This window comes from Cyprinus carpio, chromosome A7, assembly GCF_018340385.1.
Source record: "Cyprinus carpio isolate SPL01 chromosome A7, ASM1834038v1, whole genome shotgun sequence".
NCBI lineage: Eukaryota > Metazoa > Chordata > Actinopteri > Cypriniformes > Cyprinidae > Cyprinus > Cyprinus carpio.
Genome location: NC_056578.1, coordinates 10,133,126 through 10,205,214, shown reverse-complemented (window position 1 = coordinate 10,205,214; position 72,089 = coordinate 10,133,126). Strand labels below are relative to the sequence as shown.

At 35.4% G+C, this 72,089-nt stretch overlaps 3 protein-coding genes and 1 non-coding gene across 4 annotated transcripts; 2 read left to right on the top strand and 2 right to left on the bottom strand.

Annotated features, from left to right (window-relative positions):
• The first annotated feature begins 37,993 nt into the window (after nt 1-37,993).
• On the top strand, nt 37,994-47,243 carry LOC122145578 (transcription factor E2F8-like). Its single transcript, XM_042759563.1, has 14 exons — nt 37,994-38,212; nt 39,238-39,328; nt 39,422-39,667; nt 39,760-39,916; nt 39,995-40,306; nt 40,883-41,044; nt 41,299-41,436; nt 41,553-41,756; nt 42,050-42,134; nt 43,355-43,826; nt 43,950-44,267; nt 44,440-44,575; nt 45,462-45,772; nt 46,775-47,243. The coding sequence occupies exons 2-14, from the start codon at nt 39,245-39,247 to the stop codon at nt 46,922-46,924; spliced, it is 2,775 nt and encodes a 924-aa protein (XP_042615497.1). The 5' UTR covers nt 37,994-38,212; nt 39,238-39,244; the 3' UTR covers nt 46,925-47,243.
• A 1,482-nt stretch (nt 47,244-48,725) lies between these two features.
• On the bottom strand, nt 48,726-48,798 carry trnar-ucg. The gene has a single exon. It is a non-coding gene; the product is annotated as a tRNA-Arg (tRNA).
• A 1,412-nt stretch (nt 48,799-50,210) lies between these two features.
• On the top strand, nt 50,211-56,351 carry LOC109092590 (cysteine and glycine-rich protein 3-like). The gene is made up of 6 exons (XM_042759557.1): nt 50,211-50,347; nt 51,671-51,802; nt 53,415-53,584; nt 54,200-54,331; nt 54,561-54,654; nt 55,543-56,351. Exons 2-6 carry the CDS (start codon nt 51,691-51,693, stop codon nt 55,614-55,616), a joined length of 582 nt encoding a protein of 193 aa, XP_042615491.1. The 5' UTR covers nt 50,211-50,347; nt 51,671-51,690; the 3' UTR covers nt 55,617-56,351.
• A 364-nt stretch (nt 56,352-56,715) lies between these two features.
• Nucleotides 56,716-68,899, bottom strand: LOC122145577 (putative palmitoyltransferase ZDHHC13). The gene is made up of 17 exons (XM_042759556.1): nt 68,714-68,899; nt 67,841-68,052; nt 67,201-67,323; nt 66,387-66,464; nt 66,023-66,167; nt 65,858-65,922; nt 64,830-64,992; nt 63,046-63,171; nt 62,102-62,235; nt 61,120-61,220; nt 60,838-60,962; nt 60,167-60,229; nt 59,804-59,897; nt 59,619-59,702; nt 59,052-59,209; nt 57,748-57,845; nt 56,716-57,669 (listed from the first exon to the last, which is right to left on the bottom strand). Exons 1-17 carry the CDS (start codon nt 68,735-68,737, stop codon nt 57,525-57,527), a joined length of 1,938 nt encoding a protein of 645 aa, XP_042615490.1. The 5' UTR covers nt 68,738-68,899; the 3' UTR covers nt 56,716-57,524.
• Nucleotides 68,900-72,089: the final 3,190 nt, after the last annotated feature.

Here is a 72,089-nt window from a genome sequence, read left to right as displayed (position 1 = left end):
CACCTGTAATCCACCATTTGTCTGACACCAAATGTTTTTTAAACCAGACCACAGCCTTCCTGACTAGACAGACAGACTACGCAAGAAGCGAGACATGTATGAACACCAGACCTGTAGACCAGGCCGAGTGTCTGCTTTCTGTTGCAACTCTTAACAGAAAGGCAAACAAAATATAACACAAATCATATAAGCAAAGAACATTAAGACATTGAGTCACCCCCATGAGACCATCAAAATGTCAGAAGTTATTGCTTCTCATAGATAGCTAAATGGAGAGAAAATGGAGACTTTTGTCTAGATAGAGTCTACAGATAATTGGAAAAATGATATAATGACATAAATCACTGGCTAAAAGTGTATTTAGGCAACATTGTAATATACAGCTTGATAAAGGTCATCTAAATGTAAAAATATGGGAAATTAGGAAATAAGATTGCAAAATTACATAACTAATATCTTCTTAAATTGTTAAATTGTTTGATAATTGAAATAAAGCTAAAATAAAAATATTAGACAAAAAATCTCATTTTCAAGGAAAGGAAATTACAATGAAAATAAGAAATGTTGCCTTGGCAACAAAATAAAATAAAATAAACAAAAAAAAATAAAAAAAACAAAAAAATAAAAATAAAACAAAAAATAATTAAATAAAAAAAAACATAAATACTACTTTAAAAAAAAACATTCCAAAATTACAAAAAATAAAATAAATAATTAAAACAAAATAAAAATATAAATACTAATTCAAATATTAATAAATACTATAATGGCAAAATACAAAAATAAGACTACTTGCTATACATATATTCAAATTAAACCAATATATAACCGATTTGGTCACCGATATACCTTAATCCCTATTTAAGTCTCCTATTGATCTTTCATAAGACACAAGACAAGCGAGATTTATTAGTGCTCAGATTTCCCAAAATACTGAAGTTTGAAATTAAGTCAACAGACTTCAAAATAAAATCTTTCAAGCCCAAAAGATCTGAGCTCCCTGCTATCCACATTTTACAGCTCTTTGTCTCTTGTCAATTGTCTCATTTGAGTCTATTTTTATTTAGATGACATTTAGGAAGAATCTTCACAAACAAAGTTGATAATTAGCTACCCGAGTCTAATAAAGCGAATGAATATGAAATAAACAGCTCTATCTCACATGGACACAAGGCAGCTAACAATCTGTCAAAAAATAACTTGAAATCAAAGAATAAGCAGCAGGAGCTCTCTGAGGGATGAAATCAAACAGTGAGAACCTCAAAATAAAACAAACAAACACAAAAAACAAACACAACCACTTCACCGTCAGTTCAGTCCAAACATAGACACTGTACATAACAACCCGGAAAATAGGACATCATTCACAGCAGCACTCAGAAACTTACAGACACACACAAACCATTCTGTAAGACCACTGCCAACCTAGAAAGAGTATTTGAGAGAGATACTTCTTAACAGTTTAATAGAGATTATAAAAGGAAAAAAGAATGATGAAGAGAAAAGAAAAGAAAAGAAAAGAAAATACAGTCTCTCTTTCAGTGTTGTAGAAAGTGGAGTGGCACTGTGGGAAGTATAGACAGTGTTGACTAAAAACTGTACCGCTGGGCCCCGAATGTGACATGCTACACAAAGCACAGCTCTAAATGCTGTTACAGGCCCCTAACGCACCCAGCAACCCACGCCAATGACAAACAAAAGCACAGCAATGACAAATCTGTTGATGTGTACAAGGTTTTTGTTAAGTTCAAATGCATTTTCTATGGTGTAATTGAGAACAAATGTGCTGTCAAAACAGTTTGTGCCTCCAAACATTTACTCCATTAAAAAGTAACAATTTATATATTTTGTTAAACCATCATGACTGAAGATGACCACCCAGTTCACAATTTAGTAATCTAAATAACTTTTTTTTCACGTTGCCATGTTTAAGGTGTCATACAACCTAAATTTACATATGCACGATATATAAAATAGACATTGTGTGTATGCATTGTCTGAGACTCTCTCACACACACAGACACACAAACACACATATCTGTCTGTGAAGCATAAATTTGGCTGCACATTCAGTTCATTCATGCACTTCTAATGCAGCCTCATCATGCCATTAATTAAAACCACTGGTCACATGCAACAAATAATAACCACTGAACACATGTAACCGATCTTCTCAGCTTAAATCAAGATAAACGCTTGAATCTTAACTAAAAGAGGAGTAACTGTTATTATCTACAAAAATGCAACTGTTAACTCAATGTAGGTGACCTCCAGACTCTGAGATCTGGAATCTTCTATTGAGAAAACAAGTAAAGCTGAATGTTGCTCCAAAGAGGTTCTGTTATTATTTACAAATTTGCAACAAAAAAAAGCACCAGTATTGAAATTTTGGTGGCTGATGCTGAGAAGTCGATAATAATTTTCATGTTATGGCCAAGAGCAAATAATGGCTGATTCTGTAATTTTTATGCAGTTATACTACTTTGAGTAAAAATTGATATTAAGATCAAAAATAATAATATAAAAGTATAATATATAATAATATAATATACAAATATTTTAAAAATACTTAATACAAAACAAATAGCTAAAAATAACTGTTTATTGCTAATTATTAATCAAAACCTTTTTCTGCTATAAAAAATATCATAATAAAAGAATTAGGGACCTCTAAGATGCTGGTTCGGTTTTTAAATGATTAAATGGGTATTATATAAGTGAAATGTGTTTCCTTTTCAAAAAAAATTAACACATTTTTCTGCACAAACACGCACAGCTCTGCTATATGTGCACAGTAACCCAATTCAAAATACGATCCTAATACAATCCAGCTTTTGATTTTTTGTTTCTACCTCGGGTTGACTTCAACTTTGGAAGACGCCAGCCTTGGATTGAAAGGTGGGCTGCACGATTAATCAAATGCGATTGTCACGCGCATTTTGTTAGTAAAGCCGGTTTTGTAATCAGCAGTTAATCATCATCACATGCTTTCAGATGGAGCAGTATTTACTACACAGAGCCGTAGTTAACTGACAAGTTATGCAAAAAAAAAAAAAAAACATTTTGATTATGAAATTTAAGAAATCTTTCGCAATAATGACAGCTGCATAGCTTCTCAGTGAACTATGGCTCAGTGTAGTAAATGCTGCTCCATCTGAAAGCATGTGAAAATACCACATTTAATAACATATTTTTACTCCAAATTCACTTCATAACGTCAGTGGAGTGTTTGAAATAAATCCTTCTGTGAGATGGTGTGGCTTCTTACACAGAATAAGGCACGCAACATTTCATAGTATTCTAAGCAGTGATCAAGGCACTGCATTATAAATATACTTTATTTAATGAAAATTATAATAATAATAATAATAACTCAGATAAACCATATATTGTCATAATCATGTGTTAATTAGTCAGGTTGAATCAATAAAAGCTGTCAAATCTTCTGTTTGTCCAGCTACCATTATAAGCATTTCCTGGGTTTCTTCTGCGAGGCATATTTGGAGTTTCAGTGCGAGAGCGCCCTCTGGCCTTTGGATGGAGAGTTACTGCTGATCACAGAACCGTGCTTCAATGAAAGATACGCATGACAATCGCGATTTCAATTCCTTTTCAATTGATCATGCAGCCCTAATCGACAGTCAACAAAACTGCCAAATACTATACTTATACTATAATCATTATGATCCCAAGCTGTAATTGTCATGTTCATTATGTCTACTTAACTAAACACGTGAAGTTAACTAACCACATAACATGCATTTTATTATAGCTGTATATTACTGACATATTATTATTAGTCTGACATGCTCATTTCTGCCCGGTAACAGATTACTTCCTGATTCTACCATCGAAAAACAGTATGTATTGTCAAAACCGTTATGCACTATAAAAATACATTTGAATTCAACTGAATTTAACTTAAAGTGAAAACTATAGATGGTTAAATCTTTAAATCATAATCACTTTCCCCTGCTTATTCTTCAGAGCAAATTACATATATTACAAGACATAAATTACATGATATTTCTTTTGCACAGACAATGATATCATACGGACAGCTGCTCGCTCACACTGCAGGACTGTAACCCAAAATTTCTGATACTGTCAGAACTTTGTCTGGGCGATTTAAGATCAAATTTGCCCTACGATAGAAGAAATCATTGCCACAGGATTTGCTCAGGCATTAACCTTTCAGCACAGAGACCAGTGCCTTATTGAGTCTCAAGCAGCTGCAGTGCCCTGTTAAGGACCTCAGCGTTAGGAAAACTGCTCAGTTTATTCAAGGACAATTCCCTTATTAGGTGTTAAAACCGTGTCTGGATCAAAGACAGACTTTGCGCTTGTTTTATGGGGTCTCAGGTTTGAATCCCAGAGGCACAGTGCTCTCTGCGTGCTTCTACTGCGTGGAAATTGATTGCAAACACATGAGAGCGCCACTGTATTTATACAGCAGATTAAGCTCTGCAGCGTGAATGGGGATATTTGTACCTTTTTCATCAAAACTCATAAATAAAGAGAAACACAACACAGCGGGAGACCTCACATTGCCAGAACTGCACCGCGGTGTGCTTTCTAAGCCAGAGAGACTGAGAATGTTTGTGTATTCTGTGCGACGGAAGAAAAAAATTTGTAAATCGAAAGCAAAAAAAAAAAAAATTATCCATAATCATCATGCTCGAGCTTATTTCATTTTCTGAGGCATAAATGAATCATCACACCTACTACACCTGAGCTCTTTCCCTTAGATGAGGTTAGACACCTGTCTCCATCCACAGTTGAGCCCAAAACACACACACAAACATGCACAGAAGCAGCTGGTCCCGGGCTTATTTATTTAATCAGACTTATTTACATGACAAGAGGTTAGGGGTTAGAAAAAGGAAATGGAGAGAAAGAGAGACAGATGGTTCAACTCTACTGTAAAATAAGGCTGTTTTTACACTTGGTTCAGCTAGATCTGAACTCTATCCCTGCTTTTTACACTATTTATTTATTATTATTATTATCATTTACATTTATATGAGACAAAAACTCATAAATACTGTACTCCAGACCACTGTTTCAAAGCAGAAGTTTAGAAAATAGCTCTGATGTCAAATGAATTTGAGTTTGCACAAGAAGTTCTGTAGAAAATTGGCCTGCAGGATACAAGATATAACATGCAAACTGGTTTCTTTTTTTGTTAATTTTAAAAAGCATGGCCTATTTAATAGATCTGCTGAAATGATCAGGGAGAATTTTTATAGTTTGCATTTTCATATTGTTTATAAGGGAGCAAATCAAATAAATGCAGGTTTTGGTGAGCGTAAGACACTTCATTCCAAAACATTATAAAATCTTACCGACCCCATACTTTTGAAAAGCAGTTTAAATACATCACTAAATATAACTCAATTTGCATTTACAAATGGAAACAGCAGCACTTGCAAGGCAGCAAAAAATAGATGAAGGAAGACGTGAAACAACACAGTTTTGGGAAGCATGTGACACAAAATGATATGGAATGAAAAGGCAGTGGATGAATAGATGAAGTTAATGTGTTGCAAGAAAGAAAACACTATTCAGTGTGCAAATAACTGTGCAAGTTCTTGCAAGTTTTGAAAGGTGAAAATTTGTAAGCAATTTGAGCAGTATCAATACAAACCATGCTTTTGTAGTACTGTAATATCTGAAAATGGTCTTGAATTTGGTACTTTGAATGTGTAATTCCACATAAACGCACACAATGTGAAGTAAAAGGTTCGTCTTCCATCCTCAGCATGTCTCAGAACAATAGCACGACGTGTGAAAACTGCAGGAGGTAAACAAAATTACAGTGAAGAACACAGAAAAGAGAAGTTTAAATGGAAAATGATGCTCTTCTCTTGATTTACGTCATAACCCTTCAGTTTCAAGGTTTCTACCATGGGCTGCGGAGGAGGAAATAAAACCTTCTTTTATATTCGTCTCCAGTTCTGCCCTACCTACCCATTAAATTCATAAAAGACTGATAGAAGTGTACACATCTCTAGTGTAGTGACAATACTAAATCAAATTTACAGCCTCAGGTGAGAAACTTATCGTTCAAGGACTGGCGAGAGAGAGGAAGAGAGAGAGAGACCTTCATTTCAAAAGCAGAGATGAGGGTTAACAGCAGGTCAACATATGCAGCACAGCTTCAGACCGCCAGAAAGCAGATGCATTCACAGGTATTTGTAAAGAAATTGAGTTCTAGCACATACAGTATGTGTTTCTTTGGACAGACACTTATGCGTACAACATCAGTATATGGATGGCCTCTAAAACATAAATGCTTTAATATCTGCACGTCTAGATATCTGCAAAGCTTTAAAAAAAAAACATATATATATATATATGTATATATATATATATATATATATATATATATATATAATATATATTTTTTTTTTTTTTTTTAGGGTAATACTGAATTCCTAGACTGATTTTAATATATTTAAATTGAATGAAATTAATAAATATGTTTAGGTGCGTCAAATCAGGCTCATAAACATTACAAACAAAATTAAAAATCAAATATATTTAATTGATTTAAATTTGGTTATATATCTAAATATATGTTGTGAAAAAAAATCACATTTATAAAAATATATAAAAAAAAAAACTGAGAAAATATGCTTAAATGGCCTTAAATCTGTCTCATTATTATAACTATATATAGTACAGAAATATAATACAGATATTAATAATATTTAAAATTTTAAAAGTTATTTAAAGATTTAAGTTTCTAAATCTATTTCAAAAAGTAAATATAATATTTTCAGGCAAACTATAATAAATATTCAATATGGCTTTAAATGTGGTTCATATTATTGTAAATAAATGTGTTTTTTAATAATTTAACATTTTCAAAAGTGATTTTAAAAGCTATTAAAGCTATTTCAAAAATAATTCTAACATTTATTGATAATGAAGATCAAATATGCTTAATGGGTTTAAATTTGGCTGATGTATATGATTATTTATTTAAAATTTAAATATTTAACATTTAAAAACATTATTTAACACTATTTAAAAAAAGTAATTAAGTAAAGATCAAAACAGTAAATATTATATTTTAATACAAACTAATAAATATGCTTAATGGCTTTAAATTTGCTCATGAATAACAAATAATATCTATCTATCTATCTATCTATCTATCTATATATATATCTATCTATATATATATATATATATGTAAAAGCTTTTTTAATAATCAATGAACAAGAATGCTAAGAGAGATTGTTATCTTGAAGTACTTTATTCACTGATGTATGACGAGACCTTCACAAAGGTTTCCAGTATTCCAAACTCTATCCAAAGTCTATGTCTCAAAACATAAGAAGCTTTAAAAGTTCAATATTATACAGTACATAGCAGTATCTACCCAAACATATAAACTATGTGTACAATGCACATAGGAATGAATGCACATGAACACCAATGAAGTGAAGTAGATTTACAACATACACACAGCCTAAGTGAGATATGATCATTGAACATTTCCACACAGCACGAGCATGCCGATGAAATAAGAGCAGAAAGCTCTCCGCAACACACACTGTGAATTTCAATACGACATTCTTCACCGTTATTGGACAATACTGCAGGCAGGGGTGTGTGGCACATGTTTTATTGGGTAGAGCTACAGGACTCTGTGTGTGTGTGTGTGTGTGTGTGTGTGTGTGTGTGTGTGTGTGTGTGTGTGTGTGTGTGTGTGTGTGTGTGTGTGTGTGTGTGTGTGTGTAACTATGCAGCAGCAGCAGCATCTTCAAAGAGCCTCCACACCTGGAGAAAGACAGACTTCCTGTCAGGCTGCCGTCATCCTCCAATCCATCTCCCCACTCCTTTTCTCTTTTCTTCCCTCTTCCCCCCCCCCCCCCCCCCAATCCACACCCTACACCTCTGGCTTGTTTTTCAGTGCCGAAATGTAGCATTCTGCCAGCGTTTCCGTCTGAATAAGTGTGCGAGTGTGTCTATGTGACGCGTGGAGGTGACTGGCCACGGCTGTCTAATGAATGATGCCCCCCTCGGGCTGACGGCTGTCTGGCCATCATAAATGTCACCCATACAAATTGGCTCCATTCATTGAAATCTCATAAAGCTGCTGTGGGGCATCGGGTGAAGGTGTGTGTGTTGTATGCCACGCTGCACAGATGTGGCATCTGATTTGCACCTTAATGTGGGACTCTGTTCCTAAACTTGGTGAGCTGCCTGCCTAGACACCATCATAGGTGCACATAAAATATGTTCCAAAGAATAGGCAACAATATTCTGCTGCCTCATTTTGGCCAAATTATAAGGCAGCACTGCATCTAACCGTAACAGTGAAAGTGCTCCAGAATGAACTGCTACTAACTCAATTCTACATACCAGACAAGGCAGGATAAATTACTATAAATATATTTATACCTCATTCAATATTGAAAAATATACACTTTAAAAATGTTTGTACATTTTAGAGAAAACTGCTACAGTAAAAAAAAAAAACTAAATTGGTTAACTAATCTTACATTGAAAACCTATAAATTGTAATTTTGCTGTAAAATACAGCCAAATGTGTTTTTGGATGTAAATTATAATTTGAACTATAAATTATGAATTATAATTTACAGTGAAAAACAGTAAAAGGACATTCCCCATGTGACACATAATACTTTTTTTAAAAAAAAGAATAAGGACAATTTCTGATGTTTTTCAAAGATGAAAGCAAAATGTGAAGCAAAAAACAAATTAAAACAAAATAAATAAATAATAATAATAACATAATGACCTTAAAGCTACTCCTTTTAAACAAAGTCTATTAAATTTTTTAATCTTCAAATCTTTTTTTTTTTTTTGGGGGGGGGGGGGGAATTAATTTAATGTATTCAGCTAATTATGTACTTAACTGGATTTTAAAAAATATATATTTAACCATTTTTATTCGGGATTTCAATTGATATAATTTAAAATACGTTTCACCCAATATTTATATTTGCAATATGCTAATACCACACTTTAACTTTATTTGAATCAGCTGATAGTCGAGTCTCCCATGCATATCCAGTTCAGTTAAGATGCTGCCTATATAATCAGTAGACAATAAAGCAGATCACTAGAGATTATGTGTGCATGTGTCTATTGAGCCTTCACAAAGGCCAATATAAGCATGAAACCCACAATTAAATTTACAATGCATAGTGCTGCAGAATCTAAGGCTTTATCTGGCATCAAATGTATAGGCTTAATGTTTGGGGCTCACGGCACTGGCTGATCACAGCTCCAGGGGTTAATTAACTCAATTAGCTTGATAGCATCAACAACACAAGATAAGAATGCTGATAAGAATAGCTAAACAAACAACAGAGGGGTTGATTAATGAGCTGTACTATTTGTTCAGTTGAATCTGTCTTCGTGGATGAGTAATTGATCGCAATCTACAACTTAGGCTACGTCCACACGAAGCCAGAGCTTTCCCTATCCGATCTTTTTTTTCCCCTCGTCTCAAGAAATGTCTGTGTCCACACGTAACCACAAAACCAACACAAAACGATGTAGTAAACATGCCGGACCAGCATGTGGCGCTGTAATTCTGCCACAGAGATACACTAAAAATGGAGAAGAAAGACTTGGACTGTGCGCATGAACCTTGCACGTGGTATACAAACGAACATGGAAACATTACATTTATTAATCTGTGTTAATGTTTAGATAATAAAAAAGACAGTCATTCAGTGTTTGTTCATGTTTTTGTTGCTGTTACGTGACGTAGCATTGTTTGACTAGGGGCGAAACGTGGGCTGATGACGTCATCGTTTCAGAAAAAATACACGGATTTGCTTTCCACACGAAAACGCAAAGACGGCGTTTTCAGATTTATCCACTCTGGGACCCGGTTTCAAAAAATAGCGGCTTCACCTTCCAAAAATGCCGGATCCGTGTGGACAAAACGCACACCCAACCAAAAAAAAATTCGTACTCACACAAACAAACTTGTCCCCGTGTGGACGGGGCCTTAGTGCACTCAGGCAAACAATCCTACATTGAAAAGACAAGAAATAAATACAAACAACATACCTAATCCTAGTGAGGATACTGGTAATTGGTTTTCTGCAAGGACCAATGCTACAACAAAGTAAAAAGATACTGAATAAAACAAATATTAATACAAAATTATTTATATAACACACACATGCGCACACACACACAAATATACAACTTCATAAATGACAAAGTAAATTATAAATATAGATTTAAATTATATAATATAATAAATGAATAATAAAAAAATATTTGTGTGTATGTGTTATACACACAAATGTGTGTATATATATATATATATATATATATATATATACACACACACACACACACACACACACACAAATTAAAACAGTAAATCAATACAATTATATAAAATGTAATTATTTTACAATATAAATATTTAACACATATTTAACATTTTATATATTGATAACATTTTTTATATATTTTTATATTATAATCAACTAATCATTTTATATTAATACCATTACAATATAAATACAGATGTTGAAAGAGGGGCTGTGGGTCCAATAGACCGGCCTTCTCTTCAGTCAATACTTGTCTATTACCTCGACATAACCCAGTTCTCATTAACCCTGAGAGGTGTATAAATCCAATTATGCCACAGTGTCATAGCTAAAAAATACAATAACCCATAGCATGCAATGAAGGCTGATTTGACAGGTGGCGAATTAATATTGCAACACAGCAGGTTTTGTGTTATTCTACGAGTGCGGCCAACTGTGGCTACACGAGACACGGTAGATTCTGAATGTGGTTAACAGGTCTGCTGCAGACGACAATTACAGAACTCCCATGAGATCTCATCAGGAAACACACAAACCCAGATACAGTTCTATTCATATGTGAGGTCTGTTTGTGTCTTTTCAGCTCTGAATATTGGAGGGGTCCTTGTATGTAGTGAAAAGGAAGTTCAGGTCACTGCTCCAGTGCTTAAAGGGGTCATATGATGCGATTTCATGTTTTCCTTTCTCTTTGGAGTGTTACAAGCTCTTGGTGCATAAAGCAGATGTGTAAAGTTGCAAAAACTAAAGTCTCAAATCCAAAGCGATATTCTTTATAAAAGTTAAGACTCGTCCACGCCCTCCTAAAACGCCTTGTTTAAACATGCCCCCCACATGTCTACATCACGATGTGGGAAGATTTGCATAACGCCACCCAAATGTTCACGCAAATGAAAGAAGGCGTAACCTTTTATTCTCGCTGTTGCCTTTGGCGCCATGTTGTGGAGACACTGTTTCATTGTGAAGTGAAACTACTTTGTTTGGTCTTCCAAAAGAGGACACAACTAGAAATCAGTGGTTAAATCGTATTTACAACACTGAGTAGCGCTTGTTGTTTGTCGTTTCTCCGATCAACTCCGATCTCCGGTTTTATGTTTATGTGGCAATATGCAAATATGCAATATGCAAATATCGGCCGATATATCTGCCTTGGCGATATATTGGTCGACCACTATTCTCATTTGCACCATACTGTACTGTATCCACATTGCACTATACTAATAGATTGCACCTTATACTGTATTTCATAGATAACTGCATTGAGCTGTTTGAAAAATGGACTTGAACTTAGCTACATCTAAGAATAGCATAGATACTTGTTGGTGAAATCTTTAGAATTGGACTAGTCAGCAACCACCTTGCACACCCTAGAAACTGCATAGCAACATGCTAAGAACCAATTAGAACACATAAGCAACACCCTCGCAACCACCAAAAACACTCTAGAATCATGTTAGTAACTTTATTTTTCCACAGTCAAGGCACAACTCTTCAGAAAATCTAGACAGTATTACATTGTGCACACATAGGACAACACCAAGAGAGCTGGAGAAACAATGAAAGACCGTGAACGAAAGACTAAAACAAACAAACAGAGCAAGAGAGAGCTAGTGTGAAAGAGAGAAAAAAAGATATCTGGTTGTGATGAGTCTACAATATGAAACCCAGGGGCGTGAGGAAGCACAGAGGTGAGAGTGATGGATGACATCAAGACAAGCTGAAGATACTTTACTCTTCCACATATTCACACATACTGTAGCCTTGAATGAACCCAAACAAGAGACGACCTGCCTTTAATTCTCTCTCCCTCCCTCTCTCCTTTCAATGCCTCCAACCACTTCTCTTTCCTCTAACTCTCCCAATCATCCAATCATCTTTGTCTCTCTCCCACGGGAAGCTCCAATATTCCCTAATTAAATCACAAACTGTCGCCCACTCACGCTCCTGCAGCTGCTTTTGAGGATATACTATCAGGATATCTGTTAAAGAGAAAATACATATAAGGCAGGAAAGCAACTGGGAAAGACCTCGTGATGCTCTCTGATCTCAACCGAGTCCCACAGACATTTGTATTCACGTCAGCTTCCATCGAAACGCACTGTGTGTGCTTACAGCAGAATAGACACTTCAAAAGCTCGGATCTGAAGACCACAGGGCTCAGAAGAAGATAGCGAGTCGGCTCGGATGAACACACACGCTAACACGATCAAACCAATCGAGACTGGTGGGCTACTCAGAAATACAGAAGGTTAACCTCTAGCCCTATTCAGACAGAACTAATTCTTGAATCTTTAGGCAATTTAGTCTATGTTGTATGCTTATGATCAAAGCCTAAATATCTGGTCATTTTTATTTTAGCCGTCCATCATGTCCTCTATCTTGAGCTCTGACACCTGCAGCCTTCAGACTGGCATGTAATATTTAAAAAGAATACTTTTTTTCTGTATCTGCTGTTTCTCCCCTGGCAGTCTTTTCTTTTTGCTTTTTGGTTGCATATTTATGAGTTATGGTTATGTTAGGTTGGGATTTGAACTCAGGTATGCTCACAACCTAACAAGAAATGATATACTGTACCATTAGACTAAAGGTCAGTCTGCAACAAAAAGCAACAACTATAGTGACTATATTACCATCAACACTAATGGATGATAATGTTATGTTTATTCTTTAAAATCAGATGAATTTTGATTGGCTGTCAATCTTTTTATTGTTCATCAGCTGGAAAAAATTGCTCTGAAAATGATCGTTCCTGTATATCATTATCATTATAGTTTGGTGTGGACTTAATTTTGTCAAACTTATGGCTAAAGTCATATTGTAAAGTTTTGAACAGTGAAAACTTTGTTTCATGAACTTTGTTCATAGAATCAAGTAAGAAGTGTTTTTTTAGCATTAACTGATATACGATTGTGGTACATATTAATATATTGAATTAACTTTTATTTTTATATTTTCAAATTCAATTGTTTTCAATTTTAATTTAAATTTAGTTTACATTTTGGTAACTGTTATTTGCTTATAAAACATACATTTTTAAAAAATATTTTGATACAGCTTTTACTTTTATTTCAGTGTTAGTTTTACTAATTTTAGTACTTCAACTTAAAATAAAAAAATGAAACAATAATTAAAGTTAGAAATGTTGATTTGGCAACTAATTGAAATAAGTTACGTTTTTCAAAATAGCTTTTTTGTCTAACATATATATATTATATTTCAATAACCAAAAAAACATTTTCTATATTTTTTGTTTTAGTTAGCAGTAACTTCACTGCATATGAGGGAATCTTGCAATGTAGAATAAAAACTGTATTCAAACTAATTCCCCAGTTAAAGTGAAATTCTGGGTTGCAATGCTAGCCTCAGCCCCAAACACACACACACATAAACACCTCCATCACAGTCTCTGGGGTCTAATATACTTTTACTTCCTGCTGCACTGTGACCTGCAGTGTAGGCTTGAATGTATGTACACCTTTGCAACACAGCACAGCAATCACCCTCAGTGGGCTTTTCTATAGGCAGGAGGCAGTGGGGATGTAGGAAAAGCAATTATGGAATCTGCTCAGGAGAACAGTCAAAAAAACAGCAAAACACAAAGCCTGGCGAGAAAACACACTTTTGAGACACACTGACATAATGTTGCATTCCAGTCCCACTAGGCACTTTCAGAAATCTACACATTTATTTAACACACACAGCCTACAGAAAATGAGGTCAGACAATAAAGCACATTTAATTCACTTTTGCAAGCGATTCCTGGAGTGGCATTAATGAGATATAAAGCAGAGAGTGAAAATCAATTACCAGCAACAAGTGCGGTTTGTGTTCAGTCCTGAACCTTACCCAGGACTCTATTTATTCATTTAATTGTTTTTCATTAGTGGTGTCTGCTAAGATAGCATTGCTAAAACTACAGCTCATGCTTAGGGTTTGGGATTTTACTTTAGCTTGGAATTTATCCAGCGCCAGCTGTGCTACAAAAATGAATGATAGCTCAAATCATACAGCTTAAGGAGAGGTGTGAACTTACTTTTCCAAGGCCTTTTCACTCCATTTTCATTGAATTTGGAATCTGAGCCATATCTAGAGACCAGAATATTACACGTCAACTTGGACCTGTAAAGAATGGTGTTCCTGTGGCTCAGTGGTAGAGCATTGCGTTAGCAGCGCAAAAGGTTGTGGGTTCAATTCCCAGGGAACACATGTCAGGTAAAAAAAAAAAAAAAAAAATGTTAGCCTGAATGCACTGTAAATCACTTTGGATAAAAGTGTCTGCTAAATGCAAATGCAATAGGTTTTGGAATCGAGAACCAGTTTTCTGTAAAATACCAGAACTGTGCGAAATTCTAGCAACCGTGTAACAATGTATTTAAAAACACTGCAAACTACTTCGTAACTGAAATGCAACATCCTGACAACCACCTTGGCATCATAACCGTGAGTTTTTCATTGTAAAAAAAAAAAAAGAGTTTGTTTATAAATTTGCACATTAACGCCTGGAACCATTAGAGATAATGAATCCATAATATTCATACATGCATATTTGATGAAGTCATGTTCAAATCAATGGGGCAATCACATATAATGATCATTTCCACTAAAATGTCTTATTAAAGTGTGGTGCAAATTTTAGGTGACAAAATTTGGTGGCTTTGTAAGATTGCTCTGAAACAGAACAGCCTCAATAAGCAGCACTAAAACATGAACAAGATTTATATGCCATTTAAACCCAAAATCACAAATGTCTCATAAACAGAGACCTCAAAAATGAAACATTGGACTTCTTACACATTATGCGACAGTAATACCACTAAACGAACATGAAAGTGTGATGAAAGTGTGTTTTACTTTCATTTACTGTATATTAAAATTAGCAGGTACATTTAAAATAAATGCAATAAAACACTTATTTATATAGCAGAGTCAGAAACAGTAAAACCAGAATTTCCCAAAACTAAAAAAAAAAAGAAATCTGTGACTCAAGTGAATAATTTATACAAGCCGCCTAAACAAACCAAGTCACCAGAATGATTTGGACTTTCTAGCATTACAAAAGAGGACTCTTTAGCCCACGTTACAGTTAAATGCTCATGCTGTACTGCTTTGCTCTCTTGTTTTAATTTAGATAAATCATGACGGCACGCTAATCAACCCATGAAATGATAAACATCCCGTCCTGCACCATGCATCATCAACATATGACTGAGAAACGTTACACAACTATACAAGCCATACAGAAGAAGGGAGAGAGAACAAAATTCAAAAAGAGAGACAGTATAAAATCTAACTACCTCCAACAGACCTGCTTTTATTCCACATCCTTGTTGACCTCAAATCCATATGGATAAATGTTACAGCTATGCTATTCATCATCCGGTGAAACTGAGAAATACACAGCAACACATGATCCTATAAGGAATATGCATATGGGGAGCCAATGCCTGTGAGCAAGACCGAGCTATATGACCTCTATCAAACTTTACGTTGTAACTTGTGAGGTCATGTTAAAAACCTGCAGGGTAGGAAAATAGCATCTTTTTCTACTTCTTTAATTTATACACTCCATCAGCCTCAAGGAAAAAGTAGGTTGTGCCCACCCATATAAAGCTCACTTCAGTAGCCTGGAAAGTAAGCCAAGATGAAGTGTAAAAGAAAACAGTAGATGATGGTCTATTATTATTCTAAATGACTGCTGCGGCAAGATGACGCTAGGCTTGCTTTTAGACTTATGACCCAAACATAACTCATAACAGATCTGTACTGATATTCTTTCCTTTTAATGGTACTTGCTAAGGGAAGCATAAAACTGTGGAAAATCTAGTCTTTATATCAGCCATCGGCCATGTTGCTCTCTAAGATATCGGCATCGGCTGTCAAAAAACCAATATCGGTTGACCACTACACTAAAAAAAAAAAAAAAAAAAAAAAAAAAAATATATATATATATATATATATATATATATATATATATATATATATATATACATACATATATATATATATATATATATATATATATATATATATATATATATATATATATATATATATATATATACAACATAATTTTTTTTATACATACACCATAAAACATATACATTATATACCACTATACCATTAAAATGATGGATGGATGGATGGATCTTGTTGATACATTTATACATGCTCCCATACCATTTATCAAAACAAAATACAACAGCAGCTGTAATTTTAAAACAAGCTTGTATATGCTGGAAATATTGAGAGAGGGAAAGCCTGTTATCCTGCAGTACTGGTTGTGATGAAACATGGTTAAACCCTAAACATATTAGATTCTCCTGCAGCTTTGAGAATGATATGATCTCTAATATAAAGTTATAAACGACAAAGTGCGGTGAGCTTTCACACTGATTTACTCCAGTCATCAATCCTGCTCCCTACATGGCAGAAGATGAGACTCCTGACATGATTCAAAACACAAAACAACAGTAAATAAGCCTTCCTATTGGCTGCAGGCAAGTTCTTCATTAAAAGATTCCACGTATGAGGGGTTGACCTTAAATGGGCTGCAGAGCATTCTTATGATAAATGAGTATGAAAATATAAGACCACCTTCCCCCAATATTCCTTCCTCAATAAAACAAACAGAGAAGAAAACCAGTGCAAGGAGGGAAACAGCTCACATATTTTGTATTAAGACTGGAAGAAATGTAGGTTAGAGACAAAGTTGAGTGTCTTCTTAAAGGCATCGTTCACCCCAGAATAATAATTGTCATAATTTACTCACCTTCATGTCATTTCAAACCTTTATTAATTTCCTTCTGTGCAACACTAAAGAAGATATTTAGAAAAATTTATTTTCTTTTTTTTTTCATCCATACATTTCGTTCCATGGATAAAAACAGTTTTACATACAGGTTTGAAATGAAATGAAGGTGAACAAATGATGACGTGATGATTTATGATGGTTTACTTTCAAATCAATGCTGACCTACATTTATAATCCTGTATAAATATGATTATTTATAAATAATTTAAGAATTCAATTTATTAACTTAATAATATATCAAATGTATTGTTATTTTTTATGCAATTTCATGTTAATGTTAATGTCTCATCAAAAAAATTAAAAAATCATGGCTGATATTATTTCTTCTGGTTCTGGCACTGGAAAAAACAGGTTAACGCAGATGCAGAGCTGGGTAGATTACATGAACATTGTAATCCGTTACTGATTCCAAATTACATGACAAAAATTGTAGTTAGTAATGTAATCCATTACATTACACATTCTAGCTAATATAATCAGACTACTTTTAGATTACCTTTGACTCATTAATCATATTGATTTAAATAAGATAATCTTGTACCATATTGATATAAAAATGCAAATAAAAATTTGCTATTAATGAAGTGCACATTACGTCAAGGTTTCCTAAACTTGAGCTCATGAACTGCAGGGAGTTTGTGAGTTCAATGAAAAGCTAATAATTCAATTATAAAAATGTAAAATTAAAATAGATAATTTTAAAATAAAAACAACCTAAATAAAACACTAACTAAAAAATATTTAATTTGTTTGCCTGCGTGTCATGTGACTTTAAAGAACCATGAACATGCAAATGTGTTAACTAATTATTAACTTATTACCTTCAAATCTCAGGGGGCGATTCAGTAGTCTAATTACAATCTAATTACAAGTGCTTAATTTTTGGAATCTGATTCCGTATTCCAGATTGCATGTAATTAGTTACTACCCAGCTCTGTGCAGTCGTGTAGTTTGCTATGATTGTATTCTACACATTATGACAAATGGAGTAGGTCATCTGAGTATTTGCTGCATACAGAAAATTCACACACTATGCACAGATTTCCAAACAGTTTAGAGATGCCTCCATTGAAGGCCTCACTCTGAAGAGATTCACAATCCCTTGGGAAAGTGTAAATAACAGAATCAATCTGGGAGGTTTAGAAACAGTGTCTCTGGACGGGGAAGTCACACCTGGAGGTATTGAAGCATCAGGAGATGATGCTGAGCTTGTGCCAGAAGCCTGCAGGGGCATCGAGACCCCATGTGGTGTCATCTTCATTTCACAATCACTCCCACACACATTCACAAAGCTGGTGTTTTCTTACATGTTCTACACTGTGTGAAGCACTGTACGGGGCAGATGATAAAACAGTTGGAGGAAATCCCATTCACTCCTCGTCTTGCTTGAAAGGCTGCTGTCTGCAGGTCTCACAAAAGCTTGAATCGCCTGTGAAATTTGTAACAGTGTTTACAGGTGGTAATTAAAACTCAGTTGATTGTGAGTTAGTTAGCATAAAGAAATGTAATCCAGTATTAAGACCCTTAGAATTTTACAGATATACACCCAAAAAAAAAAAAAAAAAAAAGAAAGATTTTTATTCCAAATAGATTTCTTTTTTGATACATTTTCAAAAAATTGTAATTATTCTTTTCATTCTTCTTAAGTTTTAATAGTATTTATACTACAATTATTTCAAATATTTTGTTATTATGCAAAATATTTGTATTTTATTTATTTACATGCATTTTAAGTTTGTGTAAAATGCAACCTGGAGATTCATCCAAAGTGAGTTAAATAAAAATTATAAAAAATATTATTAATAAAGGGAACAGTGTCAGTAATATTAATATAAGCAGTCCAATGGTTTGAGGAATATGACAAGATATGAAACCTAATAGAAACTGTATAATCTAAAATATATTAAACCCCCTTTTTATCTGCTTGTGTGGGCTGACAGTGACTGGCTTAAACCATAAGTAAAAGATACAAATAATATATCACTTAAGGTTTAGTTAACTATTAGATTACATTACATGTGTCCCACAAGTGCACTTCAACTATCCTGAGGTAAACCTGCTTTAAAACCAATGAGAAAGCTCCACCCATACTGAAATCTCATTGGTCCACAATCCTACTCCACATATCTGTATGTTTAACATCATCATATGTTAAAAGCGATTGTGCTGCATAGCTCAATATTTTGACTGACAAAATAAGAGCAGTGTAATAGTGTATACCGCGGTGCCCAGCGCTGTCCTGAGGTAACCTCTGTGGTTTATGTGCTGTTACTGCACTCAGACAAGCCTGAAAGTCTCATGGAGGAATATGGAGCAGGATCTCTGTCTGCAGACACACTGACTCACTGAAGCTCACCATGTAAGTGTGCTGAGCGTCTCTGTAATAAATCACACACAGAGGAGCATTCCCACACTACAGGAGTGTACTTTTAAGAAATAGTGTGTCTGTATCAGAATGCATGTGAGTGGAGGAGAGAAATAGGAGGCATATTACTTTCAAAGATCACAGTCTCAGATTGGCGAGTTGCTGTGCAGAGCCTGAAGGTGACCTCCAAGCTCTAATAACCACACACACACACACACACACACACACACACACACACACACACATAGTATCAGAGACTGTGAGGTCTGACAGCATTCTGTCTATACATTCACAATACAACATGGCCTCAAGTGTCTTGCTTTTATAAAATAGGACATAAATAAATGAAAATATACAGTGATATTCATCAAATGTCACGTTTCAGCTAGAAGATATAGTCCCTGACATTTGAACTACAACAGCGAAATACACAGTAGCAAAGCAAACAGGTGATTTGTGTCATATGTTTCAAAAGCTAGTGTGCTGCCTTGCTGTCTGTTGCCTACATAGGTAGCATCATAACTGAAAATGAGACTAATTTTGGACTATTTTTCATAGGTGAAGGATGCTACTGTTCAAAAGTTTGGGGTCAGTAAGATTTTCTTCTTTTTTTATAGTAATAATTTTATTCAGAAAGGATGCAAGAATTGCATCACAATTTAAGCAACTGTTTTCAACATAAAAATAATGTTTCTTGAGCAGCAAATCAGAATATTAAAATGATTTCTGAAGGATCACGTTACACGGAACACTGGAGTAGTGATGCTGAAAATTCAGCTTTGCCAAAAATAAATTACATTTTAAAATATTCAAACAGAAAACAGTTATCTCAAATCGCAATAATATTTCACATTATTCCTCTTTTTAATATATTTTTTGATCAAATAAATGCAGCCTTGGTGAGCATAGACGTTGACATTTTGAAAAGTAGTGTATAAACAGCAATACACAGCAAACAGAAATATTGGGTAAAATGGTGTTTTTTGATTAAATCAGACTATTCTATACTTTTCTATCAACTTCTATTCAACTCTCAACTTGTTTGTCATTTTGAGTTTCTACCCTAAGCTTGTGGTAATGCATTTTCTTTGAATGCAATTAGAATTTGCCATAGAATTTGGTCAAAACAAGGTATCTAGAAAGCTGCATCATTTTTTCTCAGAAGTGCATATATGATGCCTTTAAATGCTGTCTAGATAGGCAGCTCACTATAATTTGGGACAGGAAGAGAAAAAGTTAAGTCTGCCTCTTATCTACAAATCATTTACACTCCATCCTGTACTAGGGTTGCAGACATTATCATTTCCTTATCACCATCTGAACTGGAGCGGAAATGGGTTCTCCCAGAAGACGGGAACACACACACACACACACACACACACACACACACACACACACACACACACACACACACACACACACACACACAATACCAGTCTTAGCATTTCAGAAGCTGTTATATCCATGCACATGAATGGAAGCTCAATGAAAGAGAAAAGCAGCATTTTAACATCAAGTTCACTGGCATTGGAAGATATAACCATTCTTCACCATGCAGATATACATCCATAACTAGACAAACACTGCACACAACGCATGGGTTACTTACAAATTATGAAGTACAAGCCAAATATATTTTCTGATGCTATATCATTAAAGCTGAACGTGTATTTTATCCAGAATACAAAAATCTCCCACAATGCAATCTGATCAGAATGAAGCACTGTAAAATGTAAAACACCTCCGTATGAATTTCTGTCACCTCTGATTATAACACAATCATTCACATCACATGTCTCTTACAGGAGGGGTGAGAACTCCTAACAGCCAATAAATTAACATAATTTTACATTCAATTACCATGAACAATTTAAAGCATTTATCCAGAGCGTCCAGCACTTGTAATTTGATTACGAAGAATCTCCCTGATATCGTCTGTTATTTCTTCTCTCTGAGAAGAGAAAGATCTGAATTTATTTTTAATGCAAAGTCCTAGTTTGCCCCCATCAAAGGCAATAAAGATGTTGATCTACAACAGGGAGACAGACCCTTTAAGACACCACTCGGCTCCGTCGGTCTTGATTAATATTTGATCAGTGGAACAGACCGGTCCTGATGCTTATTGATCTCCACTATTACCCCACGGTTATAATATCGACCAGTGTTTGCAGGCCACTGCACACACCTTCTCGATCCTGGAAGTTACCATCAGTCAAAAATCTCATCCGAGCTCTGAAAGATCAGACGTCACATTACACAAAAATCATGACATTTCGATACCCAAAGTCCCGTCCCACAGCCGGCTAAAATGGTAAGGGTCCAGAGGCACATCACCACAGTAAAAGGTCATAAAACAATGGCTTAGGAGAAGATTCTGATATCAAATTATGACAACAGCAATGCAAAAAATTAAAAAATGTACCCCCCAAAAAATGTAAAAAAAAAAAAAAAAAATTATATAATATATATATATATATATATATATATATATATATATATATATATATATATATATATATATATATATATATATATATATATATATATGATTTTTATATAATAAACATATAATAATAATTAATTTTACCTCCTGTTAAATTATTATGATTATTATAATTGTTGTTAATAATCATATTGTTTTATTATTTCATAAAATTACTTTTGATATAATGTATTTTTATATTTTTATTATTTAAAAAATAATAAATGATTAGCAAAAATATTTTACAGAAGTATTATTAATAATATGATTAAATATTACCACTACTATTACTACTAATAATACTTTTACAGTGTTTACACATGTATTATTATTATTAATCAATTATTGATTAAATATTATTATATTAATAATAATACTTTTGTAAATACATTTTATTTCCAAAAATGTAATACAATATTTTTAACATAGGCTACAATATTTAAATATATATATTAAATAATAATAATAATAATAAGTTATTTAATACATAATTTTATTTACTGAATATTACATTTCTAATAAATACTATTAGAAAAAAATACAAACTTTATTATTATTTATTACAAAATTATTATTATTATTGTTATTATTATAACAATTACAATGATATCAATTATATCAAGAATATTGTGTTAAGACTTCAAACATGGCTCATCCTATTTTAATTTAGAACTATTCATTTTATAATAAAGCATTCACCATGGAAAAATAACATGAGCAAATGTTAAGCAATGCATCATGGAATTAATTTGCCCTTTAAAACGCCATTAGATTAAACCTAAGAGCATCAGTGCAGAGATAACATCTGTCATGTGAGTTTTTAATTATGCATTGTTTTCAGTTGTATTTGCAGCTAATGTTTATGAGTGTTTACAATCGAATAACAAGACTCCCCCTATTCCTTTATCTGCTGTCTTTCTGCTGTGGAGGGCTATTAATGGTTAAGATTACATCACCAGAACGTCCTAGAGCTCCTGGCAGGTCGGCCCCCACTCTCTGTGCAAAGACAGACTCTTCACAGCAAGAAAATGGCCTGGATTAAGACGAGTACTTGACAGACCTGTTCTGCAGATCGGTGTGGCCAAAGCCCATTGTTAAAAGCTCAGAAGAGGCACTGAGAAAACAGAGAACCCATCTGACCCTTCACCCTCACAGGGTTTTCTGTTACAGATTTAAAGGTATAGCAATGCAGTACTCGCTGAATATTACAGGATTGGGCCATGCTGTGATCATGTAAACTGGTGGAAACCACTCTGGAGATGGTGGGTGGATGGGAAGGATTCATTTCACAGAGGTCTTTAGAGTTCAACATGGATGTCAGCATTAACACAGAATACTAGCACTTACATGACTTGATTTGAAAGTGGGTGTTGAGAGCAAACATATATATGTGCTCTCATTCGCCCTAAGCAACATCCCACGCATGTACACCAACATACATATATTTATTTATTTATTTATTTATCCCATAAAGCATACTCATATTCATGCATGCAGTCAAAAATAATAATCTCCACTGACCACACAACAACTCCAAGGTCATGTAAACCCACAGTATGTACATTTTTTTGAAGGACAGAAAAAAAGATGACGGTTGGATGGTTGCCAGGGAGTTGATATGCAGTTGATAGGAAGAGGGATTTACTGAAATGCAGTTTAAAGAAATTTAAAATAGCCAATGCAATCTGGCACATTAAGTGTTCATCCATCTATCCATTCGTCCGTCCATCCATTATCTATCCCCTTATTCAACAATCTGTCTATCAATCCATCCAATATCCATCTATTGTATGTATCCATACATACATACATACATATATTATCCATATATCCATCCATCTATCTGTCATCCATCCATTTATCCATCTATCTATCTATTATCCATCCATTTATCATCTATCTATCATCGTTCTATCTATCCATCTGTCCTACAATCTATTCATCTATCTATCCATCCATCCATCCACCCAACAGCACTGTTATTGTTAACTAAAACTTAACCCCTTAACTGTCACTCACATTTTTGAACATAGACTTGAAAGTGCACTTTCCAAACTAAAATTTTTATAATTAATGAACAAAAACATTTTATAACATGATATTGATGTACCATTTTCGTGGTAATGCAATGTCTGATTTTAAAATGGGTTTTAAAGGATGAATTTTGATATTTTAAGTTTTCAGTTGATATATCATTTCTGATTATTCTAAAGTGTGACAGAGAAAAAGGCAACGAAGAAGACTTTTTTTTTGACAAGGTCAGAACTCCTGTTATGATGTAGATTTTTGAGGGTGCACTCTTGTCATAAATTGATCTATTACTTTTCCTACATAATTTTTAACAGAAAACATTGGTAAAATATCTATTTAGGAGTCTTAGACCTTTCCAACGATTTATAGTTTGTCATGATTAGATAAGGATTTAGTGAAGTAAACGTAGGCGTCCCGTATACGGGACGGGGTGACAGTTAACAGGTTAAACTTTTTTGGTCATTGAAATGAAGCTGAAATAAAATATAAATAGTACATGGAAACTTAAAAATAAAAGAATGACAATAAATAAATTTAAGTTGACGTACTAAAATGAATAAAAAAAATTAAATTAAATTATTTAAATTAATGTGAAGTTTAATTAAAGCTATAAAAAATAATACAAATGACAAAAGCACATTCAAATTACCGAAACTTACTCTAAAATTAAATAAACATAGTACAATAAATAAACAATATTAAAATAACAGATCTCTAAGGCCTTCAGACATCAAAGATTTCAACCAGGCTTTTTCAAGCAAACATTTAAGTTTGTCCTAAACTTTGTTGTTTACATGAATTTCTTGAAATTTCAGTTCACTTTAATGCTATAACATTCATAACTGAAATTTGGCATCCTGTTTTAAAATTCAAGAATTTTAAAAGGCATTCTCAATTCAATTCTGAATGCCACACAACCCTAAATGTTGTGCAGTTGCTACGGTGTCCTGGGTGGTTGCTAGGGCTTTTCCCAAGTCTCTATAATATTCTAGTCTCTAGGCTTGGGTCTATGGGAAATGTTACTCAGTTAAGCTCTCAAAACAGAAATATCAGTTAGAAACAAATAAACTTGATTCCCAGTGGAAAACGAATGGGTTTGTTTGTGAATGTTAAGACAAATTAGATCATATCAAATCTGTAATTAATTAGAATCATTAGCATTCATCCCATCAGCACTCAAAACAACATTTAAATGGAGAAGCAGATAAACTGGCTCTATGAATCCAGAGAAACACTCATTTATCCCTGAACACAACAATAACCTCTGAGTTAATCTCAAACTGTTCAAAAGTATGAGTATCCTGCTAATACACAATCAAATTCAATAAACCATATGGTGAAGGAACCAACTGTGGACATGTTGGGCGGAAATCAAAGGCCTTCAGGCAACAGCGTCAATGGCCGGGCAGAGACGCTCAAGGCTGTGATCAGTAGCAGCAATATGTGAATATTGATTATGTGTGTGTTTTATGAGGAGCAGGGTTACTGGCTGTTGGGGGTTGGAGGTAATGAGAATAGAATGGAGCTCATGTGAAGGCAGTACGGGGTTACTGTAGCTAATTAATCCCCCGTGTGTTGTCTTTTGACTGCTCCATATGTGATACTTCTTGTTACTCGCTCTCATCTGTGGAAATTCCATCAATTATGGGATTTGGGTGGGGGAGAAGGCCCCAGGGAGAGGGATTCTGGGTGAAGCGTGCCAGAGGAGACCACATACACGCACAGATGCTCTACAGGAGTAATGGACTGGATGAAAGTAGGTGAACAGGGAACACCTGCCAAAGCAGCAACTGGAATTTGGATCAGGTTAGAGAGGTTACAGGTGCTTTATGAAGTAAAACTCAATCTCACGCTCTGAGTTCATGCAAAGGTTTGTGAGATCATGTGCATGGCCTACATGCAATCTTGACCAATTTTTGCAACAACAACAAAAAATTATTATAGACAACATAAAATGGCATTCACAATGCATTTAACTTCTAAAATGACATATTTCAAACTGATACTAAATATACATTATATAATAAATAAATATACCCATTTTCCTTCTTTCTTTCTTTTTCATTATAAAAGCAAACACTCTTGTCTTGGGCATTCTGCAATATCTTCTTTTGTGTTATACCAAATACAAATGGGAGTATTAATAATAAGAATAATGGTAAATAAAGAATAATATATAATAAATAATGTTTATATGCAACATCTAATGTGTGTTTGAGTCCCATGTACTCTATATTTCTATTCTTGTTCACTAACACAGGTGGAACGGCTTTTAACAGAAGGATTTTCATGGATTTACCCATAAATGCCTCATTCTAGACACAGGAATCAATGAGTGCTTTTCAAGTCTGTCTGCAACATGAGTATCTGGCCCTCAGGTAGGACCTCTCAAGGATCGCACTCATTCACACAAATACACACACACACACACTCCCACCTCAGCAGAGGTACATTATAATGCTGCACGTCTCTCAGGTAGAACAGAGGCCAATGGGTGACAGGAAAGTCATTAAGTGATTCATTCCACCTCATTCTCTGCAGATTACATAGTGGAGGGAGCTCACATTTACTGACGATGGGGTGAAAACCTCTGAAATGGCTGGGAAAAGCAGAACAGAAAATTCTACAGATGGGTAGACGAGTTTATGCTCATCACATACTGAGTACCTTTTAAACTAAAAAAAATTTTAGTACCAGTACCATGGTATATATTAAACATACTATCTAACACCACTACTCTACCATTATTTCTAAGAATAATTTTAATAAAGATTTAAGACAGTGAATAAGGTTTGGAGTAGACATAAAAATAATTTTCTAAATTTGTCATTTATTCCAATGTTATCACCGCATGTGCTGTGCAAGTTCAATTCCAGACTCCCCATGTTTCCTGATTCCTTGATTATTGCTGCACCAAAGTGATAAGCTGATAATTGCTTAAATATTATGGTTAACAGCAGATAAATGACTGATATTAAAATTGTACTATTTTGTCTAAATAAATTTAAACTAAGATCAGGGACATGTGAATTTAGACTTCACAACATTGTAATGTACAGCATGAAAAACTGATGTTTGTTATGAGATTCACTAAATATTACATTTAACAGTGTTTTAAAATGATTAGTGTCTTTAAAGGTTAACTTTGAGTGCTAGATTATGGCAAAGGCCACCTAATTATTAAAATGAGCATGCACAATTAAATATCCAAAATCGGCCAATATCGTAAAAAAACAAAAAAACTCTTACTTCAGCCTACAATACGATATGGTACAATGTGCATCACTATACAACGTGGCAAAATTACAAAAATTTGATGTGAACATTAAGAATTAACAAACTTAAATGGACAGTTCACTCAAAAACGAAAACTGTCTATCTAAACCTCTATGCATTTCTCTGTTGTATTTCAAGAAACTTTGAAGAAGATATTTTTAAATGCCTCAATGTTTTTTTTCTCATACAATGAAAAACAACATTGGACCACATTGTTGAACAAAAGCTGTTATTGCTCATTGTATGGATGAAAACAGTTGAACGATTCTTCAAAATATCTTCTTTTGTGCTCTGCAGAAGACGAAAAATTTGTGAGGGTGAGTAGATGACAATTTTAATTTTTGGGGGTGAACTATCCCTTCAACTTTAAGCATTTAGTTTTAAGCCAGACAAGAGTGAAACAATGTTAAAAGCACCAAAGTAAACACTACAGGAGATTTATGTTATTCCAGCACAAGGATCAATTTTTGTAACAATGTAGAAAATCTATAAAGATTTCATACAGCGGAGCGTGAAAACAAGTAACCGCTTTTTCATTTGGATTGAGAAGGGCCAGCAAAGCCTGTGCCATCGCTCATTGTCACCTCGGCAAACTCATTTCCAGCAGCATTTCCCTTTTTTACACAACATATGTCACATCGCACATGGACACATGTACACGCCACCCTGACCTAGAGCAACAACTGTGAGTTTTCCTCGAAGTGCTTTTCTGTGTTCTCCTTCACCGCCTCCCCACCTCTCTTTGTCCCTGTGCTTGTCTATAGCTTTACTGATTAGGATTCAGTCCTCAAATTGCTCTTCCAAACGGTGGCAGAAACGGGATTCTCCGGCTTTACACTGTAAGTTACAGATGGTTAGAGAGGGAAAAATGCCTTTATCCTTTGTTATCGGCGGGAAAGCTCCTCGAGTGTAAAATTGAATTATGATGAGATCATATGCCGTGCTGGGGCCGAGGGGGGACATTAGGGAAGAGTTTGGGAAGTGGATGAGGGCTTAAGGAGAATACTGAAGCAGGTACCATATATCTGCAGCGGAGCAGCCCTCTGCGCAAGAGACTGAAGATAACAACCTCAAAAACAGCTTGAAGGAGGTTCATTCTCGTGCTGATGTGGGGAGAACGGTTAGTCAAGATCAGCAGGCGACTCACCTCAGGCGTGTTTGGGCGGATGTGCCGTGATGAATGACAGAATGTATGGCTATTTGTCTCCGTGCACAAAATCTCATTTACCATTAACACTTTGTTTACCAGAGCCTGGATGCCAATGACAAAGGTCATACAATAAATTAAACCTGGGAATCTCATAAGCAGGTTATGGGGTTAATAATATATTTGGATTTGTGGTTAAAAAGATGTGCATTTGTGGTTAAAATTTATATAAAAAAATATATATAGAAAAAGACCGTTCGTTTCGGTTAGATAGTGTAAGACCACTATTCCTCGGCTGGGATCGTGTAGTGCCCTTTGAAGCTGCATCTTATCACAGGATGAGACAGAAAATATATTATATAGTGTAATAAAAGCTATGTCGAATAGCAATGGATTCTAAATATACTTTTTTTTTATTATGAAAATACCCAAGATGGCTTGAAGAACGCAGATAAACCATATACTGTTGCAGCCGTGTGATTATTGTCTTCATGTTTCATCATTCAAAACATTTCTATTTTATTTATTTCAGTCACAGCGAGAGCTGTGATTCCTGGAATGACATGAATTCAATTTCTTCTGTGATGCATATGTGGAGTTTCTGTGCGAGGGTGTCCTCTGCCGTCTAGTATAAATGAAACATACATTACATGTGTTTATAGCGCTCAATAAATCCCACTCCATCCTATTTGGGGTAAAAATAGGAAAAGTAATACTTCTCTTAAGTGAAATTTGAAGTACATATTTAAACATTATTTTCTCTAGTGTATAGAAGTGTACAGGAGGGATAATTTAATAATTTTTTTGTTTTAAAAATCACTATACAGGAGTTTTTTTTAATTTGTTAAAAATAATAATAATAATAATAATAAAATCACATGTCAAATCTCAAATTGGACAAAAAAACACTGAATGTGCAAAGCTATCCGAACCGAAAACCGTGGCTAAAAACCCGAGGTGTGTATGTTAGCTAACTGTATTATTGCATCCCTATTCACAATGCCACTATTTTACTGCATTTTTGATCACATAAATGCAAACTTGGTGAGCAAAAGAGAGTTCTTTCAAAAAAATGAAAAAATCTTACCAACACCAAAACTTTGAACAGCAGTGTACACATACCCCAGGTTGAGGTTATGTTGAATAAAACATATTTTCTTCAGAAAATGTACTTAAATATCAACACTAAGGTGTTGCAATGTGATTGTTAAGGTTTTCTAAATGTGGTTTCTTAGTGTGCCCAGTAAAAATAGTTCACAACCAAGTTCAAACTCATAACATCAAGCAATAGTTGCTTGTTTTAGCAAACACCAGTAATAGTAATGATCTATACAAAACACTATAGGACTACAACATTATTTCTGTGCATGGCACCCCAGAGAGGTACAAAAGCATGTTATGCCAACTACAGTCCATACACACCATCTCTTTTAAATTCTGCATGGATTCTCTATAAGTGGTTCATGCCATCTTAAAGGTATTGTAATGTGCAGATTATGCACATACAGATGGCATATGATAATCTGATTAATCCTATAAGAACATGCATGGCTTGTCAAGTCCATTATGTGACTCCAGTATCCAGTATGTCCAAATGATAGCTCAAATCAGAGGCTTATAGCAGCACAGTGAGACTCTTGTAGGTTGTATCCAAGATTTAGGCGCTAATGTAGTTTAATTAAAAGACATAGTTGAGACCTACAGATACAAGGCTGGTCATGCTCAGCTTCAACCTTCCAACAGGGCCTGACCACCTGTCCCCTCCCACCCGTCCCTCCGTGAGGAAGAAGAGAGGACTGACAGATGGCGCTTCGGGGCCTCAGAGAATCAGAAGATGGTTTTTCTACTCTCTACCCTCACGTCACATTTAACAGCTCATCAGTGCCACCTGCCCTGACCCAACAAAAACACTTTCCCCACACTGACATTGTTCATGGAGAATCCAACAGGCCAGGATGAAAGGATGAAAATGCAAAAAACAAAATTCCCCTGCATGAGGTTTTTGCCTTATACATAATATGATGTATATCACACAAGAAAGAGTGCTGTTTTTCTCAAACTGATTGCGATAACAAATGTGATACTGATTTTATAAAACAGTTCAATAAACAAGTAGTTATTATTGTGAGTTTGATTTTAGATAATGTGTATATATATATATTGACATACTAACACAATAGTAATATTTTTTCATTGGGTGGACCAACTCTAAAACCAATAATATGGATCACCTATTTCCCACAAAACCCTGTTGAGGATATTAATATAGTTTACTATGCTAATGCTGTACTTTAAAACTCTACAATATGGCTGAACTATGCTGTATGATGCTATATTAGAGAATTTACTATAGTATACTAAACAATGTTATACTATACTATACAAAAATTCACTACAATACCATACAAAGCATTGCACTACTATGATCATAATACAGTGGCCTGTACTGTCATCATCAGTCAGAAACCTTATGTTTCCTCTCACATCTCTGCCGGCAGAGAGTAAGACCTTCCTCTACGGAAGAACAGTTCCTCGCAGAAGTTATTGAGATGAATTGTCAAAGAGGTGTAAAGAGAGAGCCAAGCACACACTTCTTCTCATCTCCAGTGGAGAAACTCTGGCGGGGGAAGGGGAGGAAAACCTGATTACAGTGATAATGGCTGGCTGTAAATAAAGAGGCTCCGACAGTCATTTTTCAGTGAGCTTTCCTGCCTCACTGATATTATGTTCAATTAGGCTCAGATATTTCTAGAATGGGCCAGTGGCAAATGATCAATCAAGGCTGTCAGCGGTCTCTCTCGCTCTCTTTGCATCTCTGGGAAGGAAGCCAACATTACTAAATAAAGGTGCACAGAGATATACTGTTCAAAATGGCAATTAATGTCACTGATGCAGTTTTAGCACTCCAGTTAAATTTGTAACAGCCAGAACATTACTGGCAATAGACTTAAATTAATTACAGAACAGTGAGGAAAAAGAGAATGCTTGTTTGGCATATCCCATGCAATACAATACAACACCATGCAAAACCAACATTTATTTCAGGGTGATTTTGAGCACAAATATTTATAATGAATCAAGACGTAATTAAATCCTTAGATGGCTTTTGCCATAAGTGTATTCAACAGTGACAACTTTTTACAAAATGCATTTTTTACGTTTGCCAAAGTTTGTGTTAATTAAATATTAAATTACATTAGAATAAATGTAATATTAATTACAAAATAAATAGATTGTTTTTATTTTCTTACAATAATATTAATTATACAATAAAATTACATTTAATACAATGCATTTTGACAGTTACCACATTTGGTATATAATTACAGTTTCAGCATTTTAAAGACGAGTTGGAAACCAACCATAAGAAAATTACTCACGAAAATTTTATTCTAATTACAGAAAATTTTATTCTAATTAAGCCAGTATTCTTTGTAAAGTAGTTTTTGAAGAATATTTATTGTGCAAAATGCTATATAAATATTTTTTTTCAGGTCTATAGATCTAACATTAAATAATTAATCAAAAATATTCACAGTAAACGTAATCCATATAATATTTTTATAATAATAATTTTATAATATAATTATAATAATCAAAGTATTTAATTTAGGAAATAACATGTTTTTATAATACCATACTTATTTTTTTATTATTATTATTTTATATATACTAATGTTTAATCAACTTATAATATTAATATTTAATTAAAAAGTTCATAGCACAAATGCCTCAGTATAAATAAAAAAGTAATGCATAGGTACCGTTTTATCAGTGGATGGGAGATCATCATGTTTGGGGTTATTTGGCATCAAAAGTTTTAAACGCATGCATCATTCTCTCTTTACTGTCAAAATGATCCCAAAGAGCAATAATATCAAAGGAAAGGCAGTGGCCTTAAAAAGTCAAAACACATGCACTTTAACACTTCAGCACTTCACACAAATATGACTCAAAGTAAAGAAGATCAAAACAAACAGTATTTCAGCTCAAGCACACACACACACACAGGCTTCTCATTCTAATGAGAGCAATCTGATGTCCGAGATGTCACAGTTAGTGTCACTCTCCCATTCCCAATAGCACAGGGAATCTCTCCAGACATTTTTCAGAAGAAACAGGGAATCACATGCAACTGCTGATCTGTGTCAAAGCTTTTGCCCTGATCTGTACAGTAGAACCTCCCATAGCAAAGAAACACAACTGAAATACAATTAAAAACACATTTATTCATAATTTTTTCACCTGTTAACATCTCACATCATGTATAAGCTGCATTTTGTTCCTTTTAATAAGTTGTGAGATATTAAACTGTGTCTTCAGGCAAAATACTGAAGGATATATACAGTAATAGGGCTTGTAGGTTCTGTCTGTTTCCAGTGTGTGTGGCTTCAAAAAAAGGTCTAGTGTACACTACTGACACAGTAGCCATGTCAAACAAATTTCAAAAGCAGACATATTCAACATATTTAAAAAAATAAAAAAAATAAAAAATATTATGCAAACATTAACAAAAGACCACAGTTTTTCATGTTGGCTTTTAAAACGGTTAGGTTATGAATCAACAGGGCAGAAATGGTGAAAAGAATAAAAACATTCTTCTGAGAACTGGCTGTTTGTGTTAGTAACTAACCATATCTTAAGAAAAGAGCTCAGGTTCTTCAGTGGTCAGAGAGTTGGTAAGTTTCAGCAGTTGATAAAACAAGCAAAAGACGAATATGAGATTTTAAAAACCTATAATTTCACTGAGATTGTTTTCTTTGCTTTCTAAATTAAGAAATTAAAGTAAGAAGAAAAATAAAAAGTAGGTAAGCATGAATACATCAAGGCATGATCTGTTATTTAACTAGGTTTATGCAAAAAGGCTTGGGGGTCTTAAAAATACATATTCTTTCCTCAAAGTTTTCAAATGACATTTCAGTAACCACTAAAGTAAGATTATAAGAACGCTGAATAGATGCTGTGTTCACTTAATGCTGCTACAGCAATAACACCGCTTTCACCCTTAGGAACTGTATGGTACATCAACACTCAACAGAATAAAAATGTCATTACTTATCATCATCATCATCATAGATTTACACATCACACATATATCACAAAAACATGATTGCACTCTAAAATTACAGAAAAAAATGACATAGACCAAATTTAGACACCAATAACATATAAGGCAACCTCCACTCCGCTACTCAATATAAGCCACTATGCTTTTTTAAATTATACTTGTTTCATTAATGTATTATTTAGCCAATTCATTGACTCACCCTTCCAGCTATCAATGAAGGGACTACTGGAGTTCACTGGCTCTTTGTCACTACTATAGGCCTTAATCTAAAATTCATAGCATCAGACTGAAAAAAATGATGTACATCAATGAATAATTCCACAGTGAAGTGCATTACCTGCGCCTCTCCCAGGAAATGTCATTTGATGAACACACGTAATCAAAAAATCAGGCCAAATAGTGGAAGAAAATCCAATTACCCAAAGCAGGAGCAGGTCTCTCTGGAAAAACTATATAGCATGAGGTAATTGGGAAACACCTAGCGTCAGATCCAAGGAGACCCCTGTTATTCCACAAACAATGGACCGCAGCAGACGGAGAGACCTATTCAAAACCACTGGTTTCGGTTAACAGAGACTATTGTGCAATACAAAATACAGTGACATGGTAATGTTGAACAAATTACTGATTCATATCACCCTTTTGATACCTTGAATATGCAATTAGTTACTTGAATTTTGTTTTTTAATGCCAACAATTTTCTTTATGTCACGGTGTGTTCGTCTCGGTGAAGGCATAGTGTCCTAACAAGAGTTCACCATGCTGGAAAATTGGAAAACAGCAGCTGTGCTTTTTACTACTTTAATTAATTCATGTTCTACTAGAATCCCAGGTGATCAGTTTTGCATATCTAATCGAGTCAAACCAAAGAGGACGATGGAAAAGAAGCCCATCCACCATGAATTTCAGCAAAATAATTCTGTATATTTTAATAGTCCTCCAAGACTCTCCTTTAAGTCTGGGCGAGAAACCAAAATGCCCCTGAAGGATCCAGCTGGGCAACCAGGAAGCCCAAGCCTCATTTACTCGCGTCACGCTAGGATTTACACCAAGCAAAACATGTCATACTCGGACAGGCAAGCAAACGGGTATCCGTTTACATGTAAAATCAGATTCCCAAAGACGGAAGTGAAACATGGGCCTTAAGGAATCTCTAAGCCCATTAGTTCAGCTCTCGAGAGCAGAATGTGCCTGAAACTGGATCGGATGCAAGGTTTGTGATGCCTTATTGTTATTTATTGTGCTGTTTATTCTAGCATAAAACTTGCATGAGTGGTAATCTGCACTGAGAGGCTTAGTAAACCAAGGATTTTCTTTCAAGCAAAACTAAATAAAGCAAATCACATTCTTACAGTACAAAACTCTGGCATTTTTCTCATTCTTCATTGCTATAAAGTCTAAAATTATCCTCAAGCTTTGTGGTCAGCACATGCATTTGCAAGCAGTCATAAAGTATACTCACAAATCTCAGCACAAGTCAATTAAGCAGCCATTGCACCTGGTGCTATGCTATTGGGCCATATGCCAAGGGACGTGCATGGCCTCAGCTGACCATAAATCACTGGATAATGTGCAGCATGGCCAAGGTGAAAGTGGTCCAAGTTTCTCCTTTAGCATGAAAATAAAACTCTAAAAAGATTAAAGAGCTGCAAACAGCGATTGAAGATTCAAATACAGACACAATCCTGTTTGGAAACTGAAATATTTGAGAGCAAATTAGGGGCGTTTCAAGATCAAGTACCTTTAAATTTAGGAAACACTGAAGTTATACATACGATATGATGCTATCTGTCACCTCAAATCAAAGCACCAACCTGTTTCTGATCTTCCAGAGCATGGATCACCTGCTTCCGCTTTGGGGGCTGAGATGTAGACGCCTCAGCTCCCTTCTCAGACATCTTCCAAAAACACTCCTTGAAGTATCCGCTGCACTTCTTCAAAAAAAAATCCAACGCTCCTCTACCGGCTCCAGTATTCCCAAATCCAAAGTCCCTATGCAAGCAAGCTAATTCCCTTTGCCACAGTAATGTCCATTCATTCGTGCGATTCATTGAGTCTGGGGTAGGACAGACGTGTGATCACACCATGGTGCATCCCTTCAGATGAACCCCAGCACGGCTGCTCTGTGACAGGCATCGAGAACGGGGGAAGGTTACCCCAACTTCATAATTACACATTTCTGTATTCATTTTCCTGATGATCTGAAAACTTCCAAATGTCACAGCGGCATGTTCTTGCAGCTTTACATGATCACAATCGGGTCTTGTACAAATCCAAAGATGGTATTCTTTACATAAACAGGTGCATGTGGGTCAGAAGGAAACAAAACAAAGCAAATTTCATGTCATCAGGACAAAATAACATACACTTCAAAAGTAACTAAATATAGTACAGGCAACTTGTCATATTGTCAGATACACATATGCAAATTCATTATATTTCGTTCTAACTACAACTTGAATGAGAAAGACTGAGATGGTGCTAAACCAGCGTAATTGCATACATTGATATTTATTTATTGTATATGATAAAATATCAAAATTCATCATAAAACATCCAATAAACAACTAATAAACAAAAAAAATACTTTAAAACACTATTCTGACGTGTGCCATTTTTTATGCATGAATATGGATAAAGACTCTTTATTTAAGTCATCATATTTCTGCCACGCAGCCCCTCCTTCGTCGTAACACTCGCATTGTAGTCGAGATCCTTTGGTTCTTCAGTGATTCAATATAAAAATGTAACATTGCACAACAATTCAGACCGCAACGCTTATAGATAAGGTGTGATAAAGCGTATTTAACTCCGAGGCAGCTATTTAATGACAACAGACCAGAGAATAAAAGAGACAACTCACCTCAAACAAGAGCGCAGAGTGTTCGCTGAGGGATGCGGAGCGGAGCAGCGGCGGCAGGCAGTGCACGCGGGACCGGCGCTACAGCGGCTTCCATCCATCACATTACGTCATTCCGCGCACACTAGTGTTTTCTCCATGGAAACGTCCTCAGCGAACGCGCACAGTGACACCTCGCGGCAGACAAGGGCAGAGTCGCTAGAGAGATTTGATGCGTCAATATATAATTTTTTTTTTTTCAAATGCTTTATTTGAACATTCCATTTACAGTATGAAACAGAGTTAGAACACAAAAATAATTTTAAGATTAACAAAATATAAAGAAAAGAGACAGAGAACACTTCAACACCATCATAGCACAAAAAAGGTAGCAAGTGTTACATTAACATAAAAGAAAAGGATAAAGAAAAAGGGCATTACTTAAATGAAAGGAAGTCTAAACATTTAATAAAGTAAAAAGTTTTTAGGTTGTGCAAATTTTACAAGTTCTGAGCACTTTTGGGTTAAGAGATGACGAGATTGTATTTAAATAATGTTTTATCTCATGCAAAAATACCAAAAGAATTGGTTTACAGTTTGAGAATTTACATTTATGAATATAAAAACTGCATAGGAAAATAATTAGATTTATTATAAAGCAGGCATTAGAATCCGCTTCAAAAAAATCCAAAAATAACAATTTGGGGATTCATAGAAAAATTTTGCAAGATATTTCTTGAGATATTTGATGCGTCAATATAGCCTCTACCGTAGTGCAAAACTGACGTGATCAATAGTAAGATCTCATACGCTTTAACAGATCTCATAGTTTAACACAAAAAAAATAAAAATAAATAAATAAATAAATTGCAAAAAAGTCACTGAATCAAAACAATGTGTAGGAAAAATTAAAAATGTAATATATTTTAAAATGTAGTTTATCCCTGTGATAACAAGGCTATTTTAGATTGTAATATTTCACAATATTGCTGTTTTACTGTATTATATATAGGTCTACCACTAACTCTACCCTTCACAGAAAACTTTCTGCATTTATATATATATATATATATATATATATATATATATATATATATATATATATATATATATATATATATATATTTATTATAATTATTATTATTATTATTTTCATACTAGTTTTACAAATGAGGACGTCCCCAAATTGAGGTTTTTGGCGATTTTGTCAGGTTTTGCTCACTTTTGGGTACAAATTTGTCCCCAAGATATGGTTAAATTAGGTACACACACACACACACACACACACACACACACACACATTATACTTTTCTCTTATTTGAGTGCATTTGTCTTCTGAAATGAGAAGGAAGTCGAGATGTGTCCTAGCCCACGTAAAAGCCTGCTTCACTGAGTTTTTACCACAGAGGTAGCAAATAATGTAAGCTTAATAAGTTGTCTATTTATTATGTCTATGGTTTTTACCCCCGTGACCTGCTGTGGTAGTGGCAGCTTCCTGTCTGACTCCGCCTCCCGTCTGGTTCCTCCAGCTGTGATTGGCGGAGAGGCGAGCGGAGGCGGGGCGGGGTGTAGCGCGCTATGTCCAGTATCTAGGCGGGACAAATGGTCAGACTGATCAAATAAAAAAAATTTACTCATAGAAAACGACCACATACAACTTCTCCTCTCTTCTGTATTCATTTTTGGTTTCATTAATGTGACTTTTAATTATTGAGAGTCAGTTTACAGAAGTGTTGGATCCGATATCACTGGAGACCTGGAACTGTATACGTGTAAAACTTACCTGTACAGTATTCCTACGGATTTAGGGGCACGACTGTATCGAGTAGTATGTGAAAGTGGTTTACTTCTCTTTTTGGGTGAGTAGCTTTTAAATTTTATCATGGTTTTTTGTTTGTTTTGTAGTTTTAAAGTTACTCAATGGAGACTGGAGAGAAGTGTAATATCATGTGGTTGGCTGTAAGCTTACGGACTTAGCTGGCTTTAGGTTCGTTTTGGCTTAACATATCCGCTTTAGTTAATAAAATTAATCGACAGATAATATTTGTCCGTACAATATAATACGTACGTTAATTTCATCCAATATCATACATTTAGGACACACGCCAGCGGCTCTTGGTAGTTTCGAACCCGCGCTAACTTGCTGTGTAACCCCTAATTTTGTAGTGTTATGAGCCAACGTGTCTACAATCTTGATCTAAGTACTACGTACATTTATATACTTAGCTCCTGAACGATAATTATGTACTTTATGTTCAATAAACGTATTATACAGTACGTAACGTTAGCAAATGAGTTATTAGCTAACGTTACCTCTGCTGGTACTCTGGTCATTTCGGTACTCTGACTAAAAACCGCTTCATAGTTTATATAGACTGTTTGAAGTGTTCAAAGCGCACGGCCATCGGGCAGCTAAACGATTTCTTTAAAAGTTGTATTAAAGTTAGTAACTTCCGGATTAAATCTTTTGCAATCGGCCAGATTCCGCGCCAAGATTTCAAAAAGTGTGGAGGCGCGCGGGACGCGGTGAAGTCCCGCCTCCCCTCGCCGCGCTTATTGGCTGCTGTCAGTTGGGGGCGTGTTTTCGTACGAGTGCCGCGTAGCCATTCGATGGAATGCTTGTCAGTTATTGCTCAGCGCAAAAAACAACACTGTAATTTGAAATCATAATACTTTTTAACTTATGCACATTATTCACATCTGTTAAGTTTAGTAAAAATAAGTTTGTATAACTGTTGAACGTTATACCCGGACTGATCTTCACAATGTTGTCTCCAAGAATGTATAATGCTGTAAAGAAACGGTGGGAGTGCTTTATTAAATGTAAATAATAATAAGTGAACGTTGATTATTTTAACGTTGCCTCGTGTGTTCTTTTCTTTAGGTGGAAAATGTCCAGTACACTACCAGAAGGTCAAAAACTAATCAGGAAACCTTTAAGAAGTCCATTCAAGGAAACATCAGCAAATGACAAGGTCGGTTATAAATATTTTGGCTTGGCAGATTTGATTTCTTGTAAAAGAGAGTGATTATGATCATCAAGACCTCGTGTGTTTTTTATGAAATAGGGGCATGTTTTTGTGGAACCACAAACACCACTAAAAAACGCAAGCAAGGCTTCGGAAGCTGCATTTCTGGAGAGTCATAAGAACATGGGGCCCCTGACAACACCTACTAAGGGTCTTGAGGCACCGTCAAGCGAACCCTGGACACCCACCTCCAACCTGAAGATGCTCATCAGTGCAGCCAGCCCTGAGATTCGCAACCGCGAGAAAGAGCGAGCCGTAGACAGCAGTGAATCAGAAAACTCACAGGTATCAGTAAAAGTCTGGGCATGCCATGCATCTCCCACTGTGTTGCTAAAATGTTTTGATGCATGTGTGTTTTTCATTGTCGTGCCACACAGGAGCCTGAACAAGGAGAAGAAGTAGAAAAGCTCCAGATAAGTCGTAAAGACAAAAGTCTGGGTTTGCTGTGTTACAAATTTCTTGCAAGGTACCCGAACTACCCCAATCCTGCTGTAAACAACGACATCAGCCTCGACGATGTGGCGGCAGAACTAAGTAAGCCAATCAATGATCAAACAAAACTACTTATTTCAGTCATCAAGCCGTGTTTCATTAATCTTAATTGCCTCTCAGAGGTGGAACGACGTCGCATCTATGACATCATGAACGTTCTCGAGAGCCTAAACATGGTCAGCCGGCTGGCTAAGAACCGTTACACGTGGCATGGCCGGGTGAAACTTGCACAAACACTTGCCATGCTGAAGCAAGCTGGCAGAGAGAACCGCTACGGCCAACTGATGCAGCAGATCCGTCAAAGGAGCCTAGAGCTAGAAGAGAGAGAGTTCGACTTAGACGGAGAGGAGAAGGAGAATGAAGATATGTCTAGTTTTGAAATGGATGGAGACTCTGGTCAAGCAGAGCTTTCAGGAGCAGATCCTAAAGCAGGTAACAATGTCCAGCCGTCTGCTTTAGGAAACACTGTGTTGTTTCATCTATCTATGCATGATAGAAAGCCGTTAGGTCTCATTTACAAATAATTGTGTGGATTATTTAGCATTTGTACAAATAGAAGAATTTCTCATGAAAAAAATAATAATTTCACATGCATATGTTCTTAATTTCATTGTAATGTTAATGTTTTATTCTTGAAACTAAAAACAAGTTGCATACAAGTCACATTTTATTAGATTGTTCAGAAATAATGTAAACTACTGTATGTTTTGCAAGCTTGATGTTAATTGCATTAGTCACTTTGCAATGTAATTGCAGCACATTTCAGATGATAAAAACTTTTTTAAATGCATTTTACACAGACAACCCTTGCAGCTCATCCTATAATGCAGCTTTTCTTATTCTTCACTGTATATGATGAAATATATTTCAAATGTAATAGGATTTAAAACTTAGAGTATGTGATTTTTACATATGTGTGATTTCAATTAATCCTACTTTTTTATTTTGAATACATTTTAGTATGAAACAGACCCACTGATTCCCACTGACCTTGTTTTTTGTCTGCAGCTTCTGCGAACAGTCGTAAAGATAAATCTCTGAGAGTGATGAGTCAGAAGTTCGTCATGTTGTTCCTGGTGTCCAGCCCTCCTGTGGTCAGTCTCGAAATAGCTGCCAAGATCCTCATTGGTGAAGATCAAGTGGTGGATCAGGACAAAAACAAGTTCAAAAGTGAGTGCTGCTCTCATCATACATATAAAAAAACACTTTAAATCATTATTTACAGTGGATGGCACATATGTTATCCATTTCATTTGGTGGTTGAAAACAGATACAAATCATGCAAAAAGTGCATTATCAAGCACACTCAGCCAATAAAAACTGCTTTGAAGAAACTAATTCATTAACTGAAACTCATCTGTAATTGAACTGTCTGTACATTGAAGATGGAACTGATTATCTGATTCTCTCTTTTCTGATGGCAGCTAAGATCCGCAGACTTTATGACATTGCAAATGTTCTAAGCAGCCTAGAGCTGATAAAGAAAGTGCATGTGACTGAGGATAGAGGAAGAAAGCCTGCTTTCAAGTGGACTGGGCCAGAAGACTTACCATCCCCAAAGAGTGAGTGTACCATGTTTTCCATGAAATCATTCATGATCCTATTTGTAGTGTTTATTTTAAGCAGTCTGCATATGTTCTTATGTAATTTATTGTTGTTGGTTATGTTTGTTTTACAGACCTGGGGACCTCAACTTTATCATCAGCATCACAACCTCTGGAGTCCCGTTCCTCTGTGGACAACTGTGCTAAAAATCTCTTTTCCTCACCCGGAACGAAGCGAGGTTTTACTCGACATAATTCCTTAGTCAAGCTGGTAAAGAGCATACAAGATGACCGCAGAAAAATCAACTCTGCACCTTCTAGTCCAGTTAAAATGACAGGTGAGCCATTACTGTTTCATCGTGAGCAAGCAGCCAACTAATAGTCTTCTGTTTTCTCTGGGGGTTTTCTACTTTCAGATTTCATCAGGTTGAAATCTCAAGGCTGAAGTTTGCCAAAATAATTGTTTAAATTTATTTTAGATTAAAAAAATTCTTTTAAATGAATTTACATAGACAAATGCAGCCTTTGTGAGCATAAGAGACTTCAAAAAAAACCAAACTTTTATCGATTTAGTAACATCCCTAGACTTTTACTACACCTGAAAACTAATGTCCTGTCTCTTGTGTTATAGGCGATTCTACAAACGGTGACTTCTACACAAACAAAATGGCTCATTTGGCTGCTATCTGCAAAAAGCAACTAGATGAACAATTAACGTAAGAGAACTTGTGTTTCTTAAAGCTGGGACACATCAAGCCGATGGTCAGCCAATGTCAGGCCCTCGGCGAGTATCTGTCAGGATAGTTTATTTGAAGTGTTCACACATCAGCGGCAGTCAGTGAGAGTGAGATCTCTGATTGGATGCTAGCAGAGCCCGTCTACGGAGAGCCTTCCCACTCCCTATTAAGTCCTATTGTACCGAATTTTGGTTGCAGTTCCACCAGAGTTCCACTGGGGGCGATCGCCATGAGTGCAAAATGAATGGGAGTCTATGGGGCTAGACGGCTAAATGTGTCCCTTTCACCCGATTGCCGTTGAGAAATCTCAGATCTGATTGTATGTTTTGCAAGTTCAACATGGGTTATAAGTCGAAAGTTGAATGAACGAGTACTTACAGGTTGAGTTGTTGTTGCCCATAACACGCTAGCATTCTGCTAATGAACGTATGACGTCATTGACATTTTAAAAGACCTTTTAAAGCAAATAAGTGACTCTAAATAATCTAACACCCAGCAATGTGTAATTTCTTTGCATCTCCTTTCGAATACAACATTCAAATTACTAGACAAAAAATGATATCCTGAGAAAAGTGGATTTTGAGGGGTATACCGCCATTGACCTCCAGTCATTCTGCACTCGTCCTGTGAGCGCCCTCATATGGAATCAGAGTGGAACTGCAACCAGTTCAGAAGCCGGAAGTGTAGTGAGAGTGAAACTTCTCACCATATTAGACATTCTCTGATGCTAGGTTTAGCGAATGTGTCAGTGCCCAAGAATTAAAGCGAAAGTGATGAAAACGCTGTTCTAACGTGATCTTACCCAAGCATTCCAATATGCAAATATTTTCATAACAACATGAGCCGTCTAAAATGAAGAAAGTTATCAACATGACTGATATTCAAAATGGTACGCAAGCGCTGATTTGTATACATTTCATATATCTGCATACGTCTCGTATATTCTTGTTTTGGTTTATGACGAAGATATACTATTGATAGCTGCTGTTATAGACAGTTAATTCCTCTCACGCAGGCAGAGAACGCCCGTCTTAGTTTGCAGTCGGGTGTAGTCTGAGCATTTTTTTTTTATTTTTTTATTTTGGTCTAGTCGTGGCTAATTCTTTGAAGTCAGCTTGGTGTGTCCCAGCCTTTGGAACATAAAAAAAAGACAAATAAATACCCATTTCAGACATAACATCTGTGGATTGGTCTTCCAGGGTCCATCGTATTCAGCCTAAGAATAAGGTTACAGACGCTCTGAATGGAAGCACTTCACAAGTATCTGAACTACCTGAATCCACGTCTGCTAGCAATCATCAGGCTCACGGGCCTTCGGGAATGCAGATCCCAGTTCTTCCCGCAGGTGCAATTCCATATCTTTCTACCAAGTGCTCCCCGATCATCCCGGTTCTGATACCTCAGCACCAGGCAGGCGGGTCGTATGCTGTTTACATGCACCCCACCTCTCTCAGACCGCAGCCCACTAGCTTAGCAGTCCGTTCAATGACATTTGAAAGCCCAGGAAGTGCAAACACAAAGACATCACCGGCTGCTACGACTAGCAGTAACCAAACCAACCAACCATCATCACACAGTAAAGAGCCGACAAGTCCCTCAACCCTTAAACGAGCATGTGGAGAAAAGAGCTTAGCAGGAAGTCCATCTAAACTGCAGCGGATAGAGCCAAAGGTGAGGTTGTTTTTATTTATTGTTATATTTCATATACAAAATAAGCATGATCACATACTGAATTAAATGTTGAATTGGCATTTTAAGTCTGAATTGTTTTAAGGTGTGCATTTCCTTTTTCAGAGTGATTCTCCAAAACTGTGTGAGATTCTGCAAGCCCGCCTGAAGGCCCGTAGAGGGTCTTATGCCTCCACCCGGCCTTCCCCGAGAGCCCTGCACCTGGAGTTCTCCAAACCCTCTGAGAATCAGCCTCCCTCACTAATCACCGGCACAGCATCTCTGGAGCACAGCTTGGAGACCTTCCTGGAGAAGGAGGAGAAGGTTCAGACCTCTGACAATGAGGCCGTACTGACGCCTGTCAGACCACCACAATCACAGGCCCAGAAGCTCAGTGTTCCCTTTCAGGATGTGGTGCGGCCATCTGGACCCATACATACAGAGGTAAGAGTGCTACATACTACACTCTATGTGCGCAGGAACACGTGTGCACCTTGTCTGTCTTATCTTCAAAATTCCTCATGCTGTAATGATCCAAATTGATTGTAGTTTTTTTGTTTGTTTGTTTTTTCACACGAGTTTTGGTCTTGATCCTAATTTCTCTCATTTGCATCAGACTTTGATCCCCGCAGGTTATTTGATTCCGATCTCCCAGCAATCCATTGTGAACTTCAGAGATCCACAATACTCCACTGGAGAAAGCTCTAAAGCCTCCACACCAACGTACAACATCTATCACACCCCAACAGCAGGTATGCCAGCATCCAAGGTAAACCCATAAGTGTATATTACTATAGGAGGAGAAAAGGTGCATTTTTCTAGCTATTCTTTTTAGTTATATTTCCTTGACTAGATATTGATTTTCGGTAGAGTAAAACCCGTTTTTGAGATTCGATTTGTGAGTTTTAGGGGGTGTTTCCTTGACACCATTTTCAACTAAAGCGACGGGAACACTTTTTGTAAACGAAGAAAACAAAAAATAACGACATTATTCAACAATTCCTTTGTCGACAGTCTCCTCTGCGTCTCTCCATATCTCTGTATGCTGCGTATGCTCTGCCGCTTCACAAGGATGCGCTGTTTCATATGTGTATTTAGCTTTGATATGAAAGAAAACAGCACATCCTTGTGGTGCGGATGATACAGAAGAGGATACGCAGCATACAGTGATATGGAGACACAGAGGAGACTGTTGACAAAGGAATTGTTGAATAAAGTCGTTATTTTTTTTTTGTTTGTTTGTTTTTTGCGAACAATGGGAGATGGAAACGCATTTGCCGGATAAATTCTGAAGTAGTGAACATTAAACCCACATGACTAATCGGTTGTTTCTGATTAGTCTCATCGGATGGTGTCTTTCTGTTTTGTGTTGTTTTGTTTTATTTACTGTTGGTTACGGGGTTACCAATACCACCGTCAGCCACTTGAACAACGTGATGGAGATTAACCTAATTCACATTTGTTTGTTTGTTTTTGCTCCTTTGAAAAGATTTGCGTCACATTTGGATGGAAACCCAGCTAGTGAGCATTAGCCGAGTCGTGAGGTTCTTGTGCGGAGCACTGTTCATGTGTCAATGAAATGCAGGTGAACTTGCATGTGATGAATTGAACAATCACAGATGTATCCGTTCTTTCCAGGATCCAGGCCTCCTCTTCCTCAAGAAATCACCCCCACCCGGCTCCCTCTAAACCGGATACATCTCCCTTCTCAAGGGCGTCACATCCACAGCCCCAGTCCTGCCATTCTCAACTTCACCCTGCAAAACCTGGGCCTTATCCCCGGCAGCACCACACCAAACTCCACTCCTGAGCAGGCCAGCACGCTTCCGTCTCCACACCCGGGGCTCCCTCCACAGAGCATGATCTTCGTGAAGCCCATCTCACCTGCCCGAGCTCTGCAGTCGGCCTCCATACACGGACAGCCCGTCACCCTCATCAGCATACCACAGGTACAGCCTCTGCCCACTGTGCAACAATATGGAAAAAAGTATAGCGTTATGGGATAATGTACAGCCAGCAATCCGCTGTTGTAAAAATCTAAATGTAGTTTTACATGGTTTAAGTGAAATTATATTATTATGGATTGTTTTATAATAATAATTAATATTATAATTCGTTAAAATATTACATTAGACAAAATGGTTAACTGTTTTTCTTAACTGTTTTTATGAAAATTGGAATAGAAAAAGAAAATCTTCAAAAAACACCAGTATTGGCCGATGATAAAATATCAAGGATTTCTTAAAAAAAAAAAACATAAATAAAGCATTTTATTATGTTTGTGGTATATGCCCATTCAAGTCACATTAAAGTTTGTTTTCCTATTGCTTAAAAATAAAATTTAGTTTGACCTACGTTACCGTACAAAAGTTTGGTGTAAGATTTTCTTTTTTCATGAATTTTTAAAGACATTAATACTTTTATTCAGTAAGACTGAATTAAATCGATTAAAAGTGACATTTATAATCTTACAAAAGATTTCTGTTTCAAATAAAGGCTGTTCTTTTCATTCAATGTTCTATTAATCAAAGTATCCTGATGTATTGTGATTTTCACTAAAATATTAAGCAGCAACACTGATAATAAACAATGTTTCTTGAGCAGCAAATCAGCATATTAGAATGATTTCTGAAAATTCAGTAATGATGCTGAAAATTCAGCTTAGCTTCACAGGAATAAATTACATTTGAAAATATATTCAAATAACATTTCTTTCAACTGTTCTTTAAAACTGTAATAATATTTCACAATAACTTTATTGCACTAATAAGCCTTGGTGAACAGTCGAGACTTTGAAAAACATTTAAAAATCTTACCGACTCCAAGCTTTTGAACAATAGTGTAAATTCTATTTTTCTTGGAGCCTCCCTGGGTTTGTGTGAGTAGTCCTTTGTTTAAAACAGTCATTTGCATGTTTACTCTCTCTCTCTCTCTCTCTCTGTCTCCTGCAGCAATTAGTAGCCACACCTAAAGGCGGTCAACACCTCCAGCAGAGTTTCTTTCACACACCCGTCTCCTTCCCTACTGTAACCAACACCGCAGCTCCCAGAAACATCTACATCCCTCAGAGAAAGCTTGATGTGAGTCCAGAGGGCACCTAAGACCTTCACACTGACGATCGCCACACCTGCAGTCCACACGCTGCTAAAAACCACTGTTCTGTTTGAGCCATTGTGTGTGCTTGTTATTTGTCTTTGAGCGTTTCTATGTTTTTCTCTTTTTATATTGTTACTTTACTGTAGGGTCTGCATTAACTTCATATGAATCTGTGAAACATGGTGCTGTTTGACAAGAAGGTTGAGGGTTTATTTGTAAAATAAAAGCACAGTGCAGGTTTTTTTTTTTTTAAATATGCTGTAAATCTAGGGTTAAAGGGATACTCCACCCCAAAATGAAAATTTTATCATTAATCACTTACCCCCATGTCGTTCCAAACCCGTAAAAGCTCCATTCGTCTTCGGAACACAATTTAAGATATTTTGGATGAAAACCGGGAGGCCTGTGACTGTCCCATAGACTGCCAAATAAATAACAGTGTCAAGGTCCATAAAAGGTATGAAAGTTGTCAGCAGAATACTCCATCTCCTTCTGTATCATCTGCGCCACAAGGATGTGCTGTTTTAGTTCAAATCAAAGCTAAATACACGTAGAAACAGCGCATCTTTGTGGTGCGGATAACACAGAAGAGCATACGCAGCATACGGTGATATGGAGAGACACAGAGGAGACCGTTGACAAAGGAATTATTGAATAAAGTCCTTATTTTTGTTTTCTTCGCTTACAAAAAGTGTTCCCGTCACTTCATAACCCAGATTGCACGTCTGATGGCAGATGGAGTATTCTGACGACGACTTTCATACCTTTTATGGACCTTGAGACTGTCTGAAGCCTCCAGTTTTCATCCAAAATATCTTAAATTGTGTTCTGAAGACGAACTGAGCTTTTACGGGTTTGGAGCGACATGGGGGTAAGTGATCAATGATAAAAAAAATTCATTTTGGGGTGGAGTATCCCTTTAAGAATGAATAAAAAAATGGTCAAAGATTGTATGAAATGTTAACAGGAAATCTGATTTCAGGGATTCTAAGAATTGCCAAATTTTTAAGATTTTTTTTATTATTATTATTATTGCTTGTGACATTGCCTTTAAGTGTTAAAGTACCACAGCATATTAAATTGCCATAACTTGGCATTGTGTTATGATGTATCAATATGGGAGAATGTTAGATTAATGGTGTTATTAAATATTGTAGGTAATATTAGTAGTAATATTACTATCTGCACATCATTTATTTGAACTGCCTTAACAATCTGATTTCTATGTAATAAAGATAAATGAATGTGCTCCACTCTTGTGTTTACTTAGTAGTTCCACTATTTAATCCCTGAAAGTTCTTTATCTTTATGAATGTCTTCTAGTATTGATTCATTTTAGTGAATCAGAAACAAACCTTTATATACTTCGAATGTGCCTTTATAACTACTTTAGACCGACAATTTATAATCTAAATGTATTAAGATACAGAAATGTATTGTTTCATGTGGTTAATGGTAAATACCTATCATATTGTCATATCGAAGTCAGTAGAACAATTAAGATTGTTCTACTGTTTTTTTATCAAAAAATTATATATAGTAACATTTTGCAACCTAATACATTTAAACTAACAGGCAGTTGAGATTTGCTATATGGCATCTCTGCATGTAAGTGTACTTTATGCCTGCCGGTAAATAATATATTTTAACTTTAAATAGAGCGCTGTGCGATATCCTGAACACCTGAGTCAACAAGTTCAGGTGAGGTAGATGCATGTTGGCGCTAAACTGTGCAGTGAGGTTATTCTCCAGCAGCTGGGTTGGCTGTTTTTTATATGCAGGTGTATAACAATGTCCATAAAGATGCGACCCCGGCAGGACTCGAACCTGCAATCTTCTGATCCGAAGTCAGACGCCTTATCCATTAGGCCACGAGGCCGTTCTTACAGCCACATCTTCACAGAATGCAATGCTTTTCAGTCTTGTAATTGAATAAACACAAACTCAGCACACCTGAAAAAACGACAGCTGCGTAGGAAAAAAGGTCCAACAAAACTGTCAAGTCCAAAATATAAAGATGCAATCCCGCACACTATCAATTCTCGCTAAATACTGAAGTTTATTAACATAGGATGAAGGTTAGTGGACCGAGACGTTGCTTTTGTTAATAAACTTCAATATTTAGCAAGAATTGATAGTGTGCGGGATTGCATCTTTATATTTTGGACTTGAAAGTCTTGTAATTGAAAAAAATAAATAAAAGAAAAGAAAATAAAAAAAAGGTTGGGTTTTTGAAAACAATATATCAAAACCCAGCCTTTTCTTTTTTATTGAAGTACAAAGTCTTACAAAAAATCACTGTATTATATAAAGCTTCCAAAAAGCATTTATAAAATAAAGTAAACTTAATAAAGAAGTGCAAGAACATAAAGCACCTAATCATCTCCATCTTCCTCCTCCTTCTTCTCCTTATTTGGTATCAAGTGCGCGGCACTTCCGGCTGTATGTAAACAAATTTACATATGCGTCGTTACGTAAATGGGCAACGCTATATTTTTTAAGTGAACTGCGAGTTAAAGCCTGTAGGCCCTACTTCCTCACAGAAATATCGATTATAGCTATAGAAGACATGGAATATCGCGCATGAGCAGTAGGAACACTTTAATGATTTTTGCAATATTTTGCGGTAGGCATTCATTGTCATTATATGCCAAAGAGCATATCCGTCATTTTGGCTAATAATTCCATTCATATTCCACTGAATTAAAAATAACAAAAGAAATAATTAGACAAATAATTAAAATAATTATTAAATTAAATATTTGGGGAGAAATAATGTTACTAATAAGACTAAATGTTATAATTTTTCAGAATATGTGCAATTTGATGCATCAGATACAAAATAGTTATAGAAATTATGCTGGTAAAGTACAGACTGCTCTTTTGGATAATCATCCAAAACATAAAATAACTGCAATTAGCCTTTTTTTTTTTCTTTTTTTTTTCATTATCAGTTTTTAAAATTCAGTCATTCAGAACATATATAGGGTATATGCAGCCTATGAATTTTTACAACATTTCGGCTTTTCAGCATGTGAACTTCTCACATTGTGCACAGCTGTTAAACTGAGCTGAGCACTCAAGCCTTTAAAGTGCTGAATAAATGTTGTGGTGCCTGTAGAATATCTGAGCTCAGGACTGGAGGCCGCTGCAACTACATTGCATTTGTGTATTGTCAGCAGTTAATTTAGGAGGATGCACTCATTTGAATGTCAGCAAGGCCTCTTGGTCCTCTTGAAATTATGAGTGTGTGTGTGTGTGTGTGTGTGTGTGTGTGTGTGTGTGTGTGTGTGTGTGTGTGGAGGAGGGGGGTGATGTCCACTATATAAAGACCCGCCAAAGAGGGTCAGAAATGGACATCATCAGGACCCTGAGCTGGACAGAGGTGAAAGCATCATTTCCAGAAAAAGATTTCTTATATAACCTGTGTAAGTAGAATTCAAACATTTGCATTTTTATGTCTAGCCATGGCTTGATAATTTGTGCTGTAATGTAAATATTTCACATACTTGCATTCATTGGAAATAAGCCTGTTGTAAAGTGATTTTAGAGGAATTCATTAGTTTTTTTGTTTTTTTGTTTTTAATAGAAGTTTTTTTAAGAGTAATCGTGATTGGGTAATTCTTATGGCCTTCATCAACAAAATAAACAAAAAATGAAATTACACCATATAATAATTTATAATATAAAAACATAATACTAAAAAATTCTACTCCTAACATTCTAGAAAGATCATGAAATAATTTGATTGTACAATGCTTATCTGTTACACATAATCTCTGTTAATGACTTTTTAATGAGAGTGTATATGAAATTGTCCGTTATGTGAAAGAGTTACTAATTGATATTTCTACAATAGTCGTGACATTACTAAACCTTTCCTTCTTACAGAGTAGAATATGTGTATAATAGAATATCAATATGAGATTAATGAAGTTACACTGCCATTCAAAAGATTGGGGTTTTATTATTTGAAAGAAATTACTATTATTCAGAAAAGAAACATTCCATTCATCAAAGAATCATGAAAAACCGTATAATGGTTTCCACAAAAATATTAAGCAGCAAAACTGTTTTCAACATTGCTGATAAAAACATTAACACTAAATATTTCTTGAGCAGCAAATCAGCATATTAGAATGATTTCTGAAGGATCACGTGACACTGAAGACTGGAGTAATGATGCTGAAAATTCAGCTTTGCATCACAGGAATAAATTACAGTTTAAAATAAATAAATTGTAGTGATATTCACAATATACTGCATTTTCAATTACATAAATGCGGCCGTGGTGAACATAAGAAACATGAGAGACAAAAACATTTTACGCCCAAATGAATGGTAATGTAAATATTAAAATAGATTTTAAAGAATTGGTATAGTAGTCTTTTAGTCACACTACAAAGCAGTCACTTCTCGTAAGCTGACAGTGGCACTAATAAAAGACCTATTTCTGGACCCTTATCACTGCATTCCACACTAGTGAGGTGATATTCTGCTGCTCACAGAGAAGAGATAGAAAGAGATATATTACTTTGAGATAGGACACATCTATTTTTATATCTGACCTCTCACATACCACATAAATGAAGGAAGTCAGCTTTTCTCTCAGTGTTTAACAAATGGAAAATATAAACAGTCTGTTTTTTTTAAACTGTGTTAGTTAACTGATTTGAACACTCGTTCTTTCTAGTCAGTGCTTTTGGCAGTCTTGGTTAGATTGTCTCTCTTCCCGTCTCTGTGAACGTCAGAGTCTCTGCCAGAGCTGAAGATGCCAAACTGGGGTGGAGGAGCCAAATGTGCGGCCTGTGAGAAGACGGTTTACCATGCTGAGGAGATCCAGTGCAACAGCCGCAGCTTCCACAAAACCTGCTTCATCTGCAGTAAGTCCACAAAACATTAATAAACTGAATGGTACTCTTACCTGAAAGTAAAAAAGGTGGTATATTAAATTTTAGAATCAATAAGACCAAGTTCAGAAAGGGTTAAGATTTTCTATAAGATGATACACCACCAGATGTGTCTTTCAGGTAACCAGGTACCAAATAATAAAAATAAAAGCATTATGAATAGAGCAGTTTAGCTAGTTTAAGGTATGTTAAACAAACAATACATAACAATGTAAAAAATACAGAGAAACAAAAGGAAATAAAAAAGAGTGGGAAGAAGAGCAAAATGAAAAACCATACTAAACTAAACAAAAAAATGTAAATAAATAATTAAAAAAATATAAACATTCATTCTGTGGTCCTTGGGTCCATTAGTATATTTGGCAATCATATTTACTCTTTAGTTTTATATGTTATGTTCAATAGCATCCGTATATATTAGGACGGAGCAATGAGCTCCAAGGAGTGTTATTTACAACTATTATAAATTTGAAATTAGATTTTAATTTATTTAGTTTTAGATATTTTAGTACTTCAACTAAACGAATGAAATGAGAAATAATGTCTTTTGTTTTATTTATTTTTATTAAAAAATGTTTTATGTTTTTTTTTTTTTATTTATTTAAAGTAATGTGTTTTATGGTGTTAGTTTTCGTTAATGATAACCCTCGCTCATTTCTTCGTCTTCTTCATGTGTCTGGTTATATCAGGATATTTAATAATGTCAGAATATTTAATATATAGTTAATATATGCAATGGGTGGGGGGGGGGTAAACTAAAATGCCATCAAAAGCAAAAGTACTGTTTGAAATGTTTCCCAGTGAGCAGAGCGCTTTCAGTGGCACAGCAATAAGTCTTAAACGCTTGAGTCATGCCAGGAAGGGTGGTGATAGTCAGTCTGAGACTGGTCTCAGACACCCCTGCAGTTCCCCACCATTCAAGGGCCTGTTTCCATCTGCTGCGGATGACATTGGCCGGGATGCTTTGGTCTCCCAGAGCCTCTTGTTCATCCAGCCCAAAATTAGACACAAAGACAAGCTCCCATGAGCCTCTTGAGCCGTCCTGGCTGAGAGTGCAGCAGCTGACGAGCGCAGACAGGAGATGACAGCCCTCTGGAGGACCAGTGAGATCACGCTCCAACTCTAGACTCCCTCTCACAACAAATTCAGCAAATTAAAAAAAATAAAATAATAATAATTAAATCTTTTTATCAAAGAGCCCTAAATAACAAAATATATCGCAGTGTCTATTAGCAGTCCAACTGGTTTCATCACTGATAATAAACAATGTTTCTTGAGCAGCAAATCAGCATATTAGAATGATTTCTGAAGGATCATGTGACACTGAAGACTGGAGTAATGATGCTGAAAATTCAGCTTTGATCACAGGAATAAATTACATTTTAAAATATAGTTCATATAAAAAAACTATTTTAAATTGTAATAATATTTTAAAAACATGACTGTTTTTACTAATTTTTTTTAATCAAATAAATGCAGCCTTTGTGAGCCAAAGAGCCTTATTTCAAAAACAAATGTTTGAATTGTGTGTATTTATTTATTTGTAGATATTATATGTCTTTACTGTCAGCTTTCTGTTCTCTAGTGGCTTGCCGTAAAGGTTTGGACAGCACAACAGTTGCAGCACACGAGTCTGAGATTTACTGCAAATCCTGCTATGGCAAGAAATATGGTCCCAAAGGTTATGGGTACGGCCAGGGTGCTGGAGCGTTGAGTTCTGACCCCGTTAATAATGAAGAACTTCAGCCTCAGGAGTATGTCCTGAAAACATCTTTAAAATATATTCTTAAAGGAACAGTTCACCCACAAATGAAAATTAGCTGAAAAAGTACTCATTCAAGTTGTAGACGAGTTTGTGATCTGTGCATATTTCTCTCCTGATATAGAGATGCTGACTTTTTCATTGGAAAAAGCAATATTAAGAGGACTCTTAAATTAGCCAGAAGCAATGGTTTAAAGTTAAAAACCCTTAATGATGGATTTGTTTCTAACAAACACACAGCTTTTCACTCCACAAGACATTAACAGATGGTCTGGAGTGGTGTGGATTACTTGTAGATTATTGTGATGTATTTATCAGCTGTTTGGACTTTCATTCTGACGGCACCCATTCACTGCAGAGGATCAAACGGTGAGCATGTTTTGTATTGCTATACTTCTCAAAATCTGTTCTGATGAAGAAACAAGCTCATCTACATCTTGAAAGACATGAGGGTGGTACATTTTCAGCAGGTTTTCATTTTTGGGTGAACTATTCCTTTAAAGATAGAGTATCACTTTAATAGCATTTAGAAGAAGAATTTAGAGCTGTTTTTATATTATTATTATTGTTGTTTTGTGATTCTTATGTGTATGTTTTTAACATGTTAGCCCAAAACTCCCCATCCTGCATCTGCGAACTCAAACCCAAGCAAGTTTGCACAGAAGTTTGGGAGTACGGATCGCTGTCCTCGCTGCTCCAAAGCCGTTTATGCAGCAGAGAAAGTCATGGGTGCTGGAAAGGTAAAACTGCAGCTAGAATTAAAGCAAGAAGCTGACTCAGAGTTTTGAAACATTATACTGTTATGATATGAAATGTATATTAAACCATTCAAATGCAAATATAAGCATATTTTGAGAAAGTGTTCCCTTCTCAGCACTTCTGCAATATGCTGCTGTCACAGGTCAGCGCTGTGTAAAGCACATTTTACTGTAGTAATTTATCAGACTGCGACTGGTTCTGATCCAACAGCCCTGGCACAAAACCTGCTTCCGCTGTTTACTGTGTGGGAAGAGCCTGGAATCCACCACAGTGACGGATAAAGACGGAGAGCTCTACTGTAAAGGTACAAACAAGCAAACGAGGCCGCAAGTTCTCTGCCAGCTCAATCTCATTAATATCACTAAACCAATCAATAGACACCGTTTCATATAGACTTAGTTATTGTTTAACAGCCATTACAGCCCAATTGATGCAATCAATAGCACCAATTAAGGCATAATTTAATCTATTGCATTATGCTGAGTGTTTTTGATCATGTTAACAGAAATGTATGGAAGCTTGTTTCCACCAGGGGATAAAACAAAACAGGAGATTATGACTCGAATCTCACAACTCAAACTTTTTCTCTTGCAATTCTGAGATTTATTTTTTCTCCAAATTGCAAGATTAACTTTGTTTATTCCGTGGTGAAAAAATAAAACCTTGAATTACAAGATGGAAACTCAGAATTCAGAAGTGGGGGTGGGGGAGTCAGAATTGGAAGAAATAAACTTAGAGAATTGTTAATTGTAAACTCCAAGAAAAAAAGGGGGGTCAGAAATGTGATATGTAAAAATAAAAAAAAATAAAAATAAAATTAATATAAAAATTTTGTGAGATAAAAGGTTGCAAGTACACTTTTTGGTCCCATGGAAGAAATGGGCTTCCATAGAAATTTGCACTAATTATTAAAAAAAAAAATAAAATAAAATAATTAACTTTATACAAATATACTAATGTTTCCAAAATATTGCTGAATACTACACTCTCAGAAAAAAAGGTACAAAGCTGTCACTGGTGTGGTATTGTAATGTACAAAAGCTAAAAGATGCATCTTTGTACCTTATTTACCTTTAGATGGTAATGCCCCAGTGACAGTTTTGTACCTTTTATCCTGAAAGTGCAATTTAATATTAACTATGACATTTTATTAATCAGAATTAACAGATTCCGCCATTTTTTTTTTTTTCAGTTTGCTATGCCAAAAACTTTGGTCCAAAGGGGCGTGGCCTGGGGAACCTGGGTGTGGTTGAGGACAATGAATGACAAGCTTAGACCAACCCAATGCAGCCACTTTTTCACTGCACACAACAACCGAATATGACTGTCAGAATTTGCCCCCTAGTGGCAGTCCTGATGATTTTTTCGTATGTTCAGTAAAGGAGTGCAATAGCAAGAGCATTTAACCTCTAAGAATTCCCCAAAATGGAATAAATAAAACTGTGCAAAAATGTTATTATTAATTTATTAACTAAATTAACAATGTATTTGCATTTTGCCAAGTTTTAATGCATCCACAGCTCAATTTGGATCTGAAAATTTCACATTTTCTATAGGAAATGAATGACTTCTGGTCTATCAAACGCTATTTGTTGTGTGCAGTGAAAAGTCAGCTTTATACATCAAGCTGAAGTGTGTCAGTTCCAAACAGAATAAAAGAACAAAAGAAAAGAAAAACACCCAAAACTCACACCAGTGTTCCTGTGTGTGGACTGTGTGATTAAGCAGTATAATGTTGTGATGGTGTAAAATATTTACACTTTTTGAGAACCTCAACCAACAGCTCACGTATCTCCTCACGATAAGTTACGAAAGGGGAAAGTATTTTAAGATTAAAAAAAAAAATGTAATGTACACACTTCATTTTGAATGTGATCTTATATTGATGCTATGCTGCATAAAAGAAATGTATTACAATTATATGAATCCTAACTACTGTAACTATATATCATATGTCATTGCATAAAAACATAAATAAAGGATAAAATATGTGTTATTCAACATTGATTCAAAGATGATCTGTAACTAGTCAAATTGTTTTAAAAATTCAGACATAAATTTTGCATATTAGAATGACATCTGAAGGATCATGTGACACAAGACTGGAATAATGATGCTGAAAATACAGCTTTGCATCACAGGAATACATTATTTTATAAAATGAATAGAACAGAAAACAGTTATTGTAAATTGAAATAATATTTCACAATAATTCAGTTTTAATGTATTTTTGATCAAGTAAATGCAGCACTTTAGATAATAGTGGTTGTAATGCAAGTTACTCAATTTTTTTTTTCAAATTTTTGTATTTTGTTAGATCTGCAACAAATATACACTGACCTAGAAAAACACTCTGACCAGCAAATTACAAAAGTCATCAGATTTATTCCAAAGCAAAGAGCGGGATTCAAAAACAGCACTTTTCCCTTATAATGACATACTGCGCAATAAAGTATAATGAATAGAATTGAGAATTGCAGTAAAGAGCAAGCTGATGCTATCAGACACGGCCCTGTACTACACAGTTTTTATTAACGGCACCAATAAAAGAACAACTGCCTTTGAAAACATTACTGATTAAAGGTAACGATACTTATAGCTCATAAAATATCTTAAATGATATGAATCGTTCTGCATGTATAATGCAGTGGTTGTAATGCATCTGATCGTAGCGTAAAGTCATCTCAAATGCATTTAGATTCATCAAGGGATTAACGGTTCTCAAATGACAAGAAATCAGATTTTGTGTTCAATATGAGCTGCTAAATTTGCTATTTTTGTAGAAATAAAATTGCATTGATTTACAAATCTTTTCACAAAGAGCATACATATAGTGGTCACTTCCTGTAAAAGGACTTAAAAACCAAAACGTGATCTCACCATACCTTACAAAATATTTCTGTTCAAAATATAGCAGTATGCTTATAAACATGTATTCATCCTTATGTACAACTTAAGCTGCAAGGCAAAATCTAACCTCGAACGCACAGCACATATATACTATATTTCACTCAAATAGAAAAAGTGGATGTTCTTGCAAATAGAACAAAAGATTATCCAAACGAGCATTCAGTCTGTTCTTCATTTCCATCACTACAAAGGCATTTAAATCAAACCAATGGCTCCATAACTGGGGGCGTCGCTCTCCCTGAGTGGGTGACTGATCGCTGGGGGTCAAACAGCATCGGGGCCGCTGAACATGGGATGGTCTCTGCTGAGACCCATGGGATACTGTTGAGTCCAGTCCAGCACCACTGGCTTACAGAGACCACAGCAGCGCCACTGGAAGAAGTTCACCAGGTTCCTCACCACTCCAAGACTATGAGAGAAGAAATCAGATTAAAAAATAAGAGCTTTATGAGTGTGAATAACCCTAAACTAGTGAAAGCATCCTTACTTGAACGGGTTTTGTCTGAGAGAGAAGGCTTGAGGGAGTTTTCTCTGTCTGTGCATCAGGTTCGCTCTCTCGGCCGTCGTCAGCCCGAGGAACGCGATCTGTGAGGAGACAAAAACTATGAAGACTCTGCACACAGTTGTTTTTACTACTATAGCATTTATAAGTATATGTATTTATATGGTTTTTTTATGTTTTCATTTTAATTTTAGCTTAAGTTTTAGTAATTTTATTCTGTGCTTTTTTATATTTAACTTTATTTTTCATTCAGCTTTAGCTCTAACTATAATTTTTAAAAATGAGAAATGTTGCCAACTAACTGAAATAAATAGGTTTAATTTTTTTTCAAGTTTTATATTTTATTTCAGCATTATTTCAGTTACCAGCAATTTTCAATTTGTATTTTTTATTAAAGATTTTAAAGTTTTAGTTAACAATACTGTAGTTTACAACACTGTTATTAATAATTATTAATACTTTGAATATCATTTTGTTATTAATACACCTTATCAGTGTTCGCTTTGTTCAAAGCTGCTGTTATATTTTTGTAGAAAGAGGACACAATATATTGAGGATTACATTTTTTTTTTTTTTTTTTATTCTATATTATAGGTCTGATTAAGTTGATATTAGGCAAATATAATATCAGGGCATAATTCAAAAAGCATACTAGTTTTCAATGTAAAATTCAACATTTACTATCAACTATAATAATAATAATCATATTAAAAAAAATACTAAAAAAAAAAAGAAATAAAATTGCAATTGTAATCATCAACAGACACCACAACAAAAATAATTCACTCTGGTTCTTATGTCCTAATATGTGACCCTGGACCACAAAACCAGTGTCAATTTTTTGAAACTGAGATTTATACATGGTCTGAAAGCTGAATAAATAAGCTTTCCATTGATTTATTTGGATCAGACAATGTTTGGCTGAGATACAAATATTTGAAAATCTGGAATCTAAGGGGTGCAAAAAAAATCTAAATACTGAGAAAATCACCTTTAAAGTTGTCCAAATGAATTCTTAGCAATGCATATTACTAATCAAAAATTAAGTTTAGATATATTTATGGTTGGAAATTTACAAAATATCTTAATGGAACATGATCTTTACTTAATATCCTAATGATTTTAGGCATAAAAAAAATAGATAATTTTGACCCATACAATGTTTTTTTGGCTATTGCAAAAAATATATCCCAGCGACTTAAAACTGGTTTTGTGGTCCAGGGTCACTTATATTTGGCCAGATGTGCAGCTCTTTAGCTGGGATGTTTCACTGTTTACTCATCACTCACCTGGTAGAGCTGCACCAAAAGCAGGATGAAGGCCCAGGAAGCGTTTAAGAAAGCAAAGCAGAAGATGTAGAGCACCCAGGGAGAGCAGCTCGTCAGAGCGGTCACCGCCCCCCAGACACCCTCCTCTGTGTAGTGCAGTGGACAGTGTTTGGACCAGTCTACACACAGAGAAACACGCACATATTTTTTTTTTAATGAACATTTTCTTCTAGAGAGACTAAAAATGCAAGATGTTGTATTTTACAGACATCAACTCTTAATATATACACTACCATTCAAAAATCTGGGGACTTTCTATTCATCAGAGAATATGAAAAACCATGGTTTCCACAAAAATAAGCAGCATAACTGTTTTCAGTATGTGACACTGAAGAATGGTTTAATGATGCTGAAAATTCAGCTTTGCATCACAGGAATAAATTACAGTTTAGCATATATGCAAATAAAAAACATTTTAAATAATAATACAATTTCACAATATTATTTTACATTTTCAATTGAATCAATTCAGCCTTGGTGAGCTTAAGAGACATGCTTGTGTACACTGGAGTTGAAGTTGTGACTTACACATGATACTGCCGTAGAACATCCACATGCACAGAAAGCTCAGAGCAACCAGGAAAAGCACAAAGTACGGGTGATTTCTGGCCCCTGTAAAAAAAAAAGAAAAAAAAAAAAAGAGGTTAGCATGAGTGATTCATAATGAGAGCAAAATCTGAGAGAGATAAAACATCTTAGTTTGTGCATGTTACCTATGCAGCCATTGATCCAAATGGAGTGGTGGTCCTGTTTAGCGACACAGGCATTACAGGAAAAGCAGTGATTTGCTCTCATTGGCTTTCTCATCTGCAAAACAAGGTTTTGAAATCATTTGATTATTAGGAAACGTTGTAGAATGTTTACAATATGTGGTCCTGTCAGGGCAATAATATACAATCCTAGAGTAAAACTGTGTTTCCAAACTCTGGTCACATGGAAAGTGCTTGTGATTGGACTCAGTCAGTCATAAATCTCAAACAAGTTTGAATTTATCTTGTACAATTTCCCAACCTGGTTTTCACCTTTTTCAATTTGTGTCTTCTGACTCTCATCACTGAAAATAAATAATAACTTACCATACAAGAAGTGCAAAATATCCTGGGATCCAGACAGCCCGCCTCTGCCAGAACCACAATATTCTACAAAGAGACAGACGAACGCGTTAAAGTCGCCTAAATAGATGCGTCAGACGAGAAAAAGTGTCACAGAACCTAAAGAATCATCAGGTCAAACAACACAAGTAATCCTAAACAGACTCATCCAATTGAAAAGCTCAGAATAAATCGATTAAAACATGTGAAGAGAGACAATGTCAAAATATAGTTTTTACTTAAACATAAATGTTACATTTTTGTTATAAAATATAAAAAAATAAATATTTAGATTTAAATTGAAATTTTTAGTTATTTAAAATACAATTAGTACAAAAAATATGTATAAACATGCTTGCTATATATATTGTTGTATTTGTTTTTACTTTTCATTACTATCATTTTCTTTTATTATTATTTTTTTAAGTTGCTTTGAAAAAAGCATCAGCTGAATTAATGAATGTATGTATATACAAGCATTTTCTCATGACATTCTCTCCATATATATCTTCTATAATCACTGATACTAGTTTAAGTCATATGTTGGCAGTATCCCGACCATCCAATCAGAATCTCACCGTAAGTAACTGACACGTTTATTAATCAATCAGATAGCGGCACCAAGCCAGCCAATCACAGCCAAAGTCAGTTCTTACCTTCTTCTTCTCCTCCTCAGTTGCCTTGACGATGCCAGGGTCTGTCCTGCAGGAGCGGAGGTAGTAATACAGTAAGGCTGTGATGTTGACTGTGAAGAGCATCTGAACCGTAGCACTTGGGTCATGTGAACGACGCATGTTAAGGTCTCTACAAACACCCAACACATACAACTATAATATCTAGAACATCAGGTGGATTTATAAAACCCATCATGGCTGGTATAAACACATCTGCATGAAAGTTATGATTAGTTTCATATGTCTGGTATTATTCAAGGATATCAGGCAGAAACCACAGGACCCAGGTGACCACCATCCAGAAGACAGAAGCCATGAGACCTGTGGAGGGAATCAAAGACCTCACCGCCACAGTCGCCAACTGCCTACAGAAACAAACCACATGAACGGGACAGCATTGTTACGACACTTTCAATAGTGGGAATAACAGTTCTTCTTCTAAATTGTATCTTTCTGTTCTAATCTCTTACTGTGTCTGTGTACCATAGATATTTAAGTGGTGCTCTAAGGCTGAACCAGTGGTTTTCAGTCCTGGTCCCGGGGACCCACTGAGGGACATACAAAAGAGTGGTGGGCCCCCAGCACCAGGATTGAAAACCACTGGGCTAAACATGTTAATGCTCTACTGAGCTTACAGTGCCCTCATGAGGAAGTCAATATTATTGCACACACAGTAATTTTGTTCACATATTCGCATCTGCTTAATTATCAAATGTATGTGCAATGGCATTGCAAATTATATTAAGCCCTTCATACACAGACATACAGCCATGATCTGTCTCTCGCTCTCTTTGTTTTTTTTTTTTTTTTTAAAGATTTCAATACCAAACAATTCATAAAGCATTTGTTTCTGAGAAAGTGCAGTATTCTGAATTATTTACTTAAAAATCTGAAATTATATATATAAAAAATGAATATTAAAATTCTTATTTATATTTTTAAATGTAAAAATATTTATATTAAAATCAGAGCAATTTAAAATTAGTAATATATATATGTGTATATATGTGTGTGTATATATATATATATATATATATATATATATATATATATATATATATATAATGTTATATTAAACAAAATATGTTGGGGGTTTTTCACTTTAGACAGACAAACTGTCACAAAATGTACAATGCAATAAATTTGTTGTAAAAATTATGAGTGATATTGTAGTAACAGGGCCTTTTAAATCCATATGTATGATAAATCAGTGAAGCCAGTGTTTTTGTCGATGCTCAAACGACACCTTGAAGTGAGGTTGATCACAGCTATGACGCAGACCAGCAGCACACCCTTCAATAACCAGGACTCTGTCTTCATGTCTAATATGGAACCGATGGCTCCCACCACAACAAGACTGAAGACACACAGTAGAAAGACCTGAAACACACAGTCACATACACACCATCACACACTCAGTCTGAATAATGAAGGCTTTTCAACCGCGCTGAAAAATCAGGGTTATAACAGCAGAGGAATGTGGGTCGAGAATAAGTGGAATGTTATTTTCTTGTTTAATAAAAGCCTAAAAATGGTGAATTCTCCAGGGCCAAACACACATTATGTGAGAAATTGGCTGCTTTTGTTTCTGAAAGCTTAATTCAAGGTTAAATACAGCCCTGGGATTCAAAAAAACTTGCATCAATACTAAATAAAAAACCATATTTACAACTAAACTTTTGTGTGTGTGTGTTGGCCTGGAACAGTTGATGCAAATCCAACCAATAAAACTGGGATTCATATGAAATAAAACACCATTTTTACTATTAAACTTTATTTATTTATTTGCTTTGGACACAATATCTAAAATCACACACATTTAAAACAATAAAAACATGTTTATGAATTATAATATTAAGTACATAAAATCTAGATGATTAATTTTATCACTACTACTACTATTAATAATTTATTATTAGATATAATATTCATATAACATCCTGTAAGCATATAACATCCACATAATACAATTATAATAATGATAACAGTATTATAATATATATTATAAGTATAATATATTTAGTCAAATCCATTGCACAAATGCATCTAATTTAACATGAGGTTAAATTAGAGGTTTGTTCGAATTTAAAATACCAAACTGAATTAAAGTGAATTAAATCTACATCACAAAGTGAGACTTATTTTCTAAGCTGAACTTGTTGGCTTGAGTGTGTGTAAGCATGAGTGTACCTTGTATCTGCTGAGCAGTTTGAGACACGCGGAGTTGGCTTTCATTCGTTCTGTCTTCACCACACTGAGCGTGTGAATGAGCAGAGGGCTGTGCACCTGGTGCGCCAGGTCAATGGGAGTGTGACCCTGAGAATAACACAAAAACATCAGTAAAAAAAGAATACAAGCTAAAGCTCAACTTTCAAACTGAACGGCCAGTTTAGTGAAGGGCACTGCTTTGGAGCCAGTTTTACAGCTATGGAGAAACACTACTCTTTTGTTCTGATGGTTTAAACTGCATCATTACGGCTTTAGAATTACTGACTCACTGGACGCGTAATAACAAACTACAAGATGTTTAAAATTTATGTGGAATGAAGGATATCACTTTCAGAAAGTACACAGTTTTTAAGCCCAGTCGATGACTGCAGTCATTTTAACAATACATAAATAAAACATAAAATCAAAGTTGATCCTATTTACTACATTAATAAATATCTCTGTTCTTATTATGCACAGTTCACCCAAAAAAAAAAACTCAATTATAAATCATCAAAATGTAATAACATTATACTTTGTTTTCTGCTGATGCAAACAAGGTTAAAGTGATAGTTCACCCAAAAATTTAAATTCCATTTTTACCTCAGTTTGTTCCAAACCTGCATGACTTTCTTTCTTTATATATTATTTTGAAGAATTTTGGTATCCAAACAGTTTCGGGTCCCTTTGACTTCCATTGTATTTATTTATTTTTTTTTCATACTATGATGTCAAGAGTAAGTCTATTTATTGATTGACTTGTGAATTTACAAGTCATTTACTAAGTTAAAGGGATGCTCCACCCCAAAATGAAAATTTTGTCATTAATCACTTAAACCCATAAAAGCTCCGTTCGTCTTCAGAACACAATTTAAGATGTTTTGGATGAAAACCGGGAGCCTTGAGACTGTCCCATAGACTGCCAAGTAAGTTACACTGTTAAGGTCCAGAAAAGTATGAAAAGCATCATCAGAATACTCCATCTGCCATCAGTGATTCAACCGTAACGTTATGAAGCGACGATGATACTTTTTGTAAGAGAAAAAAACAGAAATAATGACTTTATTCAACAATTTGTCTCCTATCCCCACATCACCGTAGAGCCATTTGGTAAAACACCTGCTGAAAGCGAACTGTGTATTCTCTACTGTGTCAGCCGCAACACAAGGATGCGCTGTTTTCTTTCAAATCAAAGTGTAAATACACGTAGAAAACGTATTCTTGTGGTGCGGCTGACACAGAATAGCATACGCAGTTTGCATTCAGCAGGTGTTTTCCAAAATGGCGCTATGGTGACGCGGAGACACAGAGGAGACAAATTATTGATTAAAGTCATTATTTTTGTTTTCTTCATACAAAAAGTATTCTCGTCGCTTCATAACGTTACGGTTGAATCACTGATGGCAGATGGAGTATTCTAAAGATGTTTTTCATACTTTCCTGGGCCTTGACAGTGTATTTTACTTTCCAGTCTATGGGACAGTCACAAGCTTCCCGGTTTTCATCCAAAATATCTTAAATTGTGTTCCGAAGACGAACAAAGCTTTTACGAGTTTGGAACGACATGGGGGTAAGTTATTAATGACAAAATGAAAATTTTCATTTTGGGGTGGAGTAACCCTTAAATAGGAACTGAAACTGTTTTGTTACCAACATTCTCCAAAATAAGAAAGTCTTGCAGGTTTGGAACAACATAAGGGGGAATAAATAACAGAATTTTCATTTTTGGATGGACTGTCTCTTTAAGAGCATCTTTAGTCACTTACATTGGCATTCTCCAGGTCAACACTTGCTCCAGCCTCCAGCAGGACGTGGACCGAATCGACGTTGCCGGCCAGCACAGCGCAGTGCAGAGGTGAGTTTCTGTTCATTTTATCAACCGCATTCACTGAAGCGTTGCACTTTATCAGGAAGTTTGTAGGCTCAGGTCTGTGTTTCAGAAAACCAAAACAACAAGGTGTGAAAAAAAGAGAAATATCAGGACAGGAAAGGGTCTAACCACAGCCTAAAGATGACTAAAATCTGCTATACTTTATGATATCTGAGCTAGACGTTTTGGGTAAAGCTTACTTTGAAATCACTTTACTTCCTTAATTTAAAATGACTCACTTTTGGCCAGCTGGCAGTAAAAGATGGCTACAAAATATAAATTACAGATATAAAATGTTACACATACTGTTGAAAAGTTGGTAAGTTGGTAAGATGTTTTAAGTTTTTTTGAAAGACATCTCCTATTTATGCTCACCAAGGCTGCATTTATTTGAGCAGAAATACAGGAATACAGTAATATTGTGAAATATTAATACAGTTTAAAATAACTTTTCTATTGTAATATATTGTAATATGTTATATATATTACTTTTTAAATAATTTATATTTAAAAACAAATATGAAGTACTGAAGTACTGAAGTATAAAGTATTGCTTATTCAAATATTGCGTTTATTATTGACTATATGAAGTAACTCCTGTATCAATTGTATCTTTTTTTCTACCCACTGTTAATGTTAGATGTATAAACCTGAAGAGAAACATTTTCAGTTAATTTTTACTTGAAACAGAAATCATTTGTAACATTATTATAAATGACTTTACTGTCACTTAACACATGCTTAAATAATTATAAATAAAAACTCTTACTGACCCAAATTTTTTAATATATTGTTAACATATATTTAATATGATCTATATAGATGTTTAATATAAGTTACAGTGTCATGGTAGGTTGAATCACAATTGGCAGTTCTAGTAAAAACTTAATTTCAGACCCCGATTGAGTCGATTGGTCATCTTACCCGATGATTTTTTGTGCTGCCAACATCAGTGGAGTCTGCCCATTAATGTCGGGTGAATCCACTTCCTACAACAACACAGGAACAAGAAGAGTATTCATCTGCATTACTCAGTATTCAAACCCTCCACCGTTATTTAAAATGTCACTGTGTGTGTTTGTGTCACACCTGTCCTTTGGCCATAAGGTATGCAGCGATGGGCATATGCTGGAAGAGAACAGCCAGATGGAGACCCCGATACCCTTCACCATCTGCTAATGATGGATCGGCTCCATATCGCATCAGCTGAATGACCATAGACAAATGACCCTGTCTGTTCAGAGGTGACCAGGAACAACATCAGCAGATATAAACCACGGACAAGTGGCACTTGCAAGCAAATGCTGCTAGAACCAATATTTTTGCATTGACTTTTAACTGCGCTTTGGTGATTTAAGTGGCTGTATGAATGCGGATAACAGTTCTTCAGAATCACACTTATGTTTCATCTTATATAATTGCATATGTATTGCTGTATCTATCTGAAATGTACCGTATGGCCCAGTGGAGTGGTGTTGAATTCAGGTCGCCGCCTAGTTGGTCAATGACAGCACCTTTAGATATGTAGTATCTATGAAACACAGCAGAACATACACAAATACAAATAAGAATAGGTTGAATAAGTGACATGATTTAAGTGTAACTCTTTTTATAATAATAATCTCTTCTGCTCACCAAGGCTGCATTTATTTGATCAAAAACACAGTAAAAGCAGTAATACTGTGAAATATTATTACAGTTTAAAATAATTGTTTTCTATTTATATATATTGTAAAATTTAATTTATTTATGTGATGACAGATAAATTAATTAAAAGTGACAGTAAAGACATTTAAAGTGTTAAAAAAATAAAATTATATTTCAAATAAATGCTGTTCAATTAACTTATTATTCATCCAAGAATCCTGCAAAAAATGTATCATGGTGTACCACAAAAATATTATGCAGCAAAAACCATTTTCCATATTTATAATAATAAGAACCATTAGTAATTCAGCGCTAATAATAATCAGCAAATTCAAATGCTTTTTGAAAGAACATGTGACACTGAAGACTGGAGTAATGATACTGAAAATTCAGCTTTGACTCACAGGAATAAATAACATCATAAAATATATTCAATGGTAAAACAGCTATTTTAAATTGTATTAATATTTCACAATATTGCTGTTTTTCCTGGATATCAAATAAACGCCGTCTTGGTGAGCATAAAGAGATTATTTCAAAAACATTTTCACAAATTTTAAATATTCCAAACGTATAACTCCATGAAAAAGACATGAAACATACAAAGAGACAAATCTTACTTGACCATATCTGCTCGATTATTGATGGCGGCCCAATGGAGCAGTGTAACATTCTCTTTGTCCGGCTGCCTGACGTCATAACCAGCCTCGATGAGTTCTTTACACCTCTCAAGAGCACCAAACCTACGATTTAAAACAATCAAGAGGAAAGACGCTGTTTATTTTTGCATCAGAATTGACTTGAATGAACATGTATACCCACATACACTGCAGGTTTTCTGCATGAACAAGTGATAAAAAGATCTGCATCGTCGAATGGAAACGAACTATTTGAGCAGTGTGAAGCATGCAGGTGAGAAAACAGATATGAACCCAGATAAATAACACACAACAGTATCCTGTATTTGTATTCTACATCACTTATGGTTTGTCTGCTTCTATACAACGGGAAGATGAGTGATCTGTTTACACAAATCTTCTACTCACTACTGAACAGTTAGATCTCAGAGTAAGATCCTATGTGAAATATTTACTGGAGGATGGAGGGGAATTTCACAAAGACTCTCAATAACACTTTTAATTATTTAGGGGTGAAAAGTGGCCTGAGCATCATTTTTGGAAGATTCACGCTTAATCCTAATCTCTGAGTATTAAGTGTAATCCCAGTGTGTTTATTGCATGTCAAGGGAATGAGTCTCACTGTGTTGCTTTGATGATATCCCAGGAACTGCTGTCCTCCGGGTGTGAGGCCTTCCTCGGCTGCTGCGTTGGATCAAGAGGTCCCGGGACCAGCTGGCCGTGGAAGCCACCGGGCATGAAACCGCCAAATCCGGGTCCTCCGTGACCGTGGCTGTGGGAGTGGCCACCGCCGTGTCCATGGCAACTGTCACCCATGTGACCGTGGGAGTGGCACTGTAAAATGTTACAACATGGGTTATTTTCTGACTGATTTTAAAGTTAACGCCAAATGCGACTGGTCTTGATAATTAACAAACTTAATTTGTTTTCTCAAGCTACACACATCCACTGACAGAAAGCATGGACATATTATTACTATTCATATTAGTAGTAATAGCAGTTATAGTAACTGGGAGCAAGTGCATGCAAAGTCTGACTATGTGACGTCAACATGGCAGGTGCCCACGACAAAACAAAATAAAACAAATTTTTCTATTTTTCTGACAGGTCTGGGGTCTTCAAAATTACTTTAGATTTTTAAATAAAATGAGTGCACATTTAAATAAAAGACAGAAATTTGGTTCAGTTCGGTGCATGTTAATAGTAAACAAATGGTTTGTCAATTTAATCTTCTGAAAACTGCAGCGGAACCATAACCATGTTCAAAATTTAGCACATATTTATAGTCAATAATAGCTAACGTTAATTAAAGTAATGACCATGGCTTGGCTATTTTAACGAGTCTAATATACTAAATACATGTATAAACTTGAATATTTGATCGATCAGCACGTACACACAGGTGATCAGTTAGCAACAGATGCTAAGTTAGCTTAACCGGTCTTATGAGTCCGTTTAACGACGAAACCAAAGAGAATTTAAACCGTTTTCTTACTTCGTCTCCTTCTGACCAGTCCATCACTTCTGTGCGAGGTTATCCCGGATTGATCTTGAAGGATTTACGCTGACAGAAACTGAAGACGGGCGTGCGACCGACGCATCTTCCACTTCCTGGAGACGAGTGACAAATCCTGCGCTCTGATTGGCCGCTTTGTCTCAGTGACGTTGCTTCGGTTTGCCTCCTTTGCATTTCCTTTCACACAAGAGCGAGCGCATTCCTTTGTGAGAAATGCAGATTATCATCACATCAGGGTTTACTCTCTGGGTATGTTAAATACCAGTTAAACGCGGTGTTCCGGTTCAGTTTGTGAAACATTGTGAAAATGAGATTGCACGTGAATGAGATTGTCTTTAAGATATTTTCAGGCATTGTGTAAAATTATTATAATAATAAATGTAATCGCACTATTCCAGGTGTCTGCAGAGCTAACAAAAAATAAAAAAGTTTCATGGTAATAATATTTTAGCACATGATATTATAACAATAGGCTACTGTTTTTGGACATGTGTGGCAATACAATGCTAATTGCATTGTCTGTCTACACAAACCCTAACACTTTAGGGTACTCGTCAGGCTTTTATTTATTTATTTATGAATATTTTTTTCTAAATGTGTAGCCTATATGTGCCCAAAGTATAAACGTACCTGCAGAGGCACTTTTATTTGCCTACATTTTACATACTAGTCATTCTTGCATTTGCATTGTCGTTGTTAAAGGGGAAAAAATGTAAATGTAAGATTTTTAGTATTATCTTATGCTGAATGAGCCCAGTTTAACAGGGCTGCTGCAGGTTCAAGAGTACAGCAGGTGATGTCAGTTCAGCTGAAAGCATAGAAATGTGGTGTGGCAGAATGTCTTTATTGGCTTCTTTCGCCCATCAAACCCATATTAAACCACAGCACCATTTAAAAGAACAATATTCAAGACACAATATTGAGACACAATTATCAACTGATCTTTCATTAAATAACTGAGATCATATTACCCACAGTAGGAGTTTGAAGTACAATTTTGAAGTGCTTACTATTTTTGAATAGCTACCCACGTGGATGTTATGAGAGGAAGTTTAATTCCTTGTGTATAGTGTATATTGATCACCAGATGGCGCCATATCCTGTAAGTTACTAATGGAACCCTTAACATGATTTTGTTGCCAGTACAGAACTATCTATCTATCTATCTATCTATCTATCTATCTATCTATCTATCTATCTATCTATCTATCTATCTATCTATCTATCTATCTATCTATCTGAATGTCTGAACACTGAATGAACTAGCCTCTTCAGAAACCTGTTTATGTGGTTGATTTCGGAGCTGGAGTAAGAATAATAGCCACTCTACATATATACAGCTCATTAATACCTACGGGAGACCAAGGGTTTATTAGCATAATTAATTTAATCAGCAGGGGCTCCGTGTAATCTCTCTCTTTTTTATTCCAGGGTTGAGAGAACATAATTACGTTGACGAGATTGATGTATTTACATTGTTCTCTAGCCTCATTAAGTGTAATGTATGTGACCCACCACTCAAACCATTGTGAAATATCTCTGAAGTCAAGGCCCTTTTTTGTCATAAAGGATAAATGTATTATGGATTTATGAAAGGCTTAGGAAAACAGCCATATTGAAATGACAAAACACACAAGTATGGATGACTTCGATGTAGCTACTCACAACTCGTGTATACTGTAACAAAACCATATTAGTTTCCTGCAGCGGACATATTCCTCATCCTCACAAAACCAGCACAGTTCATTCAGTCTCATTAGTATGTAATGGCAGTACAGAGGGGTTAAAGATGGCTGCAGGCATGATGCTGAGCTTTTGTCTCCATCTGTCTCGTGTGTGTTTAGGGCTCTTACATGAGCATGTCGCACGGTGGACATCATGAGCTAATGAGCTAAAAAATGGTGGGCCACCACACTTTGAACTTCCTGTATTCTCTCACACGTTTCACTTTAAGCTTACAAAATATGCTGTGCTTATTAATATGCTTGATATTAATTTGTGAAGGTGCAAAACATGCTAAAATAAACATTGGACACTAAGTATTACTCTTTGTTGATAGATTTCAAACTGAATGCAAGTGAAAATCAAGAGCTTGAGTTATATATATATATAAAAAAAGACACTCGGCTCATGTAAACTACAAACCAGTGAACAAACAGAGATACGCGCATGCACACGAAACGATCCGTCTCGGCTTAGTGTTTGTGTGCATCTGTATCCTCGATGGCTGATGTATCATCCCTCTTCATTCATACTTCACCATAATCAGCCCGGTGATCCATCTTATGTGGAATGGAGTTTTGTGTGGGCTGTGCTGGTTTGATAAAAGGGGACACACATAACTCTGGGCAATTTGCCCAGACATCAAAATCAATATTTGAAGGCCATTTGCTATGGACTTGAAAATAAAGAATGTCAAGGCTTCCCAAAGCTGCAATAACGTTTCAAGTGATTTTCCTTCCACCAAGTTCTTCTCAAGTTCAAAAGCTTTTTTGTGTGTGTGAGTGTTTGGTTAAAAAAATGAAATTGTTTTAGAAAATGATTCCCCCACTCATTAACACAACATAAGATAAACTGATTATCATATTTACTCAAGGGGAGTCAAGATCACCTCAAGACCAAACAAAACCATACTGAATTTACAGGGGGAAAAAATCATATAGAAACATGCTTCTGTCTGAGATATTGTCAAAAAAAAAAAAAAAAAAAAATGCAACAAGAATTCTAATAAATATTCATAAGAAATGTAAAAATGAGATTTGCTTCTTTCTTTTATACACTGCACTGTGAAATGTTAAAACTTTTTTTTTTTTACAGTGCATTTGTCAGGTCTCCATCAACTATTAGTTAATAGTTATACAAGTACTCTACACACAAAAATATATATATAATGTACAAAACACAAAAATACTTGCTTACTATAGTGCATAATAAAAACTAATTGGACATAATGTAATTTTTATTTTAATAATGTACTATTTTTTCTAATATATAGGTGAACATTGAAAAATTATGAATTAATTTAAACTAAAAAAAAATTGTATACATATTTATTTGGCAATGTTACTGGCCCCATTTAAAAATATATCCTGTTTTTTTATGTGACTCCTTCAGTGTAAGTATATGAGTTTTCTTCCAATTATTATTATAAGTCACATTGAGTTGAAAAGTAAGAGTACACATCTTCTCAACAATTCAAAGCATCGTTCATGTCTGCCGCACGTTTGGTGTAGGATGAGTTATATGCTAAACTGTGATACTTCAGGATAGGGCTTTGTTCTAACCCTAACCCTAAACACCCCTAATAAGAAACATATCCAGCAGAATGTTAAATGAATGAATGTATACCATCAGC

What these genes read in the sequence shown, in the direction of transcription:
- LOC122145578 (XM_042759563.1), top strand. Translation starts at nt 39,245, where the DNA reads ATGTCCAGTACACTACCAGAAGGTCAAAAACTAATCAGGAAACCTTTA. An exon ending in GTGAATCAGAAAACTCACAG is followed by an intron (nt 39,668 to 39,759) that starts GTATCAGTAAAA and finishes CGTGCCACACAG; the next exon opens with GAGCCTGAACAAGGAGAAGA. An exon ending in CCCTCATCAGCATACCACAG is followed by an intron (nt 45,773 to 46,774) that starts GTACAGCCTCTG and finishes TGTCTCCTGCAG; the next exon opens with CAATTAGTAGCCACACCTAA.
- LOC109092590 (XM_042759557.1), top strand. Translation starts at nt 51,691, where the DNA reads ATGCCAAACTGGGGTGGAGGAGCCAAATGTGCGGCCTGTGAGAAGACG. An exon ending in CAAAACCTGCTTCATCTGCA is followed by an intron (nt 51,803 to 53,414) that starts GTAAGTCCACAA and finishes TCTGTTCTCTAG; the next exon opens with TGGCTTGCCGTAAAGGTTTG. An exon ending in AAGTCATGGGTGCTGGAAAG is followed by an intron (nt 54,332 to 54,560) that starts GTAAAACTGCAG and finishes CTGATCCAACAG; the next exon opens with CCCTGGCACAAAACCTGCTT.
- LOC122145577 (XM_042759556.1), bottom strand. Translation starts at nt 68,737, where the DNA reads ATGGACTGGTCAGAAGGAGACGAA. An exon ending in GGTCCTGTGGTTTCTGCCTG is followed by an intron (nt 60,963 to 61,119) that starts ATATCCTTGAAT and finishes TGCGTCGTTCAC; the next exon opens with ATGACCCAAGTGCTACGGTT. An exon ending in TATTTTGCACTTCTTGTATG is followed by an intron (nt 59,898 to 60,166) that starts GTAAGTTATTAT and finishes CTTGTTTTGCAG; the next exon opens with ATGAGAAAGCCAATGAGAGC.